The sequence below is a fragment of the Antennarius striatus genome, chromosome 23, assembly GCF_040054535.1.
Source record: "Antennarius striatus isolate MH-2024 chromosome 23, ASM4005453v1, whole genome shotgun sequence".
Classification (NCBI taxonomy): domain Eukaryota; kingdom Metazoa; phylum Chordata; class Actinopteri; order Lophiiformes; family Antennariidae; genus Antennarius; species Antennarius striatus.
Window position 1 is genome coordinate 3,416,750 of NC_090798.1, and position 72,089 is coordinate 3,488,838.

At 39.7% G+C, this 72,089-nt stretch overlaps 2 protein-coding genes across 4 annotated transcripts in view; one reads left to right on the top strand and one right to left on the bottom strand.

Annotated features, from left to right (window-relative positions):
• Positions 1 to 235: 235 nt before the first annotated feature.
• Positions 236 to 50,081, top strand: tnfsf10l (TNF superfamily member 10, like). Its single transcript, XM_068308703.1, has 7 exons — positions 236 to 1,680; positions 27,133 to 27,282; positions 44,889 to 44,925; positions 45,017 to 45,124; positions 46,316 to 46,470; positions 46,809 to 46,919; positions 47,006 to 50,081. Exons 1-7 carry the CDS (start codon positions 1,459 to 1,461, stop codon positions 47,189 to 47,191), a joined length of 969 nt encoding a protein of 322 aa, XP_068164804.1. The 5' UTR covers positions 236 to 1,458; the 3' UTR covers positions 47,192 to 50,081.
• Positions 50,082 to 62,480: 12,399 nt separating this feature from the next.
• The window catches only part of clcn5b (chloride channel, voltage-sensitive 5b), a 25,042-nt gene continuing 15,433 nt past the window's right edge, over positions 62,481 to 72,089 (bottom strand). For all 3 annotated transcript variants that reach the window (XM_068307844.1, XM_068307843.1, XM_068307845.1), the window contains exons 13-17: positions 70,124 to 70,266; positions 69,881 to 70,030; positions 69,580 to 69,685; positions 69,258 to 69,474; positions 62,481 to 65,997 (exon numbers count right to left, since the gene is read on the bottom strand). In XM_068307844.1, the coding sequence (XP_068163945.1) occupies positions 65,907 to 65,997; positions 69,258 to 69,474; positions 69,580 to 69,685; positions 69,881 to 70,030; positions 70,124 to 70,266 (707 nt within the window). In that variant the 3' untranslated portion in view covers positions 62,481 to 65,906. The remainder of the gene's footprint in view (positions 65,998 to 69,257; positions 69,475 to 69,579; positions 69,686 to 69,880; positions 70,031 to 70,123; positions 70,267 to 72,089) is intronic.

Consider the following 72,089-nt stretch of genomic DNA (forward strand, 5'->3'; position numbering starts at 1 on the left):
AGAGAGAGAGAGAGAGAGAGAGAGAGAGAGAGAGAGAGAGAGAGAGAGAGAGAGAGAGAGAGAGAGAGAGAAGGAAAGAGAGAGAGAGAGAAGGAAAGAGAGAGAGAGAAAGAGAGAGAAGGAAAGAGAGAGAGAGAGAAGGAAAGAGAGAGAGAGAGAAAGAGATTAGTTTTTTTTTTAGATTTGCAAAAACACTTTAATCTCATTCAAACATTTTGCAGTTTTACATTAGATGAAAGCATTTAAGTGCCTCAGAACATCTTTTCCAAACAAACTTCAATCACATTTAACATTTAGAACATTTAGAACATTTAGAACATTTTACAATTTTTCATTAGATGAAATTTCAAAAACACTAAACACTCAAAAACATTAAACACCAAGAAACAAAGGGAAATACAATATAAGAATTAGTGCATTATAACAGGAAGTTTGCAAAAGTGAGGTGGTCATCAACTAAAGTGCATAGGACATTTTTAGAGAAAGAGAGAGAAGGAAAGAGAGAGAAGGAAAGAGAGAGAGAAGGAAAGAGAGACAGAGAGAGAAGGAAAGATAGAGAGAAGGAAAGAGAGAGAGAAGGAAAGAGGGAGAGAGAGAGAGAGAGAGCGCCCTCTGTCAGCGTCTCCTGGAACTGAAGGATCGAAAGATTACGAAAGTAATCGATTTTTAATGTTATTGTACTTAAATAAGTACATGATCATGTAAAAAGGCAAGAATATAAAAAGATAAACCATTATACAGGGATTCCATAAATAGACCTCATTATTCTATGTACGGAGGTACAATCTGATGGCAGTTTGTCATACTTTGTCATGAGAAATTCAAATGTTCTGAATTTACAAATCTTTGTTTTTTTAAAAAAAACAACAACATAGAAATACCACAGCATCGGGTTAATATAAAACAACTTAGTTAATGTATCACTTTATTTACACAGTAATGCATTTAAAAGTAGTTGTGCCCTGCTTTTCTTATTCTGCTTTGTCAACGCGCGGCAGTGGTGCGCCATGCTGTAACAGCACTGGTAAAAGCGTGTGTGCGTGTTTGTGTGCGTGTGTGTGTGTGTGTGTGTGTGTGTGTGTGAGAGAGAGAGGGGGGGGGGGAGAGCATTCCTCCACAGCTCCAAGGTGATGAAGAGGTTAAGCCAGCCCCTCTTTACAACTCTCCTTCTCGGTTGCGGCTCATCAGTCCTGCGCCGCAGCTCCAAATCCAACTTTTACGCAGCAGACATGGGCACATCAAAACTTTAGCCCCCAGTTCGTCTTTTGTCTCTCCTCCGCAGCTCTCCCCTGCCTTCCACTTCCCTGATCTCCGAATGAAAAGCTCCATTGGCTGCGGACGCATGGAGATCTAATTGCGCTCCTAATTATCTGTCGAGAATCTGTGGAAGCTGTTGTTGTAGCTCGCTGTTGTTTTGTTCCCTCGGTTCGGTTGGTCTGCTCATGCGTCGGGAATGCCATGGCCACTCCGAACGCTCAGCAGCAGCACCAGGATTATTTCAGATCGGTGAGCAGCGAGTCCACCACATACATGATGGTCCCGACCGGCGGGCCGAGCGGGACGAGGCGCCGGGAAGCGCCGTCCAAGATGTGGGTGGCGATGGTGGTGATCGTAGTGGTGGTGCTGCAGATCGCCTCCACCACGGGACTCTTTCTCTACCTGAACATGTCCATATCACAGGTAGGAGCTGGTTTCCAATCGGGGTGAATAAACTTTGTGCGCATTTGTGAGAATAAAGCCTGCAGGAAAAAAAGTCGCTGTTGCGCACTTCAGTTTTTAAGCGTCCACGCCAGCGCCACATGTAAACTCTGCTCCTGTGGTGTTGCTGTGAGAAAAACAATGAGAAACTGCTGGGTTTTTTTAACAATAGATCCACAGTCTACCTGATGGAATGTAGTCGACATAAACACGGCTTTCAGTCGCATCAGATATATTATGTAATTATGCGTGAGTCTGATGGAAAAGTGGTTTTGTGCGTAAACTCTCTTCTGGTAGTATTTGGATTTGTTTGTTTGGAAAACAGCTTGTGCCTGTCTCAACTCGTTAAACAATGTATTCCAAAGTCTACCCATCTTATTGGTGTGCAAGGGAACACATTGGAACCATTAGAAGCAGAAAGTTCTCAGCGGATTGCAGATGTTTCCAGCGGTGAAACCACCAGGTCACTGATGGAGGACAGTCCATTTTGTCTCTAGAAATTACCTTCTTCTTTTTTTTTTTTTTTTGCAGTATATCCAGTTGCAGTGTTGTTAGTGTATGCTGAATATAGGACATGCATCAGTCTGAAGCAAAGAATCCTGCCCTACCACATCTGCACAGCTGAGGTTTTAAATCCACCCAGTGAAAGTTTTTATTTCGTGTGGCGCTGCTGCAGATACGCACGCACCATTTCATCTGAAGCACAATAATCAGTAGACGTTTTCCTGCTTCATGTGCCTCATTTAGAAGCTGTGAGGGGAGCACTGATCTCCCTCCTCCTCCTCCTCCTCCTCCCTTTGTGATGATTTCATATCATCTGTGATCGGCAGGCCTGATTCATTGGGATTTAAAGACACATTAGTCTGTAATATGTCACCTGCAGAGAGAGAAAGAGGTGGAGAAATGAGCCTATTGGTCTTCTGAGACGGTGTGTGTGTGTGTGTGTGTGTGATGTATGGATCCCAGTGAGGGGGACCAGTTAAACCTGTAACACAACTCTGTCACAGAGAGAGATCTGGCCTCAGCGATGAACTCTGCATCTGTACATGAGAGGGTGAGAATCGTCACATCTCCTCTGCGGTGAACGCATCATATTTCCTCTCCATCGCTGCGTGTAACTCTCTAGCTAAGACATTAATGCCTTTATTTGACAGTGACTGAGGAGATGGAGAGGTATGATATGTCCCAAAGCCAAACTGAGGTGATTAGTTATACTGATGTGCGGCGTTGCCATTGGAGACTAGAAGAGCAGATGTGTCTGCACTATTAAATTCCGAAACACAAAACTTAAGCATCACCCTCTTGACACACTCTTGGATTGTATGGGGGCTGTTAAAAAAATTGCAAATTTCCTCCAATATTTCCATTTAAGGAAGAAGAAAAATATATCTGTCATTGCTTTGGCAGGTAGTTTTCATTCAAAACAGTTTCAGAATTTGCACATGAAACTTTTTAGCTCCTAGTTTTATCCAAATTAATGGAGCCAGCCAGTGTGACGGACAAATACTCGCGTGCCAGATCAAATCTGTGGTGTTCCTGTGAGTCAGCGCAGATGGAGTTGAGCAACAGGCTGATATGTTAGTCCAAGTATCTTTTTCTGCTTTCTTTAGGCAGAATTTAAATTACTTTTATTTAATGGAAAGCGACATACACACATATATCATGAAGCTTTCAATGAGCCCGTGTTGAGTTTGAAAAGAAGTCCCTGTAAATGCAGCTTGAATATATAATTAAACGGCAAAATATGTCAGGAATGCATGTTTTTGCAGGTTTTTTTGTTGTTTTTTTGTCGTTTCTGTTGAAATTACTTCATTTCGAAGTTGTGCAATCGCAAAAGGAGTCCTGCGGTGCAGAGACATTGACAGTGAATGATCAGTTTCAGAGAGCCCAACGTTGAGCGACTCTTCCTCTGCAAGGCGAGAAAGAAATAATAATGCGATGGTTTTTAAAAGATTGTGTTGGAAATTTTTCTGCCGTAAGTCTTTGTTTGATCGGTGTATAAAAAACAAATCTATAGTTTGACTGTGTCTGCTTCTAATTTACTTACTGGCGCTGAGCAGCGTTGGATTAAAGCCACGTCTACTTTACGGTCTTGCTGGTCAGTGAGCAGGTAAACGCATGCATTCATTTTATTTTGCCTCACTGGGGTTTTTCTTTTTTGATATGTGAGGTGGCAGGAAATAGCATAAGGAATAGTTTAGAGACCAAACTGGATAGAAACCAAATGAAAAACAGGGAGCTATATATCTCAGTCATTGGGAATCCCCTGCTTCTCATGCGAAGGTCAGTTATTTATAATCTGGAAACAGGCCTGTCTTTGAATCACAGCAGTTACACCCCAGTGCCAGCCTGCTTAAGACAAAAGACCTGCAAACAATGAAAGGCACACAAAAGAGGAATGCTCCCACCATGTGGCATTCATGTACAAACAAATACAGTCATGCACAAATGCATTCCCCTATGTACAGGTGGGTATACACTTGTTATTAGTCAACATAAAGATGAGGCAGGCAGCAAAAAAAGAGTTAGATTAGAATGATAATGATAATAATATGATGGGTAATAGTATTGTAAGAGTTTTTATTTAAAAAATGATAGGAGAAATAATAGCCAAAAATAACGATAAATTGATTTTTGAGGGCTATTTTTTTCAGGCAACATGAAAATAACCTGTAGATTTTTTTTAAAACTTTTAATAGAATTCTGTTAATCTGTCAGAGAGGATGTCTGACATTCTTAGACGTATTGTTTTCCTCTTTCCCAGCATTTTACAGACCAAACAATTGATTCGCTATTTATAAAAATTTGTCAGATGAATGATAATAGTAAGACTAAGCAATGGATTCACTGAAGAAAAGAAATATGAGCTTAGAATCATAAGAAAAGATTTATCAGTAAATTGAAATGAAAACATTGAAACTATGGGACGCAGAGAAAAGAGTAAAAACAGTATTTTTCAAAAGATGGATCTCCTTCAATTTGCTGTGCTGTTTTTGATTTTCTTTAAATTAAATTTGAGTTTGTAAATTAAATTCAGAAATGTCTCATTTTGCTGCTTTGGTGCTTTGCTTGTTATGTTTGGATGTGATTATTTTGTCTTCTGGCCTTAAGCAAAATGTTTTACGTTTGATCGCAGTTTTTAATCGCTTACATTTACTTTTTGTTTGGTTTTAAATCTTATAAGCTTAACACAGCATCAGATACGTTCTTCCTCTGTTAAATAATTTTTGGACGTCTTATTTGTGTTTTCTTATTTCTGGATGAAAAAAACAAAAAACAAAACAGACAATGGGATGAATCTGCATCAGCCGTGTAATGGCTACAATCAGTTACAGAATGCGGTGTCCGCATTAAATCTCAATCGAACCACATATTTATGAGTTCTGCGATCTGCGTGCTATGATCCAGCAGATGTATAACAGTTCCAGAATCATATCGGCCTTTCATGTGTCCGTGTATGGAGGCTGGAGCGGCCCACACATCGGCATTATCCGAGTTTCTCATGTCATAGACGATCATTATTTTGATTTTATTCGAATATTTGTTTGTGCATGTGTGTGCGTGTGTGTATTTGTGTGTGTATGTATGTATGTATGTGTGTGTGCACATGCGTGTGTGTACTCTTTGGCATTCCATTCCTCACACTTCACTGGTCCACTTTATTATTGTTTGGGTTCACTGATAGGCTCTGACTCAGCCTTACATGCAACAATGCACTTTGTGTGTGTGTGTGTGTGTGTGTGTGTGTGTGTGTGTGTGTGTGTGTGTGTGTGTGTGTGTGTGTGTGTGTGGTCTTGTCCACCCAGAAGAAGTCTAATTTTTACATGATTAATCCACGATTTCTTGCCTTCTCTATCAGTGTGTGTGTGTTTGATCTCTTATTGTGGTGACAATAGCATTACTTTTAATAAATGAAATGGTGACTTTTTTTTTATCTACTTTTTTCGGGGACATAACTCAAATGCAATGTGTTGTATCATGAAACTTGGCCAGCACATCAAACAAAAGCAACATATGGTCCCTTCTGGGATCTTAGGATTGTTTCTACTTGGGCTATTATGACTGTGCAGAATTTGTCCAAAGAGTATCCTTGAAATTAATTCTTATATCTCCAGAAAATTGTCCAAAAACATAACAAATAACTTCTTTTGATATTCAGAAATGTTTACAATTGGTGTTTTTGAAATGATTCACATCTATGCTTAAGAAAGGAGCTCGGTTGCTATGGAAGCTTATCTTGTAAACTGTGTATGCTTGGATAAATGATGATTTTTTTAAGAATGCAGTTTTGGGTTTTTTTGCATCTCCATGGCAACAATTTGTTGTTGGATGTGCCATCAGAAGAGTTCATTTCTAGTTCTTCAATGTTGGGATTTTTTTCATCTATTTCTAACGACTGCTGAACTTAAATAAATTGTGTTTGTGTAAATGCACTCCGGGGGCCAAGGGGGGGTGAGGGGATTGCCATCTCCTCTTGGCTCTTGTTTTGTTTTTGGCTCTTGCTTGTTTGCCTAAAGTGGGCTAAGAATGGACTCCCTGCTTGGATTAGAGTGGGTTCAGCTGTGGTGTCGCTCAAATTCTTGCTTTTCTTTTGCACATGACGTAAACTGAATAATTTTAGTTGGACGAACTAAAGAAGTCCATTTCGGTACCTGGGGGCCCCGGTAGTCCAATTATGGCTGGGTGTTTGTTGATGCATATCAACCCCCTTTCTGTCTCCTCATATTTACTCTTGATCTTTCTTTTATTTCACAAGGTCCCAAAGCCGGAATGAACCCAGGGACGTTGTGGTTCCAGGGACCGCTAGAACATAAACTGGTTTAGTTACGGTTACTACCAGCGTGTCGCACTGCATGCGGTGTGAAACATTTTAGAAACCCGTTCCAGCACTGAAACTGTCAGCTACCGAGCCCCGTCTAATCGACTCCGATAATTGGTCGAAAACAGTTTGCGCCCTTTTTATATTCTTTTCATTCATTGAAACGTAGAACTGTTTCTCATTAGAGCCTCCATGTGTGGCCTCGGCCGTCACTGTCGGAGACTTTTCTGATGTAACCTCCTGTAGAGGAGCGGAGAACGGTACCAACCGGTTGTTCCATTACAACATCAACCTGCTGTTTACATAGCCCACACAGGATCAGGTTTTATTGGTGGAAGGGAATCGATGAGTGCCTTTAACAAGAATGGAATTGTGTTAGTGACTTAAGATAGAAAGTTCTGATTTCGTCCGTCCAGGAAAAAGTTATTGTTTAACACGGATTACTCCCCAGTGCGAGGGGGGGTGGGGTGCAGTTTTAACCAACAGATGCTGCTGGTTAGATTTCCAGGTATTCTGAGCCAACACCAGTTGACACAGACCCCACTTGATCTCAATACCAGCGGTCAGTCATTTTCAGTTATTCTTATTTTCCAATGCATGACATGACCCCAACCAGGTAAGGTTTTTCTTGTCACTGAAGGGTATTTTTCTCTTTCTTTTCTTAAGTTAAGCTTTAGTCTGTGTCGATTTGAAAACATTGGTGATTCCAAACTAAGAAACTAAAAGGTAATCATTGACAAACGGATTCAAAATTGAATGGCACCTGAAGACTCGTGTGGTAAGGAAAAACAAAACAGGTCGTGTCCCTGGAGTGTGTTTGAGGAGGAGGAGTAATTCGGACAATGTGTGTATTTGGTTCTTTTCCTGTAGGTACTTGTGGTGAAATCCTCTGTGGATTATTGAGTTGTCTTCCTCTTGTGCTCTTCAAAACAATTGAAGCTGAAATGTTTTGGGTGGAAACAGATTCTTCAACAAGTGGAGTGAATTTAAATATAATGCACCTATTGAAAACAGAGCGAAGGTGCAGTTTGATGATTTTTGTATTGGAATTTGTTGATTTTTTTTCTTCCTGCTTTGTTATTTTATTTACGTTTTATGACCCACCAAAAGACCATCTGGGATTCATCCAATCACTTATTGAACAGGTTTAGACACAAATTAATCTTTTCATGTCAGCTCACAACTTGCCTATAATAGAGATTATAATGATTAACTGAGTTTTTCGAGCCGCGGTCACAGATTTTTTTAGTTTTATGTAAAACGTATTACATAGAGGCCAAAAATGATTTACTTCCTCCAATTTGTTTTTTGAGGCATTTCATGAGAAGTCGGCAAAGGAACTGAATTTATTCTTGATTTAATTTATTTCACAATGTGTTGAATTTGTTCTGCAGAATGATGTGGGTGTGTCAGGGTTATACTGAGAGAAAAACAAATTTAGAAATATAATGATATAAAGGGGAAATATGAGAATAAAGTCATTAAATATTACAGAAAAATTCAGGATTATCTCATCAAGCTCTACTTTAATATACTAAGAGTTTCACAAGTAAAGACATGTTAATGCTTGTCACATTAACACCATTTTATTATACATATGATGACATTAGAGAGATTTTGTAATAAATTCTCTGCCCAGAACCACACAGACTTATTTCATTTAACTGACTCTTTGGTACAAACGTTAGCTGGTTTTAAAAGAGGTTTTTACTTTCAGCAGGGGAAAAAAATTATGAAGATTAAATGAAAAGAAGGGTCTCATATAATCTTTTTGTAATCATAATATTTCATTGTTTGGTTGCAACATTTCTACACATTTTCTTCATTCCAATTTATTTGTCACATTTCCACTTTCTTTTGGTAATACAGTATTAACATTTGTTAACTGACTTGTTTCTCATAAAATTCCAAATTTCTCTTATCCTAATATTATTATGAGATCTTCCTAATTCTGACATTTTTTCTCATAAACACTGCTTGAAATATTATTAACTTCTTGTAATTACAATATTATACAAATAAAATGAAGCCATTATTCTTATAATAATCATCTTCCTGATGATTATTCTCCTGATAAACAACAAATAAACAACTAGTTTCCTTGCATTATTTAGGTACTTATTTTCACACAACCCTAATCACACAATATTTGGATTTAATTCTCAAAGTATTTGGATGTGGTTATTAAAAAGCTTTTTTGTTTTTGTTTGCTAATGCAGCCCTGGTGTGTCAAGTGTGTGTTGAATGTGAACAAAAACAGGCCCAGGTGAAAACCCAGTCACATTGTGATCATCAAAACCCAAGTTTGAGTCAAATCACATCCTTCACTGCAAATGTTTTGATGTAATTCAAAGTCACTAATATAAACCTCCCACGCCACAGTCTGGTGCCAAGGTTCACAATCCTTCCTCTCTCTCTCTCTCTCTCTCTCTCTCTCTCTCTCTCTCTCTCTCTCCCAGGCTCCCCCCTTCTCCTTCTCCTTCCCTCTGTTCACCTCCAGCCCCCCTGCAGTCTCTTCATGTTATGGTCGAAGTCCACGTCAGAGATTCAAGTTACAATTTTTTGCGGCTCAGGGGGAAGGATGGATGTTTTTGAAGTGACTCGAGCAGTTTTTTTTTTGGTTAGGTATGAAAGAGGTAGAAAAGTCTTAAATGTGAGAGTTGGAGATCACGTGGATGATTTGGGATCTAAATGAAGATGAATCTAAATGAAGACAACATGGCCAAAATGACATAATCTAAACCAACTCTTAAATTGTACGTATATGATTTTGGCCTGCATTCATAGACGGACTGCTGATTATCCGCTTCCCCGTTCGAAGAAAAATGCTTACACATGTATTGGAAGACTCGCTGTGACACATCCATGAGACACAGTGTTGTTCCTTTGCTTAGAGCTCAATGTGCATTTAATGTTTTCGTGACCAGGATATTTGGATGAGGATAAAAAGGAAGGCAAGGATCACAGGAAGGAGAGAGGGAAGAGAGGAAAGTGGAAGCTAATGAAGGAGAACTGAAAGGCACTCCAGCCAAAGAATTTATAAATTCCGTCATGGCGATGCCATGACCCGCCCTTCTCTGCCTCTGATTGGCTTGTTTGACTGAAGGGTTTGTCATGCGATGGAGCTACAATGATGATAACACGATCCTTTCAGTTAATGGAAAATGTACATTTTTATGTGAAGAAATGCTAAAGCTCTTAGCATCACAATTGCTAATCGAAGGGAAGTGTTGCATCAGTCAGATGAAGCATTCATGCAGTTATAAAGCAATAATATAAAGCAAATTAAAGATTAAAGTTTGTTTAAACTAAACTTACGCCAGACTAGAACAGTGAGCAAATCATCCCGATTGTAAGTTTTTAAATGTCTTAGACGCCAAATTTTCTTAATACTAATCTAAAAAACAGAATATAGGCCCAGAGATCATCTGGACCGCACACCAGAGACGAGCACAGATGAAGCCACATCTTAAAGCTCTCGGCTCTCTGCTCTTTGTCCGTCTTCTTGCTAGGATGACACAATGTTCAAGTAGTTTAGATGTGATCCAAGCAATGGGCTTTTGTAACTGGAAGTCATGTGCATTCCCGGCAAACTCATTGAGATTGAAAACCACAATCGTATTTTTTTTCTCAGTATTCAAATATTGTAAAAAAACAAACAAAAACAAATAAAGGAAGAGGATTTTCACACCGTGAACTTTTTCCTTTTTCATTTTGATATTTATGCTAATGCAGATTTTCAGATTTTAATTAGATTTTCATTAAATTAAGGTATAATCACATTGACCAGAAATCTGTTATAATTTTGCAATTATTATATATAGATATGTATTGTATAGAATAGTAACAGAAGAATTCAGTGGTAATTTTCCATTCATAAATTAAGTATATTATGATATAACGTACACAGTAGTCATTTATATGTTCGGGTTTGGGTTATTATCTTGTCTTTCCTCTTTCTCTCTGCTATTACAGGGAAGCAACAAGAAGAGATCTTAAATTTTCAAACAGATTTGAAGGACTAAAATCAAGACTTCCAGGACAATTTTGAAATTTATGGAATTTGCACGATGTCAACTGATGGAGATGAGATGGCCCTGGCACTACAAAACACATCTTCTGGCTTGGCATGTGAAAACAAGATATTTGCATTTCCCATGTTGGAATTCTCATTAGGAAGTGGCTACAGCTTTGTGTGTGTGTGCGTGTGCACGTGTGTATGTGCCAACAGCTGGCACTATATGTTATCACTTTGTTTGCTCAGTCAACAAGGCAGTAAAGGGTTGACAAATGGTGTTGTCTTGATTTAAAGGGACTTTGTATCCCACTAAACTTCTGCTGCAGCCATCAGAGCTGCTAAAAGCCATGCACTTGGCTGCAATATGATGTTTTCACTTTGTAGAGCTGTCGAGTCAGCGTTATTTCATATCGACTTTTGTTTACGCTGATTTAAGTATGTGGTCAGCAGGAGTGGGGTGTTTTTACGTGCTGTTTTATTGCGTTTCTCTATCTATTTCTAAAATTAGAACAATTTATTCTGTAGAAATATAAAAATGAACTGAAGCAAATAATGATTATTTTCTTATGTATTCAAAAACACTGTAAAAATAAAATACATTTATAAAGTTGGAAGCAATTTTTTCAACTATTGCACTTTTGGTTTATTGTCAAAATAATATATTTATCAGATGTTGGCAATAACAAAATAACAAGAACAGAAATGCAATTTTCACCGACTACTGCAGTGTCTAAATGATTCAACTGCTTGATGACAAGTGCTTATAAAACATTGTAGAGCTTCAATGAACGGTACGATGAGAAAGAACTTTGCGACTCTATGGCTAAAATAAGCCCATGATGGTTGGCTCAGTGCTTTAACATCTGATTTGCAAATGTGAATGAAATTCAGGGGGGTGGAAATCACTTAGAGGTTACAGCCATGAGTAAAGGTTGTATTTGTGTTGAATGTGGAAATTTTTTTTAAATCCTTTGTACGGAGATATTTAAACTGTAGATTTTGTTGGTTTGTTATTGCAAATAGCTGGCAAATGACATTTTGCCTGCAACAATAGTGAAATAATAAACTATCGGGTTTGAAAAATATTTCTTGAAATAAGTAATTTTAAATTTACATATAACGTACATATATATAATATATATATATATATATAAAATTGACTCCAGGAATAGAGGTCAAGTTCATGGACCAATGCTGAACCTATGGTAATGATAATAATAAAGGAATTAATGAAATGAACAAACAAGTCAGTAAAGTTGACAGCATGAGTTGTGAAGACCACCTTCGCTGAACAGAGCGTCTCGCAGGCGTCATCCACCACCCATGGCGGCCGCTCATGATGCATGAATCGTCTCATCAACGCCTCCTAAAGATTAAAAGCTTCATCTTTCAACTACCTGGAAGTAATCGTCTTTGTACTGGATGACTTGTGTAGTCATGGAATTATTGAGGCTGAACAGAGCAAACAGTCATTCTATCATGTGGTCAACCCCCAAAAAATGCCTCGAAGAAACATTTTACGTCTCATTGTGCCGTTTTTAAACACGTGGTTGAAGATGCATGCTTGTAGAGTGGATGTCCTACTGTCATTTCCTTTCTTCTATAGTTAAAACCATGCTGCTCCCTATGGGATGGGAACCACGTCATCCTATCCATTGTGTGCCAGCTACTTTGCCCCGTAGCGACGTGTCATCAGAGTTAGTGTCAGATTGAGCAGCTCTAAGGCAACAGATGCACAAATGCAGCAGTAGAGAGAAAGGTCCCGTAAAACCCAGTATATGTTCTGATCAAAAAACGTACGTTTCTATAATGAGCTGGATTTGATTTGGATAAAGGTGCGGATCTATAGTTGATCAATAAGCAAAGCTCTGAAGATCAATGAAATTATGGTTGGTTGAAGGTGCCACAGTAGCTGGTAGTTGAATCTGTTCACACTCGTGGTAACATCTGATGTCATAGTGCTGTTTTTCATGACAGAGTAAAATAATTTATTTGGGGGGGAAAAGATTTATTATGGGCTGAAATTAAAAAAAATAATTATCCAGTCATGGATCTTTGAGTGTAAAACATGAACGGAAACAAAGTCGCTTTGTTTTCTACAATTGCTGATTGTATGCTGCTGTACATGTGTATCAATATTGACGAACACATGCATGGGTTGTGTGTTTTTGAAGCTGATTAGCCAGCAGTTGATTGGATGGAAAGTTCTCTGTTGGTTTTAGCGGGATTTAGCCCTGGGAACGGACAGACATCTCTGTCCTGGCACAAAAAGGAGGGCTTGTTTGTGTAAGCCAGAAAGTCTGTCTACTCCTACTACACACACACACACACACACACACACACACACACACACACACACACACACACACACACACACGGATATCAACATTTTGACTCTGAAACTAGCAACAAGACCCTCCTGTCCTTCTGTCAGCCTTCATTTATGTACCAACTTTCATGTGGGCTAATCTCCCAAATTAACTTTCTTATCTCTCCATTAACTCCCACAACAGTTGCGTCCTCCATAAATCCCCGTGGGTTGGGGTGTGAATGAAACCCCATCATGTCTTCTCATCATTAAACATTTTTATGGATGCTCCACTGCCTCGGCTGCACCCTGAGATCCAACCTACACTAATTTTCGCCTCTGTGTCGTAACACAACACTACCTCATTAGAAGCTCGCACGATTCTTTCTCGTCTTTGACATCCATGAATGACTGGATCGGCTACTGAGCAAGAATCTGGTTTTGTCAGAGGCTGCTGGTTGGATGCCCATATTAAGAAAAGCTCTGAGAGGAGAGGTGAAATCAGGAACCCGTCAGGCAGAAAGTCAAAAAGCCTTCCCTGATGTTGTTTTTGGTAGCTTTGTCTGTGGGCAACGGGAATGGTTGGGAAAGCAAAATGTTTGGTGATATTTGAAATGTAGTTATTTTAACTTTGGATGTAAAAATGAATCATGATATTGATTACTGTCTGTCAGACAGTATTCTTATTTTCCAAGAAAGTCAAGCTTTTCTTATGTCTTCATCTTATCAATGAATGGAATTCATTGTCAGTGCTGGCATTTATTAAACCAATAAAAACTCAAAAAAAAGAAAAATCCCGTTATGTTTTACAACTTGCCTGTCCGCAGTGTGACACAAATAACAAAGAATGGCTGTAATAACAGCTATGATGTGATCTTTTAGAGTTATGGAGGGGACTCTAGGTAGCTGAACATTGTCTGAGCATATACACAAAACCCACGATATGATAGTTCTACTTTCTTCTTTCATCTGGATTTTGGTTGTGTTATGTTTAGATGTAGACAATGAAGTCCAAAATTAACTCTCCGGGCTTACTTACTTACTAAAAAGTCATGCAATCGGGATTGTTACACGGTAGTTCCACGGAGGAACTGCTTGGCCGTGGAATTGATAGTTTATTTGGTTCAGACTATGTCTTGTTGCATTGGAAGGGGGCTTAATGTGGTGGCTTTTTGCCCATACAGTCTTGCACAGTCAACAGTCTCATTGTTGTGTCGATTATCATCTATCTCGGTCACGCTTGTCCTCCAAGGTTGAGTCTGAATCAAGTAGAATTAAATTTGAGGTTTTGAAGACGTTTCAAGTCCCATCCAAGAAGGCTTCTTCACTTCTGACTGACTGCTGCAGATTTTAAGTGTCTAGACTCCCATGAGACCATTAACACACTTAGTGTTGAGTCACAAGTTGTAGTTGACCCATCCGGGAGTTATAAGAGCCGTTAAATACATTAGCACAGACAAAGGAGTAATGCCGTTGCACCCCATTTTCAGCGTTTCAGGATACAAGTTAGGGAAGTTGGGGAAGCTGGGAAAGAGAGAACAGCCAAGAAAAAGGTTCAGCTCCGGGCAGACTATTTAAAGACAGGAACTCATGGGCGCCACAGTTGCTCCCAAATCCTCAATCAGGCTCCTGTTTAGAAACAGAGGTTAGTAAAACATAGCACCCCCTATAGGACTCCAATGGCCATAGCAATAGTTATTCATTCAAAGGCCCGTAAATTTAAATGCAGAAAATTGTTGTTTTTCTTTCCTTGGCTTTAGAGTACAAGTGATTTCACGCTCCTCTCAAAATTCTAAGACACACCGAAAAATAGGCGGCTTTGCTGTTAAAATAATTTTTCTGCTGTTCAAAACTCCCTTTTGTTTTTCCATTCTTTTGGGAACGTCTTGACCCCACCAGAGAACACAGAGATCAGCTCAAATGTGCACCAGTACAATAACATTTAAAAGCCCCTTGGTGAATCATACTTACTCATCACCTCGACACAAAAACACATTCACAGACCCACTTGCCCACCCACGTGGGAACTGCCCACCCGCATGCGCCCAGAGCGCCCCAAAGCAGCACCATGAGTTTCAAACTACTTAATTTTGCCATTTCTTTGAAATGGTCAAAGTGCCATTAATTTTTTTTTCTAGGTTTAATTTTAAGACACAGTCCACCAGCGATGGAAGCTATGATCGTGATTGATGGCTCAATTGCATAAAAGAGACTTGTAATGGAGCTACAACCAGTTCTTCAGTCTGTCACAAATACATCTGAAGAATTTGGGGTTCATTTAGTTAAAATTGCTCATCGGGATTGTAGAGGAACGCCAGCTGTTGACTTAATCTAGATTCGCTGGCACGCAGACATCATTTTGTTCATTTTCAGTCGCGAGTCACGTCCTGGAATAGGACTTCACACGTCTGGACAGATTATGTCGTTAAAGTCCTAAATGGATCTGGATGTCCCCGTCCGGAAAGAAGTATTCCAGGTCTTATTTGAGGATCCTAAGGCATTTCCAGGATAGATGAGATGTAAGATCATTCCACGAGTGAGGGTTTACCGTCAGTTAGACCACACACAGGCCGCTTCAGGGGGAACAGGGGTGAAACCATCCACTTGTTCTTTTGGCCCACAAACCGAAATGTGTCAGAAACTGCTCCTGACTGAAACATCTACCAATGGATGGATGGAGTGGAATGGATTGATAGATGCATGTTCTCTCTGGGTTCTCCGGCTTCCTCCCACCTCCAAAAACATGCGCTTCAGGTTATTTGACCTGTCCAAAATTGCCTGTAGGTTTGCGTGTGTCTGTGTGTGTGCGTGGTTGTTTGTGTGGCTCCGCGGTGCACTGGCGTCGCGCCCGGAGTTTCCCCCATATCACGCCCTAAGCCAGCTGGGTTAGGCTCCAGCCCCCCGCGACCGCGACTAAAGTGGTGAAAAGGAAAATGGATGGATTTTCAGCTGTTGGGGCGGAGGCGGGTGGGGGTTTAGTAAATTCTTGTAATCGAAGAACTTACAAGAATGCCTACTATGTCATCAACCAACAGAAATGCTTTCAGTTGGACCAGAAAAAGAAAACCTGTAGATAAGATTTGACTGTAAATGTTTACGTGACACCAGGCTGGGCGTCTTGTTATGGCTAACTATTTTGCAGTGGCCGATTATTTGTTTAAGGTACGTTTTACTGGATATCAGCTGACCTGCCAGAAATAAATGTCTCAGTTTTACTTTCTACGCATGACTAATACTTTATTTCAATTTGCATAGTCGGCTTGTGTGTGTGTGTGTGTGTGTGTGTGTGTGTGTGTGTGTGTGTGTGTGTGTGTGTGTGTGTGTGTGTGTGTGAGTGTGGGTGTGTGTGTCAGCATGTGAGCACAGGTGACTTAAAAGAATCGGAAAGTCCTGACCTCAATCCTTCCTTTTTCCTTTTTTTTTTTTTCCACTTCCTTATTGGAACCCTGATGACAAGAAACAGACTCTTAATTTTCTAAATGGTTGTAAAGTAGATAACACCGAAATGTGAGATAAACACAGACAAGCTGCGTCTTTATCAGAACATATCTATATTCTGCTCTTTTTTTTTTTTTTTTACTGTCCTCTAACTGAAATCTCAATTGTTTTCAGGAACAAGGAACTTAAGTCGAGAGAAAAAAATTACCGGAATATCAGCAGGCAGGTCCACCCTGCTTTTGTATGTCTTAAAAGATTTAGTGGAAGGAATCCAAAGCAACTAAATTGACAAAAAGAGGTCATAGGTCCACATGCAAAGACTGGGAGTGGAACTCCACTGGTTTCCATTGGGCTTTTGTGCACAAACACATCAAGGTGTGTGCATAGACTGGCATCACATCAATCAGTTACCTACAAACACGACGTAAACATAACTCAGCTATAGACGTCCTCGCCCTCAGAGTTCATTCTATGCACAGGCGGAGAAGGAAGTCTCCTCTTGCCAGAAATGTCATGGTTGCATCAAAGCAGAAGCAGATAATCTCCTGGACTATAAAGTGGATTGAACAAGAAAAAGCATGTGTGAAGCAGATACTTTAGTGTCAGTCTTGGTGATTTGCTACCTGAAGATCATAATATCAAAGGCTTTTGCAAATAAAATAATTTGTTTGCTATGATTTAAAACTCCAAAGGGAGCGTTTCATTTGACAGCTGATTGTAGTCTGTGTCTGTATAGAAAAATAGTATCCCATCAAACTCACATCCACCGAAGAGGTTATGTTTTCACCAAGTGTCTGTCTGTCTGTCTGTCTGCAGGGTAAATTAAACTAAAATATTTAATGTTAAAGTAATTGCACATCAGGATACAAAAGCGGGAGTTTTATTCATCAACGTGAAAAAGGGACTTTCTAAAAACACATTCCCGTAATTCCTCAAGTAAATGATGGTGGAAAAAAAATGTAACATGTTTCCATTGTTGATCTCATAAAGTTTGTGCAAAATCCACTGGATAAAAATGTATTTATAGTAGATAAGCATAATTGATATTCTGTGTGGTAATAAATATGGCTACGACAAAAAAACAAATATCTGAGACAATGTGGTTGTGAGTAGTATCCAGTTGTGGCTTTTTGAAATATATCCAGATGACGATGATTTATTTAAAATTTTTTGGTTTGGTTCCAAGTGTAATTTATGAATGTTTGTCTTTGATAAATTTTAATGCATGTTTTGCAATTGTTTGGATTTTCTGATATAAAACAGTTCCTAACTGGTTATATTTTCAGATAACAAGGTCGATTTCTTTTTTATTTTCCTTTTTTAAAATTTTTTTTTATTTGCAACATCTTTCCCAACATTTTCCAACATTAAACCCCGATAAGAACTTTGCCTTCCGCCACAGCTGCAACCACTGCTGAAATGTGTCTATTTATACTTTTAAACTTGTGTGTCAAACTGCACTAATGACACTTAATCTTTTGATTGTGATTAAAATCACAATTTCTCAAAAAGTGTCTTCTGGCTGTGTTTTAGAAAAAAGGGGTTTTTTTACAACTAAATTAGTGTTAATGGTGCAATCAGAGTAGCTCTTATGTAAGCAATCAGCTAAATATACTCATTACTGCCCAAAGAATACAAATCAACATTCAGCATGAGAATGTGTTTGAAACAGGAACATTTACTATTAATAAATTTACCATAATGCCATCTACTTCTAAGATGCATAAATATGTAATAAACATCTACTGTATGTGACTATTCTTTATCTCAAATTTGAATAATTACTTATTTTTATCCCCTTATTTTTCAAGTTTTCATTTTTTTGTTCAAAAGCATTTAGAGCATTAGCTATAATAACAAGAGTAAATATATTTTAAATTTCATATATGTTTTTAGATTTAGATGTGTCGATGGAAAAGTCATTTGAGTCTGTTAAACTATACATCAGTTTTACCAAACGTGAACCAAATATGAACCATGATAAATAGTTGTACCTTTTGATATTTAATTTACTTTTTTAGTTTAGCGGTGAAATGGAAACTGATATTGATTAAAAATTGTAAGAATTTTTGCACATTTGACCAATTATGGCATCTGATAACAAGGCGAAACCCGACGAAGACCTGGTTTAGGGAATACTGCCTGAATTTATTTGGCTTTTAGTGCCTTAGGACAGGGTGAGCTAATTGTTAGCAGCATGGCTAACTGAAGTAACTGTCTAACAGAGGAAACAATAAAATATGAAAGCCATCTGTACAATAAGAGACATGCTAAAGCACAACGGTTCTGCATTCCTTTTCATGGAAGCTGAGTGTCGATCGAGCTCCATCCAGCATCAGTTAGCACTTAGCGGTTAGGCTAAACCCATGTGTTCATCGGGGAACTATGTGAATCTCTGAGGGATCAGAAAAAACAGCAAGTTATATATGAAATTAAAAATTAAAAAAAATCTCCCTGAAACATAATCTGGCTTCAACAAAGAAGTGAAGTTATAAGTGATAAAGGCCAGGCCCTCGAAAAACACTCCCATGCTTCTCGCATGAAATCTGAAGTTCCAGTTGCACTGCAGATCCATTCTTACTAGATCTTCATCAGGATGAAGAGAAGCATCGTAATTACATGTTCTGAAAATTTGATCAACTTCGGCTTCTTATGCACCTGCCTAAGAAAAATTGCATGTTGGAAGTTTTCTGCTGTTACGACTGTGCTGCCTTTATACTTAAACTATACACCATTATTACATAAGACCACGTTCTGGTTTGTTAAATAGGCAGAAAATACAATCAGACTTTGATATAAAAATACCAAGAAATTTCTTTGATCTGATACAGAAGATTGATGTGATCCAAATATTTCCTATACCCACAGTGTGTGCTGTTATTTCTTAGACTGATGATCATCTGTTATTTTGTCTTAGAATAATTACACATTGAAAAAAAAAAACTATTGCTGTAATGTGATGCAGGATCAGGATCACAGCTGCATGAATGCATGTTTTGGTTTCCCCCAGCCATCCATGATTTAGCTCTAATTTTCAAATTGCTTCTCTGAAAGGTGTTCTTGGTTCAGACAAAAAAAAAAAAAAGGACCTGCAATGTGGCATGAACTGAAAATAAAAATCCCTGGTTTGCCCTCATAAATATCTGAATTTAGGGCTGGAATTAAAAACTGTGGCTGCTTTAGTGATCTGATAGCTCCTTAGCGTGATTGTTAAGACTCAAACTTATATGGAGTTATTGAGTCAGGGTCATTTCGATCTAGGACTAGGACTGCAGTATACAATTATTGATTATTCTGACAATTATTAGTCTATTAATCATACAATGATTAAACGAATAATAAGTATGGAGTGATCAAATCTAGCATATGAAAGAGAATATAAGACAGAAATCTAAATGAACAACTACTTGCTAAACATGTTTATTCATTTGTAATTAATAATAAACAAACAATTGAACCATGTTATTTGTAAAAGCAGCTCATTTAGTGCCTTTAAATGCTTTGTCTGAAATGCAAAAACACAAAAAGGAACAAAAAAGTTTATTTATTACGTTTAAAATTACCTTAATAAATGTGGTATAGGACAAGTCTTTAAGGATGAGTTTGAAATTAAATCACAACATTAATCATATTAAAATTATTTTAAATTAATCATGTCTAACTAATCATATCAAATATACTTTATCGGTGAATAATTTATTATATAAAAATTACATAAAGAATGACAAGAAACACAAAAGTCACAAGAACACACAACTTCAGTCTTTAATCTGCAAACAAGATTGAGATGTGGTCTCAGCTGATTTTGTATCCATCCACCAACGTGTGGTAAAGAATGAGATACGGTCTGAGATAATGTTGTATCCATCCGCCAACTAGCGGCAGTGTCCCAAAGCACTCCTCGTATCTCAGATTTTCCCTCTTATGTCGAACAAAGATATGGACAGAGCATTGGCTCGTACGTCAAAACACTTGTATGTCGAGCAGCTGGCATCTCACGGTACTACTGTACTCATAAGCCCGCTGGTGTGTGTGTGTGTGTGTGTGTAGGGGTGTATGAACATAGACTAAAAAAAGAGTGGAAGAATGATTTCCTTACTGGGAGGAAAAAAGGATGTCTTCTTCTACGCATATATATATATATATATATATTTATTTTTTTTTACATTTCCTGCGTGATTCACCAGAATTAATTCTGAATGTTAAACCAAATCTCATGATGAAGGTGAGTAAAAACTGCTTTGGCCCATTTTCTGAAAACTAGTCAAGTGCAAAAGTTTCAATTTTACAAGATTAGTACAAAAAGTCTTACCCACACAAAAAACACCCAGCACATAAACAATAAGACGTCGTGGAAGAACACAATATGTCAGTGTGGGCGTTTGGGAGAGGCTTTTATTGCCTGTTGCAAAACATGAATCCTGATCATGTTCTGATTCGCACCTAAAATGTTTTTTGCGTAACTTATTTTTGCTGCACTATTTAGCTCTAACACATGATTGCATGTGAACAGCCAGCCTCTGTCCTGTTTCCAGACAAGGACAAGCCGAAACCAAAAAGCGCCGCCCACCCCCGAACATATGTCGACCACCGGTTGAAGCGTTCACTGCCTTGTTAGTTACTGGGTTTATTAACCTGTTTGTTTTCTCTGATCATGTGCTCCTCAGATGCTCGCTCTGATGACATCTCTCACATTCACATTCACTAGTGAAGTCTTTTCCCTGTTTGTGCGCCTGTTAGCAGGATTCCACCAATAAGTTCTGACAGTTTGGTGAAACTCAACGTGAGGCTTGTGTTTTCAATTTTCACTGTATGTTCCGGAAGGGATGATGCTTAAATAGGGACATAATCTCGATCGGTGTCGGGATCGACGTCTCCAAATGATCTTGTTTATTTGAGTTGCAAGCGCTCTTTCCCCAACGGACCAATCAGGTGCAAGAAAAGGTGGACCCAGCTCACTTCTTTGTATCGTGCGTAGCTGAAATTATTCCCCTGCATCAAAAACAAACCCATACTTTAGACCTCAGGCGTTTACTCGGTCGACAACTTCCAGATTGTGAGTTATCAGTCTGACGGTAATTTACATTTTGCAGCTTCGTGCGTCTCTCCACCTAAAAGGTTTTATAATGCATGTAATGCTTTCCACCTTCAGACAATTAATGCACAGGCTGGGGGAGTTAAACAGCAGGGTGTAAATCAACATGATGAATCTGGCTCCACTGTGGTGTTTTTGTATGTAATTCACTTCTGAACTTGTGTATGTCCCTGCCTCTGTGTTTGGGTAAAGTTATTTATGTGGAGTGCCACCATGAGCGAGGTCTCAGCTGTTATTTCAACCCGTTTCTCCTTGTGTGTTTCATCACAAGAGGAGAATGTTTACTGAAACACAGCCAAACCCTCTCCCTTTCGTTCCATTTGTGTGTGTACTGCCTCACACACACACACACACACACACACACACACACACACACACATGCACACGCATGCACACGCACTGATCCAGACCTCTGGCCTCTTCGATTTTAGTTACGTGGCCACCTTCTCCTCTTCCTAATCCCTTTAAATTAGACGTTGGGGCTGCCAAGGAACTCCCAGATAGCGCGCACACACACATACACACACACACACACACACACACACACACACACACACACACACACACACACACACACACACGAAATTGTCGGCCAGTTTCCAAGTGGCCCTCTGAGATATTCTTTTCAGGGCTTGGTGTCCAGTGGGGGCCAGCCAAAAACACACACATACACACACAGAGGGAGTCACATACACACTGAGTGGGGGGCCACACACACGTAATACACAGGTACACGCACAAACACACTTGCAGTCACACGGGGAGGGAACAGTGCAGCATTGTTCGATGCTTCCTGAGAGAGACGGCTTTAGGATCACAGGAGCTCCGTCAGCCCGGACCCTTCCTCTCTTCTGTCTCTGGAGCCCAGTCATCCAGTTCAGTCATCCAGTTCAGTCATCCAGTTCGCAATGGAGCGCCATGAGAGACCACATGTCTACTGGCCGGGACAAAAGATGCATAGATCACTCAAACATGTGTAGCTTGTTGCTTTTTTTTTTTTTTTTTTGTAATTTTATCATTTCAACACAAGCTACAGATTTGAAGTGTTGTCGGAAAGAAACTTGAATCCAAACGGCACAATTTAAGGGACGGGTTTATGACCGTACTCTAGTAGTAGTGTTCAGAAATGACTGCCAGAAAACTTTTTGCTGAAGTTAACGTCTTTGTTTCCATCTTTGCACATTCTGATGTGAACATTATGTGTCTTTTTCGTTCTTTTTTCCCCATTTTTTTTTTTTTTAACAAAAGCACAAACGCATCATGTGCCGTGGATTTATTTTTCTGATGACTAGGTCCTCTTGTTTTAATAGTGTCACAAGACATGGAAGCATGTCTCTAGTAAATGAATAGTTGCTAAACCAGGAAAGAAATCTGATAAAAAAGAAGTACATTTCGATTTAAAAAAAAAATCCGTTCATGTTGTCCTTTTTGACAACATGAATATTGCTTTGTTTCCATATTCATTCACTTCTTGCTTTTTCTCAGTTATTAAACATTAGAGGCGTAGATGGAGTGTTTATTTTCAAATATCTATTTTTAATCTTTTTCTGAGTAGGAATCATTGTAAACTTTTTATTTTTATTTTTTTTAAGTTTTAGTTTCACTCAAAGTAGTTTGTGATTATTTGACAACCTTTTTTAAATTTTACAGCCTCTCATGTCAGAGTTGCTCGGGTGTGAATTTGATGATGTCATGTCTGTTTATACACCATAAACAACAGCTGATCCAAAAAAAGAGAAGAAACATACTGGCAATTTTTTTATTTTTTTTAAATTAGCAATGTCACACTGGTTCCTGCTCAGACGGTGCAGGATATTACCTGATCTGAGTGAAATATCTGTAAAATCCTGTTTACAGGTGCTCCTCTTCCTTTATTTCTTCTCGTACGCAGGTATTCAGCCTGTGTTCAACAGCACCGCTGAGAGATACATAAGACCTCATGTTTTACTGACTGTTTCTTACATGCTAAGAACTGCTGCTAAACAGACCTGAAGGACTCATTGTTTATGAGCCCATGAGAGAATGTTGATGTCAGCTCCCTGAGGGGATGAGTTAGATGAACGAGGATTCTACAGCAGCAGTAAAAGAAACTTTCAGAGATGAAACTGGAAAAATAAAGACGACTCTCAAAGGTGGGATTTTACCAGGTGGTTAAAGATCATTTAAGCGAATGAAAATCTTTTAACAGAAGTCTTTTTTTTTTTGTTTTGTTTAAATGAAACAGGCTGATCTGCTGTCAGGATCCAGATTCTTCAATTGTTGAATCATCGGGAAGGAACTTCTTCCTGAAGGAATAACTAACGGGACCGTATTTGCAATTTCAGGATTTAGCTAAGTGAAGTCAGGACTTGGCAGAGAGCAGCTGCTGTCAGAGTAGAATGAAGGTTGGGGGGGGGGGTATCTCTCCTCACAGTTCATTGTAAAAGCCTTTGGAGCCGTTCCAGTTGCATGCTCCCAGGGCATGGTAATGATGAGTCCTCCGACTCTGGAGCCTTGCATGTCTCTACCAGCCCAATCATATTTTCCACTTTGTTTTCCAACAGTTTTACTCAAAAAGAACAACTAAGATTAAAGGAAATGATCGATAAAATCATTCAATCGAAGTTGCATCGGGCTGAGATCAATGCATACCAATGAGAAATAAGCTCAAAGGAAGACTTGACTCTTTAGAGAACAATCAAAATTCAGAAATCGAATTCACGACATACACCTGTCCTGAACGTCTCTTCGGCTGTTTAAGGCTGGAACATCTGCTACTCCTCAGTACACTTACAGATGCTGAAAGAGTTCAGTAAGGAGGTCATCCCAGTATCCCATTGACCAATCAACGGTCTGTAATGTGTCACATGATGTTTTAGTGCCTGTTTGTACAAGTTCAGGGGAGTTGGGTCAGAATGGTGCAGCGACAATGTGGATCTGTTCAGTGTGATAAAAATCAGACAGGGCAGAACATCTTTGGAAACGACTAGAAATAGGTTTACGACTTTTTTTTTCGTACAATTTCTACGAAATGAAGTTGTCAAACTTCTCTTAATACTTTCAGGGTAATTTCTCTTTGTGTAGCTTAAATCCACAAGAAAAGAAAAGGATATCCAAGTGATGATGATGATGTTACTCTACATAGCTCAGCTTGGCCTTTGGCCTCGTCTCCACGTACTAATGGAAAGGAAACGTTTTTTCCCAAATCTTGTTTTCAGCTCAGAGCAGCGATGTGTACAGTCTTTATCTCCTCACTAACATGAACGAGACACTCCCTACCAGCCCTGTCAAAGTTAATGGACACACACATGCATGGAGTTACAGGGGGTCTGCACTCACACACACACATGTGGTCCTATGAAGTTTAATCTTTTATTCTCAAACACCAAAGACTTTCAATAACAATCAATCATTGGGCCAGAACCACCGGAGCAGGGAGTGTGTTTTTGCAGGAGAAGGAAAGTCTACTTCCACTCCATTTGTTGCAGTGATCAAACTCAGACCCACTCATGCGTGTGCGGACCTCCCCATCACATTTGCTAGTGTTAGCTGTCATCACGCCTCTCATTCCGGGCCAAAACGTCAGTGTCAGCAGTTTTTGAAGCGATCGGTCTTTGATTGCACACAGATGATATACGATGACCCGCTCTGCTTCTTCTTCTTTTTGTGCTGAAAGACGATTGAACAGGCATGTTTAGTCAGAACGTTTTTGAGTTAGGGAAACGTTTTGCTTTTTACACCTCCATTTTTGTTTAACCCTTATTTCTTAATTTCAGAGTTAAATTTGCATTAAAAAAAACACAAAAAAAGTGTATTTTTATAAGTAAAACAGCCAGACTTTTTACAGAATGGTTCCCCTACTAGGAAGGACTATAAAACGCTGCTTGATTCTTAATAGGTAAAACATCATAGTCAGTATTATGAGTTGAATAGTACTATAAGGTTCTAAAAGGGGCTATTATACACAATGTGAGCTTTTTTGCTGATGATACTGTACTTTTATTTGGGTAAACTTGTGAACCAGTTGCACTCTGTGTTTTTAAATCTCTCTAGTGTTACCATGACCCCTGGAAAATCAAGTCTTAAAAATGTGCTCATAATAAGAAATTGTTCCGTCCGTACTTAAATCAAAAAAAGCATCGGATTTTTATTGTAACATTTAACCAGGTTACATTTTGATGGGAACAGAACTAAAGCAAACATTCAATAAAAAAAGAAACACTCCTTTTTTTCCTCCAATGTTTAATCTTCAGTCTGTCTCCTCCATTTTGTTAGAAAGGATTTAATCCTGTGTTGGTTTCATTAAAAGACATGAGTCATACTTTTCAGGACTGGGCAACACGCCGGGACTGCTTAAAAGTGGTTCCATTATTTTGTGAAAGAAAAACTTTCTTTTACATTTACTGCCATATCCTTCCTGCTTGGTTTGAACAAATTTACATATTGACGCAGTTAGACCCTGACTATCTTCACCTCGGATTGTCGAACTGCATGAAAACGAAGAAAAGTACAGAAGTGAGGCGCCGAAGAGAGAAAGGAACAAGAGACAGACGACAAAAGGAATTTGTTTCGTTAAAAAAACGAAGGTCGAGCGGAAACGAATCAATTAAAAAAATTTAAAAAAAAGAACAAGGGGAAAGAATGCAGCTCTGTAATCTGTCCTCATCAGTGCTTGTTGTGAAGTCATTAGTAGGGCTTTCAGACCGTGATGCTTACAACCTCTGTGAAGTGTACACACACTGAACGTACATAACTCAACAATCTGCTCTACATCCCCTCCTCTCCAGCATTCAGTTCCCAGAGATGTCTTGTTCGGTCCATGCTGCCCAGAATCGCATGATAGGACTGCGTGGAAAATGGAGAATGGAAGAATTTCCTATTGGCCCACAGAGAATATGTTGCTTCAACCGTCCGATATTAGATATGTCATATGTCTCGACTACTGTATCTATGTGTGTGTGTCTGCGTACGAACTCAGTGTTTCATGAGGAGTCGTGTTTCAGCTGAGTTTTCCAGCAGCGAAAACATTTGGACTCGGGTATTTTTCATAGCCGGAATGATCATATAACATCCTTGGTGTATTTCCTTCCATTCATATCGTTCCATAGCATCCATTCTCTTCACTCTAGCACGTCAGCCAAGGAATAGTTGCTTTCGCGGTGAAAAGCAGCACTTCATGAAAAGTGCAGCAAAATCTATAAACTTGGTTAAAGAAAATATAAAATCAGAAACATGTGCAAACGGATAGCTCACAGGAGGAACTCTTGTTTCACTTAGCGTCATAAATTAAAGGCATGCATGGATGAATAACGTAATGTTTAAGTAAACATATGGAACCACTGGGGTATCACCCAACGAAAAACAACAACTGCCCCGTATTTGTCTGTTTATTGGTCTGTCAGCAGGATTACTGGATGGATTGCCATTGGCTAAGGAAAGGGAAGAAGTTCCGTTTTAGTGTGGATTCAAATAAAGGAGCAGTTCCAGGAATACTTTTTCATTTTCTCTCAGTTTTATCTTACATGTCAAAAAAAAAAAATAGTGAAACGATTTCTACAAAAATGATAATTACCCTTTCAGAAAGAAGAGATTTTGATTGAAGGGCATTTGTGGCAGTAATAAAAATGCCCTAAAGGAGTCCCTATACTGGTGGTGGTGGTGGTGGCGGCTGATTACTCTGCTGAGACTGTTGAGGCTTATCTGCTGTAATTAGATTTGATTACTTTCTCTGACCGACACAATTTGTGCTCACATTTTCTTGCCTATTTCTTTTAAAGGTGCGGAGCCAGGGTGTCACAGAAGAGCTGAAGTGTCTGAGTTTACTCAACGCTCTGGATAAGGACCAGGACATCCCAGACCAGTTGGCCCAGCTCTTCGGTGAGCCCTGCATCAAACTGGCCGAAGGCATAAAAGCTTACATCTCCAAGGTGAGCACATTATTAACATTTTTAATTTTACATTCCCTAAACCAGAGAACACAATTACATATAAACGACTTTCTGAATGAGGGCTATTTGATTGAGAATTCCAACATTTTCATTTCATGTAAGTTCACGTGTTTAATTTCCCACTCAGCGTGTCATCCGTATGAATACTGTGTGGCACCATTGTCCAACTCACAGTTCAGCCTCACACAATTGGAGTGATTAACACCAGCAGGCTTCCTCTGCACAACATAATCACAACCTGTGCATTGTTTCACTCCGCTGCGTAGGAAATCACACTTATTAAACGCATGTGTCAGTCATCCCATAAAATAGCATTGTTTTGTTGAATACATGGCTTTTAATGGTAAACAACCTCAGTGATAGCGGGGTACTGGTCCAGTCGAGTCTGGAAGAAAATGTTCTCAGTAAAGGAGACTTCAAGGCTGTTTAATTTTTATTCGGGATGCTAAGTAGGCAATTTGGTTTGTTTGTACGTTTACACAAAACCTGTTCAGCAGATTTTCATCAATCATAGAGGAAAGGGTAAATTAAGCATGTGGCCGGATAGAACCCATTAAGTTCTGTAGAGTGTCGGGATATTCGAAAATGATCGACCGGTTTCCTTTGAAATTGGATTGTAAAGCGAGTAAATTTGAATTATGGATTTTGGGGTAAATCTGCAAATGATAGCTTTTGTGGGAATCCTGAAGACAACCGTTTAACTGGGAAAAGTTATTAACAGATGTTCATAAATCTTTATTAAGAAATAGACGCCAGGGGTTAAATTGGTTTTTGCAGAAGATGAACTGTTGATTTGTCTGGAACGGCTGTTTTCTGTGCAGCTAAAGTTGGATCCAAGTTATAGGTGTACATTTTATTTTGAAGGAGCTTAAGAGCATTTGTTGCTTATAATTATTGGGAGAAGGAACTCTTTAGAGGGAATATTGAATCCTAATAGAGGTTTTCGATCTCCAAACACTTTTATTTAATCAAGAACAAGATTGATTTTTATTGTTTGGACTTTATCAAAATGGAAAGCAGCAAATTATTTTCTTCTAATAATGATGGAGAATTGACTCGTCTGTGTAAGATATTATTAAATAATAAAAATGATTTAAATGCATTGAAAATATTTCCAAAAGGAAAAAGGGAAGACGGTAAATTAAATGCATAATTTCTGACTATTTTCTAAATTATGTCCTGAATATCTCAACTACTTTACTTTACACACTCCAGTTGTTCCTGATACATAAATTACTGTATATATACAGTGTATATATATATTTATAGATATATCCTAGCTTTTGTGTGTCAGCTGCCCTGGGTTAGAGACCAGATGGAGACTCAGCAGGCAGGAATCTGCTCAGAAACATTGAGTTTGGAAACATCTGCAGGGGATTGATGCAGAACTAAAGCTACAGGTGTGACTAACTGGTTATATCTGTCATCCTAATGGGAAAACAGTCATCAAAAGCAATACATGTCGAGATCATATGCACCAAATTACCAATAAAAACAAACAAGAAGTGCTTCAAAGAGCTTTCATTCCAAATTAACAACTGAAAAATTGGGTTATTTTCTATATTTTTGCATCATTTCAGAGATGCCCAGCTGAAGTTCAAAGAAATAATCAATCGTCTGTAGCGTCTGAGAGATTTCTGCCGTGGGTGGGGTTTTTTTTTTTAGGCACACACATTTATAGAAAGACACTTGGCTGTGTTTCGACATGTTTGCTCTGTGCTTGATTGAACCTGCTTGACCACAGTTAGGTTTGTCTGCGGGTCTGAGCCTTTGTGAACTCGTGCCAGTTGAATACCGACGCAGACAGACACTCATTCTGTCAAGTTCAATCCGATTATTACGGTTAATGGGCCTTGAGTGAGATTTGACTTTTGAAACTTGCTACCAGGTGTTTACTTTGCTCCAAAGATGAACATTTATACATGTCTGACATATTTAAATAGTCTGTATTTTGTTAAAATTCTAGAAAACCATTCAAACCTACCTCAGCAGGCATGATGGCATTTATTTGTTGCTCTATTTGTTTCTTTTGTGGTAAGAAACAGGCTAAATATGTGTGGTATTTTTTCATCTGATTCATTGAATTCCGAAGAAGGAAAAATGTCATCCCTTCTCACTCCTGAATCTTTCTTTGTTTATGGTTCCTAAGGAAATCCCTTAGGTAGTTTTTGTGTAAGAATAAACCCAACTATCAAGCAGACATTGGTAAAAAAATAACTTCCTTGGCTGCTGCTGTTACCTGTTTACAGAAAACCAGCTTGGCCAGTCTGTCCCTTAAATCGCTGTATTTTCACCACGTGTCTTCCTTTCTGTGACTCATCGCTGCATTTTGGTTTGTTGTTTTCAAGCAGCTGTGTCTCACATGTCCTCCTCAGGGCCCTCCGACTTACTCAGCTGAGATCAGGTTATTCAACAATTACATTGCAATAATAAGAGACATAGATTAAACATTTATTTTTTACCTTGACAGGCATTCCGTTTCTTTATTCCTTAAAATAAAGAAACAAAAAAAGCTCCTGAAATGTAAAATGACTATAAAATAACAATGATTTAATGTACAGATGTGTTTGCACGTAATCAATAATCAGGATCTCTCATCCTTGCAGTATGGTTATTCTGCTGAGTCAGCGTCTGTCCACAGCTGCATTAACATTAGCCAAAAACTCCTGCGACAGCAGAACGCATTATGGTCAGGGAACGCCAGCGAATCTGGGAAGTCATGGTTCGTCACTCTCTCACACACACCCGCCCAAACACAGACGGTCATACATCAGCCCACTTACACTCCTTTCACATAAGTCATCACCCTTGCAGACACCGCCAAGAGGACTTCTCCCACTTGGTCTTAAACGCCTGGATGATTACAGAAGTCTTATTTTCAGCCCTCATTTCCTACCTCCTGCAAACAAACACAAACAAAACACAGCCTGTCTTTATCTAAGCAGCTCTTATCTTTTCTGCAAATGCATTTCTGAGTCTTGGTTGCTTTTTTCTGTTTCTTATCCTTCTACTTTTTGGTATCTCTGCTTTGCAATACAAGCAGTGATTCCAGCTCCGTGTGAGCTTCGCTGGACGAAAACAGGAAATGTCGCGTTTTAAATTTTACACAAATGAATGTTGAAGTTTCATAGGAATTTAAAAAAAATAACTCAAGGGCCTTCGTTCCGCACAGACACAAATATCGTGTCAAAAAAAATGAGTAAGGCCTTCTCAAATTAAAGTCTCGTATATAAGCGCGTGTAGAGTATATACGGTCTAAAATGTTTAATTGGAAGCAGAAAAATTAGTCTGGCCTGAATCCCTTCATCTCATAGTCACAATATGACGACAGTAAGACCACCAACACAGTTTCACTAGAGATGAAAAACAAAAGACACATGGATGAAATCACAACCTGATTGGACACTTTTATGACATTTATGATGTATATGGTGCACTTCTCTTTACTGCAGCCTTCAACAGATGGAGCGATGATAAGCTGCTGATAGTATTTCAGAGGTAGTCTCAGACGTGGTTTTTCTGCATTGATTTTCTCAAACTTTTTTTTCTTCATGGTCCATTCCCCCGACCCACCCCTGTAATTTTTTGGGCTAGTCCCTTCATGTACTTGTTTGGCATCCATAGAAGATTGTCTAACCACAGTCTTCACCAGCGTGTTTCTAGACCATAATAGGTCCTACATTGGATCTAAAGATGTGTTGAGTTCAATGGCTTGACATTTCTGGGAATATGTTCAAATGTTTTGCAGTTTCTTAACTGAGACGATTAAGAATATCGGATGTCTGGGAATATGTTATATTTATTCACGATCTTCTGTGTTTTTCAATCATTTCTGGTGAATGATCTTTTAAGCTAATACAGCGACACAAACTGGGGTCGAACATTATTTGACATCTTATTTGACGGACAGAGATATGAGCTGAATCAGTTATAAGAAAGTGAGTAAACAGTCTTAAAGTTTAAATTTCCAGCTGTAACCTTCAGTGACAATCACCAGAAGTTACCGCCGACTTCTTGTGGCTGGACTGCTTTGCTGAACAGATATAAATGTGTAGCAGACGGTGACCAGAATAACAGGACAAATATAGTTCGAGTCTCAGAAGCCACTTCCCAAAGGCCCGCTGCTGCTTTTTCTGGTGTCTTTAAGGCATCCCAGCTGTTGCAGATAGCAGGTGCTGAAAGGAAGTATGAGCATGCTTCCTTTCCTCTTTACTGCAAATGAGCCACCTAAAACATTTTGACCCACAGAGCCTTTGCAAAAAATGTAAACTCTTTTATACTTTTAAGTCATGTCTGCTGACGTGACCCTTTTTCAATTTGAGTGTGAAAACAGAATTTGTAACGGATATACCACTGGGTTTGGATGAAGGTATCAGATGTCAAAGTGAAAATGAATCTTATATATACTTGGATGTAGTAGACATTGTAGTAAGTCTGAAAACTCACTCAAATAGTATTTCTGTGCTTTCTATTTCTGGCAAACTGGTCTTATAAGTCAAAAACAGATGTTTGGATTCAGTTATCACCTATGCAGTTTGTGCATGGCTCCGTTTGCCCCTGATGTCTGTTATATAATGTCTAGTGATGAAAGGCACAGCACTGATAAATGAGGTGGAGAAAAAAATGGAGACATATCATGGAAAGATGAAAGAAAGAGCGGCATTATCCTAGTTTCCCCCTGGAAATAATAATAGTGGCTTCGCATGTAAATTCCTCTGCGGAGGACACATGCAATACATTAGAAGAACATAAGATACCTTAAATAGACAAGTATTAATGATGTGACAAAGTCATGTTGGAAGAGAGTGATCGGAAGAGGTCGAGGTCAGATCCCGACAAAGTCAACCTGGAGGGAGGAAAAGAAGAGAAAAGTAGATATGAACGGAACAAGCTGGGAACCGAACAAATTAAAAAGAAAGACATGAAAGTGAAGAAAAAGGAGGGCGAAAGAGAATATATCACAGCAAGGTTTTAATTATACAAATGGAGGCAGAAGAAGGGGAAGAAAAAAAACTCCACTGAGTGCAAATATGTTTCAATGTGGAACAAAAGGTAAATGTTCAAATAAAAAAAAAATGTTCAGAATTTAAATGTTTCTTCAAAGTGGCCTGATTAATTTAACTTCCCTCATTTATAATTTTGGATGATTAATTTAATAACATACACATCAGAGAGACTTAACACTACTACATATATCATCTTTTAAATTGGTTTGCATCTTGACTCGGAAGCGATCTCTTCGGTTAACTCCAATTCAGCTTGAAGGAACTTTGACCTTTGACCAGTTATTGTCTAAATCTGTTCCAGAGTGGTGTTTCACTCCTGATGTTTTTCTGCCTTAGACACAGAAATGTAACATCTCCACCCCTGCTGGGATGAGCTGTCAAGATGTCATTACTCAGCTTCCATATACAGGTTTCCATAATGCTTAGAAGACAGGTTCAGGGTAATGTTTACTTGAAGAATTTAATCTCACTTGATGGGTGAAAGAAACAAAGATTTGGTACGATAGGTGCTGAGGTAACTTTTGTACCTGTAGATCTTGACTTTGGCTGTTAGGCTGAAGTACAGGAAACCGTGTGTAAACTAATAAATTGTGACATATTGTCAGATCTTGTCAGTCTTACAAAAATGTATCAGAACCAGAGGCTTCATGCTGCTGGGTGGATACTCTAAAATTTAGTAACATCTGAACTCAAGGTCTGCTTACTCACCCTTTACAGAGCGTTTATCAAGCAGATCAAGACTTTTTCATAGTTGAAGTTTGAAAACACATTTCTTTATCGTTTTTATATACTTATGATAATTTTCAGGAATAGAAATGAACAGGAAGGGGTTTTGGTTTTTTTGGTTTTTTTTGTGAACTTTTGACCGTTTATTTCCAAAGGGCGCTTCCTTTACACAATCCCTTTTGTCGAACACTGATGTATTTGTTGGTACCGTATCTCCAAATCTGCTCAGTATCAAAGCACTGATGTCATAGAGAGGCGCTTGGCGTTTGACTGCTGATGCAGAGCAGCTGCTGACATCACTTGTCCGATTGCGGACTGACACGCAACAGGCTTCAAAAGTTCTGAATTTCAGAGAGCAGCATATCGCGTATTTCAGCAATGCCCTCGGAGCTCTGAAAATGAAGGGAGGCATTTGGATGTGGAATGTTCTGTTCAAGGGGACTTTTTGTACCAAAGTAGAATGTATTTAATCAATTTTTTTAAAGAAATCCAGTCTTATCTTCTTTCATATCCCGTAGCAAGACTGTGTTTCTTCAAAGCTGCTTTGAATGCTATGTGAGAGATCTTTGTGCTCTACAAATACTATAATGGTTCTTTTATTGAGGAGCAAGTTGACAAATCACCCTCGCATTAAGAAAATTAATTTGAGAGTCATAGACAAACACCAACCTTCATATTATCAGCACCGATGACTTATGTGACTGCAAATCCATGACATTAGCGTGACCGTGTGATTCAAACAGAGATGACTTTATGAAGAAAACGTATTTCTATCAACAAATAAGCAGGCAGATTTTACCTGTGCATAATTAATTGCATGTAACTTACATAAACAATGATAAAGTGTGAAAAGAAATGCAGAAGTCACGACAACACCCAAACTACGTCTTTAGTCCACAATAGAGAACCTTCTCAGCTGATGTGGTATCCATCCGCCAATTCGTGGAAAAAGAAGGAGATTCCGGTCACAGCTGATGTACCCCTCCGCCAACTAGAGTCGGTGTCCCAAGTCACGGTTCATATATCGGATTTTTACATGAATGTCGAACAAAAATGTGGACAGAGCGCCGGCTCGTATCTCAAAAAACTTTTGTGTCAAGCAACTTGTATCTCGAGGTTCTACAGTGCTTTGATTCACATTCCATTCTTTGCATTGCGAAGAATACAACAGAACTTGATTACTGTGAAAAAAGTGCAGTATTGATTATAAGGTGCATCTAATTATAAGGCACACCTTGAATGAATGGCCTATTTTAAAACTGTTTTCATACATAAGGCGCACTGGATTATAAGGCGCGGTGACAGTTTTTGTGAAAATTAAAGGCGTTTAGATGGGCCTTATAGTGCGGAAAATACTGTAATGCATGCATGTGGGAACAGTTTCAAACTTCTCATTGTAAATAATAACTGATTAAAAGTAGGTCAGCTCCCACTCTAGTGGTGATTATGAGATGTGGGTGGAATGACGCCACCATTTATTATGTAGAGTGGACTGATATGGGGGGGTTTGTTTCTCAGCAGCACTTCCTTATCTTAATGTTATTCTACAGCTGACCATTCAAAAGCAAATGTCAGTCTCCGGCATGATGTGTATGCATGCACACAGACACACACACACACACACACAGACGGGTGGAGGGCTGCAGTGTTAGTGATTTCCAGCTGATACGCAAACACAAAAGACCTCTTGTCTCTGTCATTCAACAAACTCTCCTCATTCCTGCCTGGAGCCGAGTTCCTCTGCAGCGACCCCTGCAAAGTCTCCATCCTTTACTTCCTCTCATGTCTATATTTCTCCTCTAGTTGCCTCAGCGAGTTGCATTATGTTTGGAATTCTAAAGGCCAGATTCACACCATCTTTTTTGGGAATTTCCCCAAAGCCAAAACCCCCCGTCAGATGATGTGAGTGAACATTCCTGGAGCACTTCTACTGCTTTATCTTTCTACTCCTCCATAAAGACTTCCCTACTTTAGCGAAAAGCATTGACATGTTTGAAATAATTTAACACTCACATATGAACAAGTGTGGGATTGAATACCGTGAAACCCCAAAAGAGTAAGGAGAGAAAAGTAAGAATACTTTTAAGTAGAGCCTGGTTTTTATGTCTCCTGATGAAATGTGACAAGTACATGTGTGAGTAATAAGGAGCATCAGGGGACTGCAAAACACTCCGATCACACCTCCTGCTGGACTCTAAACATTGGGACTATGTTTTGTTTGACAGGAGAGTCAGTGCAAGTGTGGAGAGTTATTTATGATTTGATATTTAGATAATGGGATGTTTTCTTGAAAACAAGCCCCAGCAGTATATCAAATGGCTCAAATGTGCATGAAAATCAATTATTTTAAACTTAATTGCACAATGACAAGAATGACAAGATTGGGGTGAAAACTTGGCATGTAGATGACAGAAAATATTTTACCTTAAATTCAAAAAATATTCTTTGTTGCGATGACATTGCAAAACTGTACAAATTTTCCCGAACGCCGTTAAAAATAGGAGAATGAAAGTCGTCATCACAGCCCATAACCCAGCAGGAAGTTGGCCATTTGTGACTTGAGTATTTTTATTTCCCGACTTACCGGTGGTGTACTTTGACTCAACAGATTTCCTGATGGTTTTGAAATCAGAAACACCCTTTGCTCATTTTGCTCATCTCAAGTTTCCTCATAACTTGGAAGTTGTTCCAATGTTTCGCCACGAAACAGGAAGTTGTAATAATACCACTGTCCACGGCCCATTATGGCCCAAATTTGACAACTGGAGATGTGGATGCGTGGATGCTGATCTACGGCATCTGTAATTCAGCATACACACACACACACACACACACACACAGTGCAGTTGGCCCAGTATAGTTAGTTCTAATATCACAAGCTGTGAAGCCTCTCCAACAGTTGTTAAGGAATAAACAGGACCCACACTGTTAGTAATCAAGCTTTCAGTGTGTTCAATATCTTGAAAGTGACACATCTTGACTGCTGAAGTCATTATTCCGTGATCGCAGCCATTTTTTTTTTATTTTTTTTTTCTCCGTTGTTTGCCTTTGTGGAAAAAGAGTCACTGCAGATCAGCCTTGGCCACTGGATGAACTTTCTGATTCCTTGAAATGTTTTGTTCATGTGTAGGATCACTTCTTGACCAATGCTGTCTCCTTGGTTCAGCTTTTTAATCTCATTTTATTTATAGCTGGTCCCTTCAAGTGAGCTGACCACAGTCTGCTTCCAATGTCAACAAGATGGAATAGTTGGCATCAACATAACCGTAACTTAATAGAACAAGCATAGATTTCCAGTGAGGTTATCACACTATTATCAAACGTCTCAAACCTTCTGTATGTTTGATAAATGGGCTCATTTTGACAGTCTAAACAACAAGTTTTTGAGGTTCATCACTTTGCCACACTTCAGTTTGGACCAAACTGAATTTCAGCGTTTGTTTGTACGAACCAGATGCAGGAGATTGGTGGCGTCGTCAGATTAGAGGAGATTCCAGATGTAAAGTGTTTTTTTTATTGCATTTGACCGCTTTTATCTTTTTACATTTGAGTCCGCAACCACAAAATCACAAACGCACAAAGCAATAACAGTGTATCCAGAAACCATCTAACGTACATGATAGATCACGCTAATTACAAAATCACAACTGTATTGTGATATTGTGTAGTCTTTAGGGTTAGGAATGATACTATATATTACTTTTGCGTGATTAAATTCAAGATTATACATACAGTATCTTAACATCTATAAACTGTGGTAACTCATTAAAGAAAACGCTTACATGTTTGTGATATAACTTTACAGCTTTACACCGACACGTCCAGTAAGAATCGTTTCTGCACCGTTGACCTGTTAAAGGTTGCGTTTTGTTCAAAGTCTCATTCATGTGTTAACTGTGTGCGTCTTGTGTTGGTGCCATTTGAAAATTCTTACTGAGCCATTCAAGCGATTATGATCAGAGATCAGAAGATGCCGTTCATTGTTCATTTATTTGCTGAGGCACGCATCTGAGATGGTTTCGTTTTTGGACCGATTACAACGACCACATGATAAGACACATGTCGTGAGATGAGATTGCAGAACATATTAAAAAGATCAGCGCAGAAATTTCATAGCGGTAATTTGAAATCATTCCTCCACATTTTAAACAATTTTTAATGAATATCTTTGATTTCTCCATCAGGAACTTGATTGAGGATGAACACTGAAACCCTGAAAAAACTGAAATTTCTCATCTGAAATGAAACAAAGCACTGAGAGTCCAAAAAAAGACTGAGGCTGTAAAACAACCACACCTACTGGCCTACTTTCATGCCGTTTGTGTCCTTAGGAGTAGAAAGTATGTTGTGAGAGAGATTAAGGGTGACAGAAAGAGGGATTGAGAGACATTAGAAGGGATAGTGAGGGAGGAGAAAGAATAGATGCATCAGTCGGCTGCGTCAAAACTGCATTCTTGAGTGAATAATTGTAAATGTCTTAGGGAAAGAAACAAATAAACCTACAAGGAAGGCAAATACACACACAGAGTGACAACAGACTCAATATTGCAGCCTTATCCTGTTTTTGTTCTTGGCTATGAAACCATGAGACTAAATCTGTAGAAGAAAAAGTGAACCAATAAACCACAGACTCATTAATGTGACTGGCGAGGGGTGATTTCAATCTCTTTATTTCCCCTCATGTGTGAAGTCGACTGCTGCCTCCGTCGTACACACCAGTCGTCTGGCAGGAAACTGCTGCATCGCAGATGTCGGCTATCAGAGGCTGGCATCGCATCGGCCACTGGTGCGTTACCTGTCAGCAAAGTCTTTTTTTGCTGCTTTGCAATGACTGGTTGCAGAAAGTTACTTGCAACTTAATGAATATGATATGGAATTTAATATGTAGATCTCTGGAACCTTTTTGCAACAAACATTCTTTTCCATTTTAGAGTACGACAGGAAACGTTTCCGTCATTCCTGAGACGAACATTAAATCTTTGCAGCATTTCATTAATTCAAACAAATGCAACCGTCGCATTGGACGTACACTTTTTTTCTTAGAACATGATTCCAATTATCCGGATCTTTGTGTGTGTGTGTGTGTGTAAGTGTGTGTGTGTGTTACGTATATCATGTGTTGTGTACTTCGAGTTTGCACTAAAAACCAGGAAGAGTGATACTTTACTGTGAAGCCTTGCTGGTGCATTATGGGTAATAACACTCGTTTTATAATATGCAATATAATAATTGAGTTATTAAAACTCAACTCAACTTGTTGAGTAGTTTTTAATAAACTATAATCAACATTTTGTCTTTTCTGTTCTCTTTTGTTTGGTAGGTTGGTCAGTGGGAGGGAATAGTCACACCACACCTGAGACACAAACGTCTTTGGGAATTACCCTGTTAGTTATCAATTACTGCTCCGGTTCACGATGAGATTTTTTTTTTTAAACTTAAAAAAGTTCCTGGTGCCAGATAGAATGACTGATGCCTGAAACTGTACTACTCCATTTCACACAGGAAGGACAACAAAAAAAACTGTATTTGTCTCCAAATCTGAATACGAATCTGGCAATAAACAAAGTAAATGGCTCGGCTTCAGACTCCAAACACAAACACTTAGAAATCCTCTGCTCCATTAGCACACACACACACACATATATACACATATAGAATGCAAAGAGTAGCCTTATTAAGACCAGATTAGAAATGATCAGAGTTTGTCGCCGCTCCTCCAACGACTACACACTACCGACACGTAGTCAAACACACCGACGTTTCAAGCCTGGGCCTGTCGGGGTCGAGCAGCATATTAAAGTATTGGGTTGCAGCTACTGGTAATCTGCAGGAGAAATGCTCCTTCATGTGCATACTTGTCCTTGTTTCAGTTTTTTTCCTGACTCTCCCTCTCTTTCAGTCGTGCTCCTGTTAATTTTCTCGATACTTGTCCACCCTGACTCCTCTCTGTGTTTCCCCGACCGCCTTTTATCCGCATTCCTCTTCTCTTGTTTCCCATAATTGTCCATCATCTTTCACTCTCTGCTTTCCTCTTTTTTTTCCCGCACTGACTTTTGAGTTTGATTTTTTTTTCTTTTTGGTACTGTGCTTTCCTTTGCTGTGTGTTTTTAGAAGAAACCAACTTGTGTAAGTTTGACCTGATGGATGAACCTGAAATAAAAGGAGTAGCTTGACCTCTCATCAGCTGGAAATCGCGATCATCAGATTTTGATCTTTTAATAGTGAAATGGTTTTATTACCATGGGAACAATTGTAATAGCTTTCTACGAATCTTTCCTTTTTTCTCCCACTGTCATGTCATTATTGCATTTTAACAATTAATGCTCAAATACCTGAAAAAAAACTTTCCCATCAGCCTCAGTTGTGCTTGTAGTGCAAAAAAAATCTCAACATACTCACTTGCAGATAGTGAAGAAGGATGCTTGACAATCATTCTTTTGGCATCATCATTTGAATCATGATAGCACATTGCTATAAAACTTGTTAATGCCTTGTTAAGAGATTTTAATTTGCAAACTGAGTGTATATAATTTGAAATTAAGTGGGAAATTACAAGATCAAACACAGCAAGTTTAGCAGAGGAAAGGGACCAGTGAGTTGCATTGTGGGAGGTATGGAAAGGAAAACACCTGCTGTGATATCACAGGTTTGGGCTGGAGCTCCAAATGTAAAAAGAGGCATGGGGAGGATCAGCCCTGCCGAAAAAGGAATTTTTAATGATTTACTCTATCGCTTGGTCTTCTCTGGCTTGTGCCATAACCTTTAATTCACATGCCTCTATACGCCACTAATTTATGCTGGCCAGAAAAACCTCTTCTGCCTGAAAGAGGAGACGCTGTGGTTTCTTTGGCATTGTTACTGCAGCTGGAAAGGTTTTCAGGCGCGTATCATTACAGACCGCCCTAAAACCAATACAAACACACACACTTCACTCGCAGCGGCCTGGTGTCGGCGAGCGGGCGCGCAAACGCAAGAAGGTCACGCCTGTGTTGAACTTGAACGTCAATTGCTTGTCACATTATAAGCTACAGGCTGACTTACTGGAAAACAAAAGCGGCCCATTTTATAGGGAGTGTAGAGTTTCATGGTAAACCAACACGTGACAAACATTAAAATGCACTTTAGGGTCAAAACCTACAAGCATTAAGCTGACTTACTTCCTGGTGGAAGAGAGCGCGCTCACAAATCTGTTCTCCATGAGGCAAACAGGTTGTGATAAATTCGACATCGGGCCTTCATGCTTGATGACGACAGAGACGTCAATCAAACTACAAACAGGAAGGGCCGGCACCAAGTTACGAACATCCGACCTACGAGCATTTATAGAAATGAACAACTGCTAACTGATGTCTAATAAATTAATAATTAATCAATTTAATAAATTGCCGTACAGGGTATAGAGTGTGCCCTTGTTACTCACGGTTAATGCCTTCCAGGAACCACACGCGAATAATGAATTCCGCGATATAGCGACGAACAATTTAGCGTATCATTTACGGTCATTTAAACGACGTAACACTGAATTTAAGCGTTACAGATCATGAACTTTGTGTGAATTTGTGAATTCAACGGTACAAAAACCTATAATATTCCAATGTAGGGCTGCGTGTGAAATGTCACCTTTCTGTGCCACCATTGCAAAGTTTGAAAATGTGCCCTCTGGAGAGAGAACAGGAGCATTCTGGGGATGTTTTTCTTTCACTTAACATGCTTGTTGCAAAGACAAACATATTTCAGAGAAGGTAAAACAGCTTGGGGTCAATCCATGCTGTCACAGGTCATCTCTGTGCCTTTCAGCCATGCATGTCGTGCAGTCCTGTTGATGACCTCTTCTGACTTTGGTTCCTGTCTCTCCTAAATGACAGACACTTCATCAAGTTTTAGGAGAATCTTAAATTAAGGGACGTGATTAAAGGGAATCAAAATTAATGTAAAATTTTTTTTTCATTTTTAAGCACTACTAATAATATTCTAGGAGTGTCAGTTCTTGCGTAACTTTTGGAGAGGCTCGGTAATGAACATTAAGGGTTCCAGCTACACAGGGTTAGACTGTGACCAGACTGGAAAAAGAAAAAGTCCATTTCCTTTGTTGCAGCCAAGTGCTACACACTTCTAACTGCAGAGGGGAAAGAAGTCCTAATCGCCCCCGGGGCAACAAAAAGTGCTCCGATCCAGAAAGCATGGAGTTGGGAGGTTTGGTATCCACTTAACTGAGAGACAGGAAAAATATTCAGATGTGCCGAGCCTCACTTTACTGGCGATCGGAGTGGGAACCAGTTGGTGAATATTGCTACCAGTAGTCACTGTTTAGGTTTGCGATTGCTGATGAAAAGATATGTTGTATTTCCACCATTCAGCAAATAACTAGATCTGATGTCTAAAATTAGATAAATTACGGGCTACTCTTGACAGTAATTCTGATTGATTTGTGTTGTTGTCGTTATAAAAATGCTACAAGCTAAAGCCTTAATTACTAAGGATTATCTCCTGATGTTAACTGTAATTATTCTGTCATTTAAAGGGAGGAATAATGACTTCAAGCTGCAATCATGTCAGCCGGGATTGAAAGTTAAAAGTCTCAGGAGGTCCTGGTTCACTTATCCCACTGAACGTACCGGTAGAGGAGAGAGTTTCTAAGTAGTTCTCCCATCATGAGAGGGCGCTCATGATTTAATGGGAATTATTTTGTTTATTATTAGCCTGCTTTCCATTGGCGTAGCATTTTGGCGGGATCTTTATAGTTGAAAAGGGAAGTTTCAGGCGAGCAGATCATAGAAGTTTTTCATTGAAACTTTCTTGAGATTCCAAAGGAGTGGCAAAATCTTCCTCTCCTATATTGCCGATTGCCGTGTTTCATGACTACGGCAAGCACAGAGGAACAATTCTTGTGGCTTAGAAGAATAAGCAACACTCAACCGCTTCCAGCCTTAGATTACAGTCTTGCGTCTCAGATGAGAAACAGGCGTTACGCGTTCATCTACGGTGTCAAGACAGACATATTGAACATCGTTTTTATTATAGACCACAAGCCAGAGCCAGAACCTTTCTTGCTTTGTTGTTTGAGCGGAAAATGAACTGACCTGTGACTAAAAGCCGTGATACGAGCCGAAGCATGAGTTGTAAAATATCACATCGTGACATTTTCAGCAGATCCCAGATGACAGCAGGAAAACGGCGAGGATCCACGGTCGTGGTTCAGTCCGAATGTTGACATATAGAACACCAGTTGTCAATTTGCCTCACATTTCAGGCACAATTTCTTCAAAATACATTTCACTACCTTAAGGGTGCTATTAATTTTGTGAATTTGCAACACCTTTCACTGTATATCTCTTTATATCTAACCACTTGGCATTTGTTCTAAATATGATCCAGATGCAAACGAGGACGAGTCTGAAAACCCTTTGAGCGATCCATAACTCTACACGACCGTGACGTTTTCACCTTGAAACATAAACCTTCCATTGCTGCGAACATAAATCATACATTCAGCCATAAAACTGCTGACTTCACTCTTTAGCCATGCAGTATTTTCTCATGAAAGCAGACATGCTGAACTCTCGCTCTGAAATCATGCTGCTCTGGATTGACCATGACTGAAAGCTCACAGTAGTTTGAAGAGTTTGAGAAATAACCCTAAATTTTCTTTTTCTTTTTTACTTTTGTTGTTCAATTGCAGCCACATGCAGGGCAGAAAATCTGTTGGCAATTTTCTGTCTTTCTGTAACTTTTGCGCGGCTGTAGATAATTTTCTCCTTTCTGGACTTGTGGAACACGAAGCAAAGACAGATACGCTCGCCGACACCGCTGAGCCCAATCTGTACTTTCACCACATTGGGTTCCCCCTTTGAGTATAAAGGTTATACACAAATGGGGATATGCTTGACATTCACGCCAATCCCTCAAATTCACGCTGCACACCAAATCCCAGAGCAATCACCTCTGATTTGCAGGTTGGGTTGAATGTTTGGCGCCTGCTGCCAAGAATAACATAGTTTTATTAAAAAACAGAAGTGAAATTAATGTTATACAGGATTTTGAGGCATTTCTGATTTACTGTTGAAGGCTGATGAAAGTAAAAGCATGGAAGATACACAGTATTGTACCTTAAAGAAGACATGTCAAACTCAAGGCCCGGGGGGGCCAAATGTGGCCCATCCCATCATTTTATGTGGCCCGCAAGTAAATAAAGGGTAAGAGTGTCTAAAAATAAAAAGATTTGTTAAAAAAGTCTTTGAACAACAACAAAAAAAGTAATTCAGCCCATTTCAACTTTGACAAAAACATTTTGAACAAAGTTAATGTCCTAACTTGTATTTAATGTTATTTTTCTTTATTCTCTCGGATAGTTTGATTCTTGATTGATGGAGTTACCTGACAAATTAAAAAGATTTATGTTATAACAGAGAAACACACTTTTTTTTCTGTGTAACTGTAATGTTTGTTACTTGAATAAGTAATAAATTCAGAGTTATTCAACATTAAGTTGTTACATTTATTTTACATTACATTGAGTTACATTTGGTTACACTTTTAAGTTACATCTGGCCCTTTGAGGACAGCCATTATGCTGATGTGGCCCTCGGTGAAAATTAGTTTGACACCCCTGCCTTAAAGCAATAGTCCCTTGATAGTTTGATAATCATAATGTGTCTCCTTCACAATGAAAAGCTGCCCCTAATCTGTTAGATCTCAATGATATCAATATTAGTTTGATAGATAATTATTTGTTTGGTTTTCCTAAGGGTCTAAGTCTAATTTTAGAAGCTACATCACATTTGATACACCAACCTGATTCGGAACAATTTTAGCTACATGCTGATCTTCCAAACAATATAAATATTCCGGATCATCATATTCGAAACATTCCCAGGTGAGATTTTTGAGTTTTTCATTTTAATTGAAGCATTCTTGGTATTCAATAATTTGGAAGCAAAAAATCTTGTAACCGTTCTTATCCCACAAGTTTCAAGAGTTCTGGATCCAGATGATCTGGCTCACCATCGATATATAACTCCTCGGGTCGTACCCCATCTTTCCAAAAAAAAAAAAAAAAAAAAAAAGGTTCAATCGGAACCCAACCTAACTTTTTGGCTAATCCCTCTAATGGACAGCTAAGCAAACAAACCAATGCCGGCAAAAGCATTACCTCCTTGGTGGAGGTAAAAAGGGGCAGCTGAGGCTTAATTTATGAAGTGGGAAAGACATAAACAAGGGCCCCGCAGTCGGTACGGAAAGCATTAGCAAGTGTGCGAATGCAAAATCAGTCTGTGAATGACAAAGTGCATCTGTATGTGTGTGTGTGTGTGTGTGTGTGTGTGTGTGTGCGCACATTTGTATTCCCAAGGCCTGGATGTGTCTACATCTGCCGCAGATGAAACAGAGGCTGCTCGCTGGGATGACATAGAGGAGCAGGAGAAATGAAAGAAACAGGAAATAGAGAAGATGTGTCCCACTTGGAAAGAAAATGAGGAGTTTGTATTTTATGACCGCGATGATGGAAGTAGGCTTTAGGATGGAGAGCAGGACGTGGCTTGTTGTCTAACTGCAAACGAAATTCTAACATAGTTTAGAGCAATATGGCGATTTCACAAAGAGAGGCTCAATAAATCCTCCAGCATGGTGACGCAACGCTGAACTGCAAGATGCTCGAAAGTTACAACAGTTATCTTGTAAAAGCGCTTTGAAATAATTCCCTTGTGTGATCATTTCTTTCTGAACTCAGCGCAGATTATAGTGAACGAGCAAATCGTGCGAAATGTGTAAATAGAACCGTCCATTCACAGAGGAGTGGAGAAACAGAAAACATAAATATACTTTTGCATATGAACATTTTCCCTTTTTCTTCCTCAGGTGACAGAAAACATTATCTCCAAACAAACATTCATAGGTGAGTATCACACACACACAGACACACGCATACAACCACACACACACTGTAATGCAACATCAAATCTGACATTTTTGCCTCTCTTCCTCAGAGGCCAGAACCATGCCTCGTGCTTTTAACAACTCGGGGTCAAAGTTCGTGACCTCGGTGACCCAGAGGCCATCGGCCCACTTGACCCTCAGAGATACCAACTCTCAAGGTGAGGCATCCGAGTGTGTTTGGGGAGGCCGCAGTTATCATTAATGCCAAGATGAAGAGAAGATGCAGTAAAAAATGAATTTAGACATTTTAGCATTTAAACTATGAATCACAATCCAGTGGAGAGGAACTATAAACAGGATTTGCTTCTTGATGAAGCAATTCAGAGGAAGAAAACAATCGGTCACTGACAGCATGTTAAATTGTGGTTTACAAATTCCATTTCAGTCAGGATGAGACTAAGTGGTGCAGAATCGTTTCCAGAAATGTCATAAATTCGAGAAGAACTCATGAGCAACTGAACGTACTTTGATAAAAGGAAAGTCTCAAAAAGGTGATTCATGAAAACACATTTCAATCTGGATCTTATCAGCCGGCGGCAGGGGAAAAACATCTTCAGATATTCTTTAAATTGTCTCAGTGGTTATTTTTTATCGGTGCATGTAACACTTCATAAAAACGCAATATAGTCTCGGATGACTCAATTGTATCCCTTAATATCCATTGTTAAGTGTGGCAGCAAGATGTTTCAGAGAATTTTCATTTAATCTAACGTAAAGATTAAGGCTAAGGAGCATGATAATAATATGTTAATTAATTATTCAGGATTATGCTTTATTTTAAGATAGCCATAGAAGAAAAAATAATAATAACGGCTGCATGTGTGTCATTAAATGTGGAATATAAAGTTGGGTTGTGTTCTTTATGTGTGTGTGTGTGTTTTATCCAAACCGTATTGTTTCATCTGAGGCTAGCGTGCAAGCTGGAGGGTGTTGACGATCTGGCAAAGGCTGCCTGATGTTATTTCCACAGACAACAAATGGCACGCAGAGCATTAGCAAAAGCATTTTAAGCCCTTAAAATTAGAAATACCTGCTATGTATAAAGTGCAGAAGTAACACTAATGAACGCATGAAAAGAATCCACAGTGATCTCACACTCTGCAGCAATTGCAGGCAGATGACACTTCTAGACAATATGCAAGCACATTTAAGTATGGACAGGAAACCATGCATGCATCCACAGGAAGAGACGCTTTTAAGGAAAATCCGTGACTCATGACTGCTTAGATCTCAATGCTTTTTCCATCTGCCTTGCCCATCATTTACATGCATGGATTATTTTCCAATCAGTTTCTGATCAAAAGGTTTTGGGAGTGTCCAACATATCCATGGACTCTTCTCGCCAACAGGGTTCCCCATCCCCACGGCGGGTCTCCACCAATCCTGCCGCCACGTAGTCCGCTCGTGGGCCAATCAGAGCTTCGGGGCTCACCTGCACAACATGACCCTGACCAATGGGAAGCTGCGAGTGCCACAAGATGGACGGTACTACCTATACTCACAGGTGATCTATCGGCACTTTAAGTAAAGCATTTTCTGGACTATAAGGCGCACCTTTAGTGAATGACATTTTAAAACTTTTCCATATATAATGCACACTGGATTATAAAGTGCACTGGATTATAAGGAATACCTTCTATGAATGGGCTATTTCAAATCTTTTTCCATATATAAGGCAAACTTGATTATAAGATGCACTGTTGGATATTGAGGAAATTCAAAGTTTTTTAGGTGTGCCTCATAGTGCGGAAAATACTGTAATAATAAATTCTGGGAAAAACTCAAACTAATTTGCTTTGCTTGGAACACTTCATGCTTATTGCGATCCCCTCTCGCTCCCAGGTGTATTTTCGTTATCCATCCCCAGCTGCCAATGACGGAGACCAGCGCAGCGTCAGCCACCAGCTGGTGCAGTGCGTCTACAAGAAAACGTCTTACCCCAGCCCCATTCAGGTAAAATATCTCACTTCGCTTGGAATAATCTTGTGGTGTTTGGTTGAAATGCGTTTGTTTTTACCTGAATTTTTACTTCTGTGCAGCTGCTGAAGGGGGTTGGAACAAAATGCTGGGCTCCAGACGCCGAGTACGCCCTTCACTCTGTCTACCAGGGTGGGCTGTTTGAGCTGAGGGCTGGCGATGAACTCTTTGTCTCCGTCTCTTCCCCAACTATGGTCAACGCAGATGATTCCTCCAGCTACTTTGGCGCTTTCCGCTTAGACCTCTGAAAGGAAAGGGAAGGAAGAAACATATGGAGCCGTGGATGGATAAATGATGGGCTGGAGATTGCAGAATATCTGTTGATTGGATAAAGGGCCATTTAAGACAGAAGCTGTGGGAAAGGCCTGGTTCTTGGATCCTCAACGTTTGCTTGGACGTATACACTGAAGGATGGAAGGGTTGGAGTTCGAAGGCTTTGCTTGAGTGAATGCAGCAAGAGATGGAAATGAAAAAGAAAGATGGGATTTGCCTTCCTTATTTTCCATAAAGAGAAATCACACCACTGAGAGCAAAAAAAAAAAAAAGGATACAAGTGCAATTATGCTAAAATAAATGTGTGGATACTGGTTTGCTGTTGATTCTTTGGGAATTAAATTTTGGAATGTCAAAAAGAGAAATCAAACCTCAGAATAACTTTAAAGACTAAAAGGTCTTCCTGTCAGATGAGAATCCCCCCCCCCGCCCTTGAAAATTTGGCCACGGTATTGTCATAACATCCCAAAATAAATGAATCTCAGCGAATCGCCCGCGTCATCAACTTTCTGGGAAATAATCGGATCCTCTTTTTTTTTTTTTTGGATTCCGGAGCAACGAATGTACACACGATTAAAACTCAATCATCTGCATCTAAGATGTGAGGACAGACACTGAAAAGAAAAAAATGATCAAACCAAAGCCAATGGAATATAACTTCTTCTTTTTTTTTTTTACATGTGCCATGAGAGAACTGTACATATGAATGGCTGGAGAGGAAAAAAAAGAAGAGATTTAGACACTAAACTGTGAGGACTTTAAATGTAATTCATATTTTTTTCTACCTTGACTGGACTTCTAACCACTTGGACTTCACTGAAGACTATGCATCTACAACGGTGGATTGTACACAAAGACGTTGTTTCGAGGAGGATAAAGATGGCCTCTTTGTACTATAAGGTAATGAGACTTGAGAAGTGCCTTGTAAACAAACGAGGAAGGAAAACGAGAAGCAGGGAGGGGTCGAAATCTCGTAAATGCCAATAAGAATGAGCCCCACCTCAGACTATTAAGGGAAAGGAGAGAGCATGAGCATGAGGTGGTATGCAGGCTTACCGGTCTGTTGTTGATTTGTTGTGTCTATCACTTTCCTTCATCATTACCTTCCTCATCCCTAACCCCTGTTTATGTAAAGAATCTTGCTTTTCTCGTCTACCCTGTGGAGCTACATTGGGTTCAGGAGATTTTCAGATCAAAGAAGGCCTCGGGAGTTTAAGTCTAGCAAAACAGTTCTGAGGAATGAACCAAAGGGCCGCTGAAGACATGTTAGCCAACAGGTGGTTGGTAGAAGTTATTTCTTCATCACATAAAGGAGCAAAATGACATGTTTGATGATGTTTGTCCACGTTTTGTTCATTTACAAAGCTGCCGTTAACTAACATTTTACACAGACTTGGAAAAATTCAACTAGTGGATGCACACTCATATCTGGACCAGTCACTCCAAACCTGCTATATGTCTTTTGTGGTTTTTTCTTTTTTTCCTGGGAGAGCTCCCACTTTGAAGCGAAAGCATTGTTTCTCAAACATTCTCAGAACTACAATAATTTCCAGTGAAAAAGGGGGGATTCTTAGAATTATAAAAGGGTTCCTTTAATCAGAAAATGACTTTGATTACACCAGACAGTCTTTTGCATAGTAGCAAAGCAATGCCTTAACACTGAAATAATCTTTAAAACACATTAAAGTGTGAAACCACTCATACTTCTTGCACAAATGGTATCCGAGTTCAAATCCAGACAATGTTTGTTTTTGTTTTTTCCTGCAAATAAGTAAAACCAGCTGTTTGGGGGGGTTTACTTGCCAAAAGGAAAAATTCTCATGAATTTTCTCTGGACAACTGATGAGAATCAAAACTAACAAATAATAATAAAACAAAATGGGCTGAATTTATAGCTTGCTTTTAGCAAAGAACTACCATCAACTATAAGAACATTTGTTCACTTTCTGATAGGATTAGGTCATCTAGAAACACTGATATACATACAAAAACATATGGAAACATTTTCTGTATGTTGACCAAATTGGGAAGGTGAATTTTTAAGAAAGGACAGACCAAATTTAGTAAAAAAAAATTTGTTTTTTTAAAAAGCCAGGTTGAAAGAAGTAAAGAATATTCCGTTATAAACCATTAGAGGACAAGAAAACCCTTCAACCCCTACATGTTTCTCTTTTTCTGGCATTAGATTTCTGTGGTTCTCAAATACCTGTGTATGTGTTCTAACCAAGGTGATACTCTGCACACATCATGCTTTTTCTTTTGCTGTGAAAGTGCATTAAATTGAAATTTCTTTTTTTTTTTTGCTTGATTGCTTTTTTTTTGTAGCAGCCTTTTTCTCCAGGTGGTTTTGCACCTGGAACCGTCCGTCGCACAAGTTTGTGCTCCTTCTGTGAGTCTGAGCTCAAGTACGTTTATTATCCGGGGGGTGGGGGTGGGGGGGGGTTGGTTTCGACAATCCTAAGGTCTTTTCTTTCATGCATTCAAATGGAAATAAACTGCAAATTGAAACAGGTCCCAACCGTGATGATAATGTAACATATACAGTCATAGCTACATACTGTAAACCACTGGGCCCTGCTGGGAAGACTTTGCATTGAATGTTCCATGTATGTTTGTACTGGACAGTTTTGTAGCTGTGAACATGTGGAGCACATTGTTGCTTAGAAAATAAACAAATATTTGAACGGTCTCTGTGTGCGGTGAGATTTACAATGTGGTAATATGGTGTCATGAGAGAAGAGAACATCCTTCATCCACTGCGCTCGAAACCCCTCGAGGACTAAATCCTAAACATAAAGATCATTAACACCATCATGCAACACATTTTCTTTTCAGGATTGAACATAAACATCTTACTATGCAACACTTTTGAACACCTGATCAGTATCAACTGGATTTATGGTCTTAGACAACTCACAAATCCAGCTAGACCTCCATTGGTATAATTGTCTTGTCTTAAAACAAACACGGATATAGCTGAGAAAATAAGTTCAGCTCAGGTGATTCTTCTATTCCAGTAATTCCACACCACTTCTGCTGACCATTCTTTTTCTCTCTCTCTCTCCTGCAAGAAATGAATCTGAGGACTTGGAACATGTATATAAAAAATAAATCATATTAAACTTTCCAAGTTTTATGTTGTTGCTAATCAGTGACGCCAAAAGTAAAGGTATAAAAACCAAAACAGTTAAACCAGAATTCCTGTTCAGAAAGGAACAGGTCTCCAAAGTTAAAATCACAGCAGCTGGACAAACAGGCCTTCATAGTGTCATCTTATAAATAAAGGTTTGTGTGTGTTCACTCTTTGACACTGTTAATTGTTCACCAAGGATCCTATTTCCACAAATGTACCTTTTGGACTGCATTTCCCCGTAATTCACAAAATTGTCTGACACTTTGTCTGACATCTATTCTCCATCAGACTTTGAGAGAGACACAGCTGTTAATGTGGGACGATGTTAAATCCAAACCTCATGTAAACTAATTTCTGGCTGTGTTCTGTTTTGAGCTCCAATCCAAAGAACCATGTTGTGTTTACATTGGAAAGTAATGTAGCAGGACATAATTAAATGTTCCCATGGGAAATATTACAACCGCCTTGTCAGTGTGGCAGACCAGCTGCCTGAAAACAACATGAAAATCCGCTTATTGTGATTAAAAAACACCAGCAACCAGTTTCAGTTAAGATGGCACAAAATGTGACTCCTGGGGGTTTGTCTGCCAAGATAAAAACAGTGACGGCACTGAGTAAGTTAGTAAAGAAAGATGCACGGTAATCCTGAACACAACAGATTACCTCAACAAAGTTATGTCTCTACTCAGCGACAGCAACACCGATGAGACCCTGAAGCGCGACCCAACCAGCAGCTACAAAATGTGCCATGTGCCAGCCGCTGTCTCCTACTGTGGCCAATCTGTACATGGAAGAAGTGGAACACAGGGCCCTGACCTCGTTCAACAGAACAACACCAAGCCACTGGTTCTGGTACGTGGACACATGGGTCAAGATCAAAATCCACGAGGTGCAACTTTTCGCCGAAAAACACATCAACTCGGTGGACAGCAACAAGCTACCAACCAGTACCCAAGACCAGGTAAAAGAGCCCCGACACCTGAAAGGGGCACTGGAAACTTGTGGATATCCTGACTGGACCTTTGTGAAGGCTCACACAACAACCCAGTGAGGACGGACAACACGGGCAACGCCGGGAAACACCCTCACACACCTTCCTTTTAGCCATTTTTGAGGAGGGGAGTAGCTAAATTAAACCTCCGCTCTGACTGCTGATAAACAATGAAACCAAAGCCCGCTTGTTGCGCTGCAGTGACTTCTCCTACCGTTGCATTGTGGGGAATGTAGTTTTTGGTGCGTGCAAAACACCAGCAGGTCAATATGGCCCTGCGGGTCGGTTCTAATAGCAATTAAAAATCCTCCTGCCGCCATAAATAACTCCTCACATGCCAGATCTCGCCCGCAGGCCTTGACTTTGACATATGAGCACGAGCAGAATTTATACCGAGTTAAAATTATAGTGTGTAGCTTGCTACTGGTGTATTATTAGCTTATCTACATTGGCCGTGTGTTAGACGCTACTAGTATGTAATATGTAACCAGCTACCAGTCTGAGCAAAATAACAGTTTCTGAAAAATACTAGCTGGCCATGTTGATCAGTGGAATACTGATCAACTATCAATGAAGCCTTTATTTTCCATTGTGTGGATTCACTTTCACCATTGGGTCATTTTTATGTCAAGACTATAGTGACACTCTCACATACGTCCCCAAGACCCAGCTGTCAAAACCTATCTATTGTCACAATGCCACAAAAAGTCCTGTATGCTGTAGCACCAAAATATAACGGCGGTCTAAGCTGGCCGAAAACCCCATTTCCTGCCAAGTTTGATAGACTTCTGTTCAGTAGTTCCTTTTCATCAGAGGTAAATATGTGTTTCCAGGTGCAACACAAGAGATGCGTTCGACTTCCACAACAGGTCCAAGAAACATCTGTGGTTTCACAAAAATTAATGTTTGTTTAACGTGCGTCTTTAAATCATCCCCAAGATGTTTCTTTTGATTAACATGATTGAATTTCAGTGATATCATCTTCTTGGCATTATGATGGATCAACATATCATCTCATCAAGACCAGATTACAGCCATTGTGTTCCCTCGACTAGGACGTGTCTGTTGCCAGTATTTGTCCAAGCATGTCACAATGAAAAACATTGATTGAAGCAGAACAATCACATTTGTGAAACTGAGCAATTACAGCCAAAGACAGTAAATGCAATCCAGACTTTAACTCTCCAGAAACATTTCGTGATAAGCATAGGACAGGCAATTTGAGTTTGTGCACCTATTCCTGTGAGGACTCCTTGAAGTAAAATAAAACCAACACAAATAAACACCAGAAATATTTGGAACTCAGTAACTCCTCATTTTACAGGCCTAGAGTTATGATCTAATACAATAAAAATCTAACAGCAGTTCCCACTCCAAACACAACTACTTGCACTTACATTTTGTGACCTAAATTTTCTCCAAAAACTCAGCACTGAAACAAAATGCATCAACTTTTGCATTCTTCCAAAAAATTTAATTTTCTCATGCTATCCGGCTTGTAACACAGCGACTGTTGTCCAACACGCAAATCATGACTTTGCGCGTGCCATTGAACATAGTTCACATTTTTTTCTTGGCTTGAAAACATTTGATACTGCCTGAGGAATGTAAATGTGAGGTTGTCTTGTGTGTGTCAAAAATAATACATCTTCGTGTTCTGATAAAGTCACACGGTGATAAAAGTTAAATAATTATCGTTATTTTGAGAATTTTTTAGCACCATAGTCTTATATTGACGATTGTTTATGCAACAAAACACACTACCTATTCAGCCGAGTCACTGAAATACCAAAGATGTTTTTGAATAAATTTGTCCTTTCAAATGTGTATCCAAAGCTGGTGTTCATCTTCAATGTAATTCTTGAGCCACATTCACACTGATTTTATTTTTTAGGGAAACCCACTAATTTGTGATAATTTCTAGAGTCTGCTGACTTAATGTTTACCCTATGTCTGTAATTTGTGAAATAAAAATTCCAGTTGCGATTGCCAGCCTGACTTTGGTTAAGACTGAGATTTCCTGGTGACACTGATCTTGGGCAAACTTAGTTCTTAGTAGCAGTCATGGATTTGGCATTGGACAGTATTTTTATTTCATATGGATGCAAACGACAGAATGATGAAACATTTTTTTTAATGCATACGACACACACAACATTTAAGCTAATTAAGATAAACCTAAATGAATAATAGTAAAAGATAACAAGGTGGATTGTGCAGGGGGGGGGGAGCCTTAAAGGCATTCCTGAGATATCAGGGGAAAAGGAATATGAAGGATGTCGAGTCGTAGTGACCCAAAGTCTAATCCGTTTATTATGCAGGCTTCATAATGACGGTCCATCACAGCACAAACCCTGCTGTATTGTCTGTTTAACTAATACTTTTTAAAATTAAGAAACTGAAGGAATAACAGAAGTCTTTTTTTTTTTTCATGATCAATTACAACTTGTCTCATCTTTTGAAATCAATGATGGCAGAAAGAACTACCTGATGGATTTGGGAAAGCTTTTTTGTAGCATCATTTTCACGCAGGATACTTGATGGATTATCATGGAAGAGAGTTTGGAGATATCATCCAGATGTATCCAATCAAATTTATAATTTGACCTCAATGTGATTCCAATTTCTAGCAACAGGTTCTCAAGTCTCCATGAAGAGGTTTCAACTAGAACAGGACTGTTGCTTTTAGGTGCGATGACATAATGCGAAAACTGGGCTTCTTTTGGCCGAGGTTCCGGCCGACAGCTGCCCGAGCGTTTGAATGTAAACTTTGACAGACAAGCAAGCATCATCTTTGGTTGCTAATATCATCCTTTTGCCAAAACCTTAACTGAATGTAAAGTCCATTTGGATCAGATTCTGAATTATGTCACTGGAAGATAAAACCAGCTGTGCTTCTATGGACAAACACATGGTCAGCAGTCTCAATAATAAGATCCTTGTGTTTCATTGTGTTCCATTGTTCTGCATGTGTGTGGGTGTGAACAGCATCTGTGAGTGCCTCGCTAATAATCTCCTCAGAAAACACTTGCACAAGCTGCAATTATGCTTTTGGCATTCAGAACAGAGCAGATGTGAACGAATCCACTGTTTAAAGCGAAGCCTTTAACACCTCTGACTTGCAGAGTCATTTGGACGTACTTTAGAAGTCTTGGCGTTGAGAGATTCAAGTATTTCCAGCCGGAGGGGCTGCGTCTTAGGAAATATTTTGAGGAACTTCACTAATGTCCAACACTGGCAAACCACCTATGTTTGACTCAGATGTGGATTTCAGGATCTCAGATCCAGATGATGACTTTTGACCTACGTTGGAGGGACTGGAGGTTCTTTAGCTGAAGCCAAGGATAACATCCTGAGCCTCCATTAAATATGACCTCATAAATTAATAGCATAAGGCAGTAGAAGACCACTGGAATTCCTAAATTGAGGCTCAACATGATATATTTCTTCTAGTGATCTATCCCAAAGAGAGTTGCTGTAATAATTTAGAAAACCGTAATCAGGATGGATGACGGCGGTAACGACAAGCGGTACGATGACATGCAGTTCAGACCAGCGATCGTCCCTCGTTGCCCTTGCCAACAAGTGCAACGATTTAAAATGTCAAAACAAAGTGCCAGGTTGATCTTTAAATACTTCAGAGAGTAGATCACTTAAGGTTTTGTGCTTATCTTTCACCAAAGTCAACTCCCTTTCTGCCCTTTGGTCCAGTTTCCAGGTTTGACTGTTCACTGACTCCTCGGTTGTTTCTTCTTGCCAATATTTACACTGAGCAGGCTGGCAACAGCTGAGCCACTAATTCACAAATTTCTTCTATAAACCACTATAATTCATTCATCACGCCACTTAAATCTTTAAAATAAATAAGTCCCTTCTACCTCATGTTATTTTTCGTGTTGGCATCAACCACAGGAGGGCAGCGATGAGTCAAACGTTTTGACATTACAAAAACAATTTAAACTATTTTTTTTGTTTGTTTCACTTTATCTTCTTTAGTTGTGTCCATACGCATTTCTCGTGCCTTGCTTGAATTACAGCTACACTGCCCACAACAAAATGAAAGTAGAGAACAAATAGAAGTCTCCACCCATGTCTGTCTTTAACGTTGAGTGCAAATTGGGAATGACCACGAAAAACAATGGTCTGGAACTCAACGAAAGCCGCAGGGTGCAAATAAAGATAATGACTAATTTTGTAGAAATATATTACTTATCTGATAAACTTTACTGTAATTAATAATAAAAAAAAGACAGAATAAGACAAATATGTCCAAGCACAGCTTAGAAAAAGGCCAAATTTGATTTTCTTTTTGTGATTTTTTTTTTTCTCTTCGATCCACACATGGTTTACAGTTCAGTGGCAGATGTTCAGCCTCTGACTCTGGTTACACCTGTTCACTATCCATCAACTTCCACAAACCATCCAGGCAATGGAATTCTGAAGTTTTAAACAGCAAATGACTAATAATGAAGGAATGAGGCACATGTTATGAAACTGTCTTTATTATGGAGATTTTTCTGGGGCTCCTAAAATAAAGATACCAGTTTGGATTTATAAAGGGAGAGTTATGCATGGTGCATTTAAGCCAAGAATCTTTTAGAGAAGACAATTTTAGGTAGAAAAAAAACATGAAATATATATAAGAATTACAAAAACAGGCAATGATGGAGAATCAGAGAGAAAAACAGAGTTGCTGTAAAACTCGTGCATCTTTACACCAGGTGGACAGCGTACACAAAAATGTGTTCCTTGACTTAAATGGAAAGAATGTCGAATTTCATTACCCTGCAGATGGGAAAGAATGTTTGTAATTCAACTGTGCATGATAGCATCTGACTCCGGGACTAATTGAACTTTAACTGGAACAGGGAAAGTGTGTGTGGCATTAACTGAATACATGTGATACATGACTTACGAATGGTGGGTGAGGACCAATCAGATCCTTTCAGGACTAACAAGATGACGAAAACGACTTTATTAATAACAGCTCTGCAGGGAAACGGATTAAATGTAAAGGTAGTGTACAAAGTGTCACAAGCAAAGATTTTTAAAGCAGAACAATGTCATAGTACTATATATGATTTCATTTACTTTGGTCATATGCTCCATTAAATTAAAGATTATAACATCCTGTATATGGTTTGTTAACTTCCTCTAGGAGGTTTGTTCTTATTTTACAATCTGGATCAAAATAAAGGATCCAGATTAGATTTATGAGCCTTGAAAAGATTTTAAATAATTTTGACAGAGCATTATAAGTATAGAAATCTGGATTTGGATAATCTGAAGATCTTCTTGAGAAATTCTGCTAAATACAATGAAAAAAATTTTTTTTCTGTGACTTTATTTAAACCAGCCAGAACAACACGGAGCTTGATGAAGCAGATCCCAGGTGGCCTTTTTGATAAATGATCACATTTTGGACTTTATCTAATTTTCTCTGACCCCCCCATGTTTTCATTGGACTGTTAACAAAAGACCTCTCGACATTTTTAACCTGCCTCCCTCAATACAAAAAAACCCCCCACCCTTCCTGACACACACATGCACACACCACCCAGTCACCTACATGCTGAAGTAATCTCCATATCTGCATTCTCACATCCATCACAGAGCTGCCACACACCCTCCATATCAACAGTGCTGCCTTCTCTCCACGTCTCCTGTATTATTACCCAACACACACTCTGTTTTCCTAAGAGGCTGGCAGGAAATTAGTTTTATGAAGCTGCCAGACACACACACACACACACACACACACATTTATGCACGCACAAACACACACATGGAAAACCCAAAACATCCTGAAGAGACTATGTGGGGCCAGGCAAGAGCTCAACCTGACGTACACACATGCACATTTTTTTTTTTAGGAGAACAATACTACTGTTTCAACCCCGATGCCCCAACTACCGGCCATTGGAAAGCGAATATCAGAAGCAGTGGGAGCGGTGCTGTCAGAGTACCTTACAGGGCAGTTAAACAATACAGTTATTCCTAAAGAACATTATTAGGTTTTGATAAGGTCTTTAGAGCTGCCCCTTCTTGGCACACAAAGAGTTTGTCGCAGGAAGTCGCAGGAAACAACCCGTGGAGAATGAGAAAATGAAAAGCGGTGTGGCTCTGGGTCAACGCTTTTTCACACACAGATGATGAGGTCGGTCCATGATGCTCAAAGCTACAGCTACAGCGGTCACGAACGTCAAAGATTAGCATACAAATATTTAATTGTCTGCTCCCGTTTTGGGTGTTTTTAGAAAGGCACCTTCGCCAAGGCCTCATTGAATCCGACGTATACAAATTCCAACAAGATATGCTCTTGTTGCTCTCAAACTGAACTGAAAGGAAATTTAAGAAACAATGAAGCCAGTCCTTTTTCCTGGGTCATCTCCAGTTCCATTTTTTGCCCCCCCCCCCACACACTTTTCCACCTGTTTTTCTGATCATCTCTCAAACATTCCTTCTGTATCTGTAACTTCTGATCCACTCCGGAAATTAATGACCCCTTCTTTCCCCACATGTCCGATAATCCTACAAAGGGATGTTTCCATGATGTCATTTTTGATCTTAAATTAGTAAACTTTTAATGCAAACATTTTAAAATGTTTTGAAAATGCCACCATGTAAACAGGCAAAAGGGAATTAAAACGATGACATCATAACTCCACATCATGCATGCCTGTTATGGATCCACCCTTATTGGTGTAACTGACCACAGTATAGAAAGAACAACTAAAATGTGTTCATGAACACTCACCTGATATGGGTCTGTTGTTACACTACTGTGGTCTTATTCTGTGGTGTTGGTTTTTATATGGTTACAGCGCCAACTAATGGTCTGGCATGGTTACAACAATTTTTTCAGACTTTTTTTTTTTTTAACGATTTCATTGCCATGTGACTGCAGATCTTTTTCAAAATGCAAAGAAATAAGATTCTGTTTTCAACAAGATGAACTAATATACAAATACATTTCGTTTACCAGCTTTGGACCTACAAGACTCGTCATGTGTCAATATTCAACAGATCGGGGCAGGTGGTGGGTCTGTGACTTTGTCCTATAATGGTCGATCATATGATTAACTCATTCAAACCAGGCTCTGCTGACACTCCTGCTGTTGCATTTGCCTTTGCCGTTAAATGATCCATCATGTTTCCATATACAGATGATCATCGAAATGTTAAGTGCTTTTGAGAGATAAACAGTCGCTGGTTCTGAAAAGATTTTTATTCTCCACTCAAGAAGGAGATGAAGAATAAGTGCAACCAGATGACATCATTAAAGAACACCAGTCAAACATCAAACGCTGGATAATGATGCATAAATGATGATGGAAATACGCCATTTCTGCTTCACCCAGCTGCTTTTGTACCGATGAATGGAAGCTATCAGGGTGTCATAAGAGTGATTGATTTAGTCACAGCTGATGTGAATGAATGAAAATGGTGGGAAGAAAAATATCTATTTTCGTTCAAAGAATGCTTTCGTGTCTGGAAAATCATCTGTGCAGAAACTGATTAATGTGTTCAGGGTCAAATAACTTGTTTGGATTCATCTTTAGATGGGGGAGGTTACAGAAAGTAGACGTGTGGGAGAAGAGAAAGAAGATATAAGTGATACGGGATGAAGTTTCTCATCAATCAGAACATGGAGTCTTATTGCTGCTTTATCTATAACAAGAATTGCCAAATATTTATATCCTTATTCAAATTAAATGGCAAGCTTTACTTGACATTCTATAATTTACATCTATAAAAAAATACTTTTTCTTTACCATTTACCTTATATTAGTGTCCATAGGGTAATTTTCAAGGTGCGTTTTCAATGTATTTTGCAGTATTTTAGTATTTGCATTTTCAATCTGTAGGAACTCACGCTATACATCTGCGTCTGTGCTGTGTATCTGCGTAAGCAATAGCGTGACACAAAGTCATCGATATCTCTATGTTCCAAATGGACCAACATGTCTGTATGACTGTGACAAGCAAACCGTTACCTTATTATTCTGGTTGACAGAGCTTTATGGCATCATTCTGCTCATTGTCTTGGTTTTTATGAACTGTTCCTTCTTTCACTAAAACCCATTTCCAGATGTACCTCGGGTAGATATTTTGGACAACAAAAAACAGCTCTACAAAAGCCGCTGTATGCATCTTCCCCAGCACCAAACAGCACACAGACTGCAACCAGTTGGTGAGCAGGGTTGAGTTTTTAACAGCGGAAGAACCAGATATTTCCTGTTTGAGTGGGTGGAGCTCAAAATAAGGATTAAAAGAAGGAATATAAAATATATTTATATGGTGTCAAAGGCATAAAACATTTTTTTTTAAAAACATGAGAGGTAATGAAAATATACAAAAACAATAAAAACAATTGAATTCAAAATTTTACCCTGACCTACTTTCGTAATGGACGCAGTAATGAATTCTATCGAGTAATTGGATTTTCATTTCATATTTGTAAATTGACGACTGCTATATACTGTAGCAGACAGACTCAGGACAACCTATACTATTGTTTTGGGCCTTTAAAAGGTATAAAAGAAAAAATTTGACCTTGACCTAGTTTTTCAAGGTCAAGATTGTGATCTAATTTTCATCCCCTTGCCACCCTGAATATAACGCCTTTTGTTTCGTCTTCCTTATCTTATCCGGTTCCTGAGATATGTGCAAAAAAAATGTACAAAAGTTGACATTTGACCTTGACCTGGTTTTTTCAAGGTCAAGGTCATCATCTCATTTTCATCCCCTTTGCTGCTAGAGTAATGTGCTTTTTCTTTCATCTTTCTATCCACAACGGTTGTGAAGATATTTGGTGGACAATTACTGACAATTACGACAAATCACCGCTTCTCGGGATGTAAAAATGAATTCTGGTTGTAGTGGTTATGTAATCTTTATAATGTGAGAACCAGCAAAGGCTCATTCACACTTACAGACAGAAACAGCATCACACATCGCCATGCGAGACTTCAAAACCTTTTTGGTAAAAGAGAAACATTAAATGAAACGGTTTGGATTTGATGGGAAAGTCCTGTTCATGCAGAGATTTGGCGTCCGATCTGCCAGTGAACGCATGTGTCACACAAACGGTACAAATCAATGACAACTATAATAATCATCTGTCAAAAAATGTCGACCGGACCTCGGGTCGCTGAAACACATCTGCAGTGAGTGTTTGGAAAGACTAAATGACGTGCACGCTGGGGACATGTGTGGAGCGCATACAATTTCTGGTCATGGTGTTACATATGAAAATAAACTCCGCTAGGGGTTATAGCAATGCTAATCCGAGTCAAAAATCTGAAAACTATCTAACAAACTGGAAACTGTAGACTTCTAGCTTCACTGGAATAAATCAGCTTTGATTAAAATTCTTGTCAATCCTGTACGAGACAATTAAACGCTGGTAGGGATTCAAATTCATTGGATGTGGAAAATATACCAGCGCTATTGGAAGGCATTCCGCACAAACCAGTCGCACTTCAAATAAATCTAGGGTACATTCAACAGTTGCAGGGTTTGTAGTAAGATGAGTAAAGAAGATACAGCTGGTACTTCTAATGAGAAAAGTAGAAAATTGTCCAATATTAGTGGGACAAAATAACTTTCGCAGAAAGACGAGCGCAACCAAAATGAACTATTTCATCAAGATAAATTTAATTATAATGATGGGATTCTGTGGTGCCAAAACCCATTAAACCCTTAACGAACTTAATGAACAAGTTTCCTGCCATTTCCTGCCACTTATCCAGGGACAGGTTCATGGTGTGTTTAGCCGGCTCGTCTGTGTATTCCAGGCATTTTTCTTCCTAGTTGCCCTTCCCTGAGGTAATCCCAGGCCAGATGAGATACTCAATCCCTCTAGACTCTAGAGGGATTGAGTCTAGAGAGTTCCTGGTTCAGACGTCGACCTCCTCCCAGCTGGATCTGCCAGAAAAGAAAACCTCCAAATGGATCTCTCTGGAGGATTCATCTTCACCAGATTCCAAAACCGCAGTTGGTTCTTTTCCACAGGAAGTTCTCCTCTGAACTTCCTCCAGATGTCTGAGTTTGTCACCCACTCCCTTCCATAGACTTGTCCATTTCCCCTTTACCGTGGCGGTAGTAGCTCAGTCCACTAGGACTTGGGCTGGGGACCAAAAGGTGGCCGGTTCAAGGCCCATGTGAACCAAAAAATTTGGAGTGTGAACTGGCAGCGGAGAAGCACCTGAGCACTGCCGAGGTGCCCTTGAGCAAGACACTGTCCTCTTTTAAGTTGTTCATTGTGGGCGCACTATGACCCCAAGGGGATTATTACATTTCTATTTCTTCTGCTTTTTTTCTTCAAGATGGTAATACGCTGGTATTGGACTCTGATCGGACTCTTAAAAGTTTTCAAGAAGCTGCACTTTTAGACCCCCAAAACACTGTTGTCACGTCAACAAATGCCCAAAATGCTATGAATTGTGACTGTTTCTGGCTAAAATTCATTAGTATTTCCTCTCATTTATAAACTACATGTATCCATGGATAGCTGGGGAAGCTAGTGTCGCTATATCGCAATGTCATCAAACTGGTTTGATGTCAAGCAGCAGACCGTATTCAGACTATAAACCCATGTAAAGGTTACATTTAGGTGGGATGAGTGGGACAGACCTCAGACGTGTTACATGAAGTTACACCACATGCAGAAAAGGGGATTATATTGCAGCTCTAGGATATAAATTGGCCCGATCTCACTCCATGACCTCAAGCTAGTTTTCAGTCACTAGAGGGCATTTACGACACGCTGCTCAGCATTGGAACGGCGTGTTGGATGAAAACCAATATAATTGCAACCACAGATCTATTTTCTCTCCTTTTTGCATGTGTGTCGTAGGTCAGTGGTGGGCGTCGCACATTTTAGATCACTTCCAGAGTATGTGTTGGCCCTTTAGAAGTTTTCCTTCCAGTTTCAACTCTCTCTGGATTCAATCACAACATTATCACCTCTTTAAAATTTTAGTTGTACCAGTGGTTCCTAACCTCATTGCATTGTGAGCTTTTAATAAGACGCAATGCACCAGAGGTGGTATTAGGGAATTAACTACAGAATAACATGGCTTTTTATGTTGCTTTATTTGATTAAGCAGAAGCAGAAAAAAATAACCACAGTAATAATACAATTTCAAGGTAATAGCTCGAGCTGAGAGGTTTTTTTTCTATAGATTAACTCTCACAATTTTGGACTGCACTCTTTTTTTTTTTAGGCCCAGAAGTAGTTTCCCTGGCACAGTTCAGGAAGTGTTCTAAATATTTGATTACCAGTTAGGTGCAGAGGTTCTACTGGGACAGAATAGGTCTTTGAACGTCTTTGTTTAAAATGGAGAGATTCCCAAACATTCAGCCACAGAAACCAAAATTTAAGAACAAAAAAATGGATTCAGTACTGGGGAACAGTTTCCTTGTACTGACAAACCTACAAAGAAATAAGCATTTTAGTATCTTTGATTGATATTTATACATTAAAATAAATCAACGGCTCTGGTTGAGGTCAAAACCCGACCTAAATGATGATTACGTGGCCGGTTTGAGATGAACGCTACTCTTGCCCAATGTCTGCCGGATGTCATAAAAAAGTAGGTGATAAATTGTTTTCAGATAAAACAACTTACTCAACTTTTAAATCAAAGATCACTCAACAGCAACACAACTAAGACACCAGCCAAGTATCTGTCTTGTGATTTTTAGATTGCATGCTGCTATTACACAAGTTTAAGACATGACATGTGACATAGTCCAGTCCACAGCGTGATGTTTTACAAGTGTGTCTAGGGTTGCTTTGTAAATAAGACAATCGTGTTTTGTTCTTATTATTCGAGCTCACAGGCCAGAGAGCAGTCGAGTCATTGTTATGCTCAAAACTTTCTGCTTCGCCCCCGAGTGGCTAAAACAAAAAATGACTTCATGTAGGTTGAGATCATCTTTCTGGAAACTTCTTGTTCCTTGAGAAATCTGTGGGGCAATACTCTGATTGGCTTTTTTAACATCATGAAGTCAACTTTTTTTTTTTTTTTAAAGTCAGGATGATATGCTCCCTACTTTAATTTTCAATTAAATATAGATTTAATTCAGACTTTTGAAAGTGTCAAAGGCAAAACTTACAAATGAATTCATCTGTATTATTTTTATGGTCAGAAGTTGTTACGAATGTTTGGTAGTGAAAGGTCAGCTGGGCTATTCTTTGTCACATGAGCAGCAAGTTTGCAACCTCAGCTGTGGGAACCTCCACCTCACGACCTGAGGTGAGGCCGAGAGGGCAGCGACACAACACTGAGGAGCAGATTGGATTGCATCCCTTGAATCAGACGCATAAACAACTTCACAGACGGCACACGTCATCTCTCCGCATGCTTAAAATGCAAAGATGTGAACGCTCACACAGAGAAAGGCTGAGGAGATTTGACACTCGGGAGGGGTGTAGGATGACACCTTGAATTGGCCTATTACCACATCCAAATGTTTTCAGTGCTTTGTAATGCGCACCGAGACAATAGCAGGCCTGGGAACCGGGTGATTGATATGAGAGAAAAGCAAATGAGGTAAGGTAACTCAGAGAAGCAAAGCAGCAGAGTCAAGACGTCAGAAAGAGAATGTCAAGCAGGTTATAAGGAGATAAAGATGAGCCTAACACAACATGAGTACAATCTGTGTGTGTGTGTGTGTGTGCGCGCATGTGTGTAGATGCACTGCTTGAGGTGTGAGAATGCAGAAGCCACGAGCAGGTCAGTAACTCTATCCTCATGTGAAGTCTCAGCAACAGGAACTGAGCTCCAGATTCCACTGAGTCAATATCGACTGGCCACAATGCACTCACATTTCCTAACACACACACTCACAGGCATACACACACTTTCTCGCACAAGTGCAGCCCCCCAAAAACGTTATTTAATGCACACATGGAACCTACACGCTTCCTCTCAGTCCTTACTCAAGTACTTCTCACAGAGATTACGGAGCCGGAGACGAGCGCTGACCTCCTGCTGGAAACGACGAGTCACCTTTAACCCGCCAGATCGGCAATATAAACACACAAATAGTCCCGTGATGGCTCCAAGACCATGATGTGACCCACAGATGAAGAATGTCCAGTCACATCGGTTTTATTATTAGCTTGATATTTGAGAAAAAACATTTCAGTTGCTTCAGATTTGACGCCAAACTGAATAATCACGAGTTTCAAAGGACAAGCGAAGTAGATTTCATAGTTTACGCAATGTACCTGAATGCACCGGCCATTATTGTTAATAGATTTAAAGGGAAATAATGTTCAGGGAATTCTCACTGAAATCACTGCTACTTTACAATGTTCCGATCAAAAAATGTAATCCCTCATCTGACCCGTTTAGGCTCAAACTTCTCTGATCTTCTCTTTAACAGATGATAATGAGGAGTTAAATGTTCAATGGGAGTTTTTTTTCCCCTCAGAATATGAGCTTTAGAAATTTCAGCATTTAATAATCAAGGAAATTCACAATGTAATTCAGAAAACGAGGGAAAACGAATTAAATAACAGACACAAAAATTTCAAGTCAGGGAAATAATTTAGTGAGACAAACAAATTTTACATTCACATAAATTAATTTGTCACAACTCTCTCGTTGCGTTGTTTTGTTTTTTTTTAGCCCTACCACAACAGGCCAGAAACACCCGACTTGGTATTTGCAGCATTGACGTCCCGTGTGTGATTCCTGCACCACAGCATGAGCGTCCGTGTCGACTGGGATGGCAAAACATCGCGTCGTTCCCAGGCTGGATTTTCGTGCTGTTCAATAAATTGCGAGAGTCTTTATGACAAAAGACATTCACAGAGTTCCCAGGCTGTCATGAAGCCTTTATGGAGTATAAGTTAGTCTATTAGATCCTCTTCTCACACTCCTGTTCCTTCACCCCTTAGGCTACAGGAAGCCTCACATGAGGAGGGAGGGGAGTTCAGGGGGAGAGGAGAGGTGGTGTGGAGGAGCATCCATCAGCTCAGCTCGGAGTGCTCTGTCTGGGCTCGCTGTGAGGGCTGGAGGGCAGGCACGGAGCTCCCCCAAAACCACACATTATCTTCCCTGATGTATTTATTTCTCATCCTCTCGTCTTGTCAGTATCTATAACAGATGTTTATCAGTTTTCCACCTCCTTTTTTCTTCACAATCTGTTTCTCTGAGGTGTAACGACGGGGAGCAAGAACTTAATCCTTGTGGAGTCAAAGGAAGAAAAGTAAAACGAAGCTGCCAAAAGGAACACATGTAAAAATGCTCCAGTGTCTTACGTCTCAAGTATCTGTTCTATATCCTTTTAGCTCTTTCTCTCAAATATGAAACTGAGGGTATCAGTCGAGATGAGTTTCTGAAAGCCCTCCCCATGGTGGAATCTCTCTTGGAAAGCCAAAAGGCCTCCAATTTTTCAAATGGTTTTATTTAAAAACCTTTATAAATGGAGCTCTGTTTTCTCTACTTAAGAGTAGAAGTAGTGCATTCCTTCGTTGGAGTGTTTGAGCAGGTGTCGTCCCGCCCCACAGTGGATCAGAGATGGAGGTAAGACGAAGAGGACGGGTTCAGTTGAAGAGGATGGAGTCGGGGTCTCTGTTGGCTATCTGCGCCATGTGTTTCAATATGTCTTTTTTAGTAATGATTCCCAGCAGCCTCCTGCAGACACAGAGGAAGAGAGGCAGGAGTCAAGGAACAGCAGATTAAGTCATGATTCATTTCATCGTTGGAAAAGTCAAAGGAGTGATTGAAAGCAGAGGCAGGAGAGGGGAGCACAATGGATGGCTGTGTGTCAGATGCTTCATCCGCATCGCCCAGGGGTTGGATTCACAACTCGAGGCGCGGAGAGTAAGTCGTGAACCTTGGCTCATCACCGAGGTTACGTGTAAACCAGAATCAAAGGCTACGTTCACAAGCCTCATTGTTCCTGCCATCAACTCTGTTCAGTTCAGATTCGTGTATCGTCACACTCGGGGCTCAGTGGCGATCTGAATCTGAAAGAGAACTTTATTTATTTCATATTGGTGAAGACTCAAATCAAATGATTTAAACCTGATCCAGAACAATACATCAAAAAAACAACTAATCCAATTTGAATTTTTTTTTTTTCTCGTGTTCACGCCACTCTAAAAATGCTCTGATGTTTTAGAGACTCAATGGATTCCAAACAGCGTTGGCTCCGTGTATCGGGACATTTGTGCTCAAACATCTTTGTGAATTATTTGGACAGTTGTTGCAGAATGAACCCCAGGAGGTGAGTCAGGCAGTAAATTAGACATAGTGGCCCAAGAATACTTCCCATATGCCTACACTGCAAGAGAAGCAGCTGTAAAACAGATATTTGGAGAGTTTAAAAGGAGCTTCACGATTAAGTCATTTCACCAAATAATAAAGTTAGCAGCAGCCTGGATTCAACTTTAGCTCAGCTCAAGTGTGGCGTAACAAACACGGCAAGAGTGTCACTAATAATGAAACAAAGAGCTTCTAGATGTTCAAGCCAAATCCACTGTTTCTCAGAAGATGTCTCATGAGTCCCTCAGAGGTTATAATGGAATCGTGTTGCCATGCAAATAGGGCAAAAAACCCCCCCCAAACAATCCAAATCTAACAGGATCAGATGATTCTCTTGAGTCTGTAAAGTTTGACCAGGGTGAATGGAATGAGAAAAACACGCAAAAAGTTCAGAAATTCCAAGGCTGAGGGAGTGTTTATGCGGCCTCTGTTAAAATTACGTTTTTGGTAAAGCCCTCATATCACGGCTGTTAAGCAAAATAAACTGGGACTAAATTTAACCCGAGAAGAAATGAATCGAGGCGGCATGATTTGTTTTCAAAACCCACCAGATATGAGGCCCGCCAAAGAACCGACCTTGAACTGCAGATATGAAGAAATACCATTGTTTCCAGTCAGAGTGGTGGAATTAAGTGTCCCACAAGATGACCACGGAGATCATACGCCGCTGTTTTCTTTATTTAATCCCAGACAATGGTTGTGTTTCAAGCTCTAAAAACTTAAGTTGGAAAACAAATCTGACAGAACGACCAAAGCAACAACTTTATTCGGCCATATTTAACTTTTAGTGCATCTCCTCTCGTCTCTCGTCTCTCCTCTGAGGTGCGGTTTGAGCAACAAGCTTGCTTCACTTTCAAAAACCAGTGTGTGCCTCGAAACTGTCCACATTAGCTTCAAAAGGCAGCATATGTTAAACAACTGACCCAAAAAGAAAAAAAAAGGTGTTTACTCATGTGGAAAATGAAAAATACAGCAGGAGAAGCTAGGTCACTAAACGTCTGCGAGCTCTGATACGACTTTGTTTGACAGTGTTGGTTAAATATTCTATTTCTGATCGCTTGTGAAAATACACACGATTCTATCTCCAAATGCTTGAAAGCTGTGTGTTTGAACATGTCAGATCTCCATTTAAACAACTCTTGAGTGTGTGTGTGTGTGTGTGTGTGTGTGTGTATGTGTCTGAGTGCATAACAGACAGCAAAAGAATGACACACGGATCAAATTCATTCTCACTGGGAGTATCCTCTTCCTCACAAACGTAGTGTTTGTGTCTGGAGGACGGTCAATTCTGACAGAGTGAAGCGAGAACGTTAAGTAGCCTTTGTGGAGATCAAAACAAGGAGACAAACTGAAAAAGAAAGTAAAACTAAAGAGTTTAAAGTAAAAGTACAGAGGTTAAAGAAAAACTAAAGAGGTTTCTAACTACATATTCATTCGATCTTCAAACCAGGAAATGTAGACACACATCATTCTACTACAGCCTGAAGTAAGACAGCAAATGCATTTGATTTGGCCATGTGTGTTCAGTACTAGCCTTGTTTACATTATTCTGGTAGGAACATGCTAATAATGGAACGCTTCCTATATACAACAGAGGAGCTGACTGGCTGCCAGGCATTGAGAGTTACACCACTAAAGCTACTTCTATGCTAGCTCTTATTCTTCTCTATACCTTTCAATCAGCTTCTTAGAAATAAAATTAATCAAAAAACTCTAGATTTAAATATTTTGGCAGATTTGAGTTGTGTGACTCATGATCTTTGCTCTGTGAGTAATGATTCGACAATTTGTACAAAAGAGAAAGTCGCTATTTTGATCTCGTTGAATTTCAGCCGTCAAGAAAACGTTTGGAATCATTTCATCAATAGGACTTTGTTTTGACATGTCCTGTGAAATTAAAAAATGTTGCAGATTCTTTGAACAACCTTTTTGAAAAATAAATATTTTTGAGGTTTGAATCGTTGGCTGAACAAAACAGGAAATCTGAAATAGTCGGCTCTGCTCTTTGGAAATGAAAATGATCTGTTTTGGATATTTTCTGACACCGTATAAACAAAATGATTAATCGATTAATCGGTTAAAATGTTTTGCAGAAAGGAAGAGAAAAAGTGATAATTAATCTGAGATGATTGTATCAAATTATGTCCGTTCTCAACTGCAGGGAGCCCATCTGAGCCCCTGAAGCCCTTCCTTAGCGTTTTTCTCACAGATGCTCAGAGAACAGAGGGCTGAAAAAACACAACAATAAGCAGGAGACGTACTCAACACCTCTTCAGTTTCCCCATGCACCCCATAAATCTTGTCCTGAACATAGGCACGACTTTGAAGCAGCAGATTTTATTTTCTACAAGCTACATAAGCCATAAAATTGTCCTGAAACCCAAAACTAAATAACCGCTTTTTATCTTTCAAAACAAAATAAAAAACCATGAGATGAAAATTAGCCGGAGGAAAAAAAGGAATAAAAAGAATTTATCAACACGATAGATCGCACTCCAGTGTAGCAGACTGTGCCTTGATTTCATTCAAAGCACAGTCAGAGGTAGGAGCAATAATAGGACAAAAGTATTTTTCAAAAATGAATTGGAAAAATATGGAAATGTATTAACATTTAAATGCTTTCTCACCCGTTGTGTGTAACCAGACACTGGCGCAGCCCCAGCTTCCTGAATATGTCCACAGTGATGTCCATAGGTGTGTGATCGGTGACCGTGAAGGGGCTCAGGTCCATGATGCCTCGGAGACGGAGGAGTGGGGGACCGTCGGGATCCTGAGGTGGAGCGTGCTCGGTAAAGACCACCTGGGAAGCTGTGACGACGCCCTCCTGGCGCTTTCTGGCGTTGTCTGAAAGGAGATGGAGGTTATTATTTATTACCGGAGCGGCATTAGAAAACAGAGCGTCTATGTTGGCGTGCTTTTCGCTCTTCTAAAAGCTGCTTCACATCTGACCTATTGAGATGAGCAGGTCTCTTCTGAGTACAAATCCCACCAGTCTCTGGGACTCCTGAGAGACCACAACAGGGAAGCCGCTGTAGTGAGTGTTTTCCACTAAGGCCTGAGGGCGAACAACACAGTTTAGTTCCAGGCAGTATAATCCTTTTTTTTTTTTTACCTGATCATATAAAAAAACTGGGATAATTATCAGAATCAATCTACACAGTTTGCATCAACATCAATACGTGTATTTCTCATCCCTCTCTGGTTTCATTTTTCCAGTGTCATCATTTATGTCTAGATGTGTGTCCATTACCTCCACCTCCCCCACAGTCATGCCCTCTTGCGTGAGAACAGCCAGTGCGGGGTCTGACCTCCTGGGCCTCATCACGTCCACAGCGAGGCTGCTGTGCTCGAATTCCTCTTTAGGCTCCAGGAACGGGTATCCGTTCAGCCGGATGTGAGCCTGCACAAAAGGTTACAATTCACTTCTTAAATCTGACACGCGGCGCGGCGCCAGCGTGTGCCAGCGTGTACGAGACGCGCGTTTACCCCTCACCTCGTAGATTCCCTCTCTTCCGAAAGCATCTGCCACCCATTTGCTGGTCATGGTTGCAGCCATGAGGGGGACGATGTACTCCAGACCGCCGGTCAGCTCAAACATGATGACTACCAGTGACACGGTCATACGAGTCACTCCTCCTGGAGGGAGACAGCATGGGGGTACGACGTTAAGTTACTATTGGGAAAAACGTCTTCAAAGGTGACTCACGTCTGCAAAATGAATCATCGTCTCAACTTTAAATGAACACCAGCGGGGAGATAGGGGTGTAAAAAAAAAAAGGCTGGAAGGGATTTCTTGTTGGAAAGGCATCCCGCCTCCGTCGTTAACGAAAAGGGAAATTTGGTTGGAAAGGAAAAACTACAGCGTTTTGCCACACAAATGGATTCTGACATTCCTTCATCCAAAGATTTAAGCTTTTTGTTTTCCCACATCTTAACATGGAAAGTGTGCCAGCGGTTCTCTGTGGAAGCTCAGCGACAGAGAATGGTGCCGGGGAGGGAGAGATTGTTAATCACTGTCGTTTTGTGTTGTACTGATTGCTCTCTCTCTCCCAAAGGATGCAGTAGAGGTCATCAGGTCCCCTCCCCGTCGGTCAGTCTGGGTCTAAAACAAGATTTTAAAGTCAGTAAATTTATTCAGAGTGATGAACGCCATTGGAATAAATGGGTCGACTCTCTGTGGTGCAGGACTTTCCCCAGGTCTCCACTGGGTTTTCCCCCCCTCTGAGTTGCTGCTTGGCAGAAAGCCACACGGGGTTCTGGACCTGCTTAAAGAAAGCTGGGAGGACGGGCCAAGACAGGGTTAAAAAAAAAAAAAAAATTCCAATAGGTTAAAAGGCCTGAGAGCAAAACTCCACAAACTCGGGCAATTATCACAGTACAATCCACTCCGGGGCCAGGAACTCCGAGTGGTCGTACAACAGAAGGGGAACGGCTGCGACGATTCGAAATGGGAGATTAAGGGTTTATACCGCTTCCAGCTCCAAATTGCTCAGCAAGTGGAAATGGCCATTTGCGGTTAGAGTCGATTATGAGGTTCTGTGTTCTGAAAAGGGCGGGGGGGGGGGCGCGACGACGCACAAATTCACCACCAACTCAAAAACGAGGCAGAATCCGTTACTCTGGAGTCTGTGATTAGAGAGACGCGAGTCGGTTCTGAAACGTCAAATTCCACCAACTCAACCTCCAGCTAGGCTGCAGCAGTGTTGTCTCCATGTTCCTGTTGGTAAGAGAATGGGCCTTCATGGTTATATGAGTGAGAGCGGTTCAGGGAATGGGAGGAAGAGCTTAACCATCTTTTGTGTTGTGCTGATTGCGCCTCTCTCATTTGTTACCACAGCAAGCTGAACGTGGAAAGGAGAAGCTGAAACTGCTTGTGAATGTTTGAAGCCAGCGCTTGTAAAGTTTGGAAGCTGAAAGGCTGTGCTATTTTGTGTTTGGAAACAATAAAATCCTGTTTGCTCGCAGCCACTCTGCAGCTGGCTGAGCAGAAGCCATGAATGGCGGAGCCGACTGCTGCAGAAAGGTCGTAGATCAGGTCAGTGGTTTCACTCGAAATCTAATTATAGTGATCTTGATGTGTGTGCCCAAAAATCCAAGGCCACACTTTTAAGTTAATGACATAGCTTCTTATTCTAAACAGCTAGCCTAATTCAATTCGACATGAATGAGTTTTATTATGAGTGTTATCCATTATTCATCCGTTTTGGGGGGGAATCAACACTAGCTGTCCTTTGTCATTAGCTCAGTGTTTCAAAAACGGAGATGATCACAGTATTTTCTGCACTATACGGTGCACTAGACTACAAGGCCCATCTTCAATGAATGACCTACCCCAAAACTGGTTTTCATTTACAAGACGCACCTGATTATAAAGCTCACCTTCAATGAACAACATTTTCTAAAAGTTTTTTCATATGTAAGGCGCACTGGATTATAAGACGCCCTGTCGGTTTTTGAGA

Bases quoted from the DNA above. Each gene is read 5' to 3' on its own strand.
- tnfsf10l (XM_068308703.1), top strand. From the start codon at position 1,459: ATGGCCACTCCGAACGCTCAGCAGCAGCACCAGGATTATTTCAGATCG. The intron at 44,926-45,016 runs GTGAGTATCACA...TCTCTTCCTCAG, and splicing joins CTCCAAACAAACATTCATAG to AGGCCAGAACCATGCCTCGT. The intron at 45,125-46,315 runs GTGAGGCATCCG...TCTCGCCAACAG, and splicing joins CAGAGATACCAACTCTCAAG to GGTTCCCCATCCCCACGGCG.